Source organism: Sander vitreus, chromosome 17 (assembly GCF_031162955.1).
Source record: "Sander vitreus isolate 19-12246 chromosome 17, sanVit1, whole genome shotgun sequence".
Classification (NCBI taxonomy): domain Eukaryota; kingdom Metazoa; phylum Chordata; class Actinopteri; order Perciformes; family Percidae; genus Sander; species Sander vitreus.
Genome location: NC_135871.1, coordinates 16971615 through 17027463, shown reverse-complemented (window position 1 = coordinate 17027463; position 55849 = coordinate 16971615). Strand labels below are relative to the sequence as shown.

Here is a 55849-nt window from a genome sequence, read left to right as displayed (position 1 = left end):
CATGAGTGTGGTGCATGAATGTGTGTAAGTGAATGTGAAGGTTTAGGATAGGGCAATGAAAGGGTTAGATTTAGTTTTAGGGTTGGTTATAGTTAGGAGATTTGATGTGTGTGTGAGTGTGTGTGTGTGTGTGTGTGTGTGTGTGTGTGTGTGTGTGTGTGTGTGTGTGTGTTTAAATGAGTTAGAGGATCCAGCTCCAATCCTGGATTAAAGCTCATCTCTCTGTCTTTATCTCCCAATAGACTATCTGAGAGGCAACAGAGGGGTTTGACCCAGTTGGACACAAACACACACACACACACACACACACACACACACACACACACACACACACACACACACACACACACACACACACACACACACACAAATACACACACACATACACACACACACACGCACGCACCACAGCAGCACAGCACCAGAACAAAATGATTCACAGACAAAAGCATACAAAACTGTGGCATTAAATGATGAAGAAATCTGTGTGGGTATTACTGCTTTGGTGATTGATTACTGTAATAGAAACAACAGTACCAGGTGTCCAATCAGCAGGGAACAATTAATAACTTTTTGTGTGTGTGTGTGTGTGTGTGTGTGTGAGTGAGAATCCACTTCAGAGCTCTGGTCAGCAGTTTCAATAACCCCCCCCCCCCCTTCACCCTCCTTCATCATCATCTTCATCAATACCTGGTCAAATAACCTGGGAGTATCATACCTGCTAGAGATCCATCTAGGAAGCAAACAGCTATCAACTTAACTTTAATCACCAGGATCTGTGAGGTCTTACAACAGCGTGGCTCGTATCTGTGGAGGGATTGAGGAGAACTATGCAAACAAGCAGAGCTGCTAAAGAAATGTCAGTATGTTCCACCACAAGTCAGATTTCTGAGATATGGTTCTGCTTCTTACTGCTGGTTGTGCTTTGTTTAAGCTGAAAGTGAAGGTCAGACAGTCTCCAGAGTTGATATTAGTGCAGCTCTAAGACTTTACAGCACCAGAGAGCCCTTTTCTCCTCTTTCCTTCCTGAATTCTCCTCTCTCCTTCCTTCCTGATCATGGCTGATAGGAGTTTTAAAGGTGTGTCTCAGTTTAGTGAGCCCAGGGTCAACCCAGGGGCCTCGGTAACTACATGAGTTTGTTCTTTTTTATTGCACACCCAGTCCTACTCGCTCTCTCTCTGAGTGAAATATGTATAAGGATGAAATTATGTAGTTGTCCTGAGAGGCCGCTTGGAGCCTTCAGGTCCTGGGCAAACAGAGGGAAATAGTTGAGGGGTTCAGAGGAGGACATGGGAGGAGCATGACAAGCATGTTGTCAGCAAATTATCCTCCTCACTGGAGAAATTAGAAGAAACGTGCTGACGAGAAGGGAGATTTATTTTGATTTTTACAAAGAGCAGAGTTCAGTTGGCTGAATTCCAACAACCATCAAATAAGTTTTGATTGACATCAAATCATCTCCAGATTTTCTCCCTTTTGAATTGCGACGAGAAATAAACAAGGGCAGAAGACTAAAACCTCACCTCATTTCTTTCTCATCCTGGTTTCTGCATCCAGACCTGCAAATGCTAATCTCTTATGTAATAATGGTTCAAACACACACACACACACACACACACACACACACACACACACACACACACACACACACACACACACATACACACACACACATGCTTTAAATTATTTCTCAAGCCCCCACTGTAATAACACTTCAATATTTTTGTAGCCTTCTGCTATTAAATAGAGCAGCCCTGACTGACCCTGGGCTGCCGAAAAATAACTGCAGCCTTGCTGTCTCGGTTTGCCGTCATCCAACTCCTCTGGGAGAAGATCCTGGTTTTTGCTTTCTGATGGTGAAACACAGGCTGTTTAGTGCACAAAATCAAAGAGAGACTCAGAGTGTTTAGAGACTCTAAAAACAGATAGACCCTAGACTCGCCCTGTCTCCCCACATTAGTGCAGTGTACCCTTTTTCCACTCCTCCTCTAGCCTTTTCTCTTCCACTCTTGTGTACCTTTTATCTTGTGACATAAAAAGGCTCTCAGTTCCTCCTCACCTCCAGGGGCGGGGCTAGAAGGGGGGCACTAGGAGGCACCGGCCCCCACCCTGAAATATGATTGCAAAAAGTGGCAGACTGAGCCTATAGTATAGAAAATGTGTATTTTATTTCGATATATAATTTGTTTAAAATGAAAACAAGTGAGATTAACCTTCTAAAGTCAACGCTGTCGTATACAACAGTACAATACATTGTGTGTGTGTGGGTGGGTGGGGGTGGGGGTGTCTGTGGGTGATACATTATCTGGTAATAGTGAACATTTTTGTTAAAATAACAATATTACTTTATTCATACTGGTGGAGAAATAATCTTTTGTCTTGTGCCAGGTCAAAGGTCAGGGTCAGATACAGTATACATGTATTCCATTTCTTGCTCAGGAGAGGGGCTTGAGCCTGACTCCTCCATTTTGTCTTCTACACACACACACACACACACACACACACACACACACACACACACACACACACACACACACACACACACAAAGACATTCATTTATAGTGCCTGTCCTGCTAATGCTACTGTATGTCTGAACTGGAGCCATAAATGTTGTTGCAGGGTCTTTGAACTCCGAGGAACACAGTATGAGTCATGCACGGCTTCTTCGTTTGTGACAGTAAAAGGATGTGCAGATTGTGTTTGTGTGTGTGTACATCTGCTGAGTGTCTGGAGACAGTCACGCTGTTTGCATCACCTCAGCCAACCTAAACATTTCCACAGCTGCTGTTTACAGTCGCTTTGGCACAATCGTCGATTGACTATCAAACCTAGTCCTTTATAATTGCTCAGGCACAAAATGCACTGAGTAAGCCTTGCAATCAAAATAGTTTGCATTCATTTGCTATTGAATCATATTACTCTCAAATGCAGTTATAGACATGTTCGATGTGTAAATCCCTACATGCAAAATAGAGCAACCAGCAATCACAATAACCTGTCACACATATATTAGATACATAATACATATGTGGTACTTGTAAAAGTTGTCAGATGGATAGACTTAGGCTAGATGGAAACAACCTTGTTGCATTGCAAGGGAGGATATCAGGTGTGATGTTGATACAATGTTGTGGCCAGACAGAGCTCATGATGACCCATGAGCTTGATACATTTGCAGCACATTTTCTTTTTTCTTGCACATATCATGCAGTAGTTCATGATAATTTTGCTGTTGTACAGTATATATTTTTTTCTGTACAAGCTTTCTTTATGTATTTGGGTTTGGCTGGTGTGTACATACAATGAGAAATAGATGTTTTGTTGAAAGTGTAGTGTGTGCCATGGCTGACATCAATACTATTCAGCTGCCTAAATATACAATTTAGCAACTGGAAAATATTACATAGTGGGTAACAAACACACTTTCAGAGTACACAGTCATTTGACAAGATGTAGCATTTTGACTGTCTTGGTCTAAGTAATGATAAAGTAACCTTCTGTTTTGATGACAATGATTTATTCATTGATGGATATATTTACATTTGAAAAACAAGTTACTTCTTTTGATTGAGTAATCACCTTTTGCAGGTCACATTGAGTGGTGTGCTGAATGTACCACGTGGTGTGAGGATTGTACTTAATTGTAAGTTTGTTTCAGTAAATGTGCTAAGTCGATTTATGAGAAAAACTGTAAAACTAAGATCCCTCATTCTGTTTTCCACACAGCTGCCCATCTGTCTGCAAGTTCGCTTGATTCAAGAAATATTTATTAGAGATATTATTTTCCTGTATGTGGTGTGAATGAGTATGGAGACACACAAACTCCTTGCTAAGGCATCTTTGTGTCTTTTTCCTCACACATGTGTCAGTGTGGAAAGGTGTGGAGGTGATTTACTGTAAGAGTAGTGCTGTCCTGCAGCCATGTCCTTGATCTGTTTTGATATTAGAAAAATGCTGGTAGCTTGATCCTGCCATCGAGGCAGGAAGCAGTAAGTCACCCCCCCCCATCAACATGTCACTGTCCAACCTTCAACATGTCCAATATTGTGAACATGCACAGGCCAGATGGACAGACAGAGAACCAGACGGAGAGACAGACAGACAGATAGATAGATAGATAGATAGATAGATAGATAGATAGATAGATAGATAGATAGATAGATAGATAGATAGATAGATAGATAGATAGATAGATAGATGGATAGAGTTCTGAGAGTTCTCTTTCAGAGATGAGGTGTTGTAAAGAGTTATTGCTTTGGAAGGATTTCCTGTAAACTTGTGACAGCGAAGCCGAACCAGTCTGTTTGAGAAAGAGCTCTGCTGTCGGTCCAGTAGGTGGTGGAGAGGGTGATCAGGCTAATCCATAATGGATAACAGTTTATTCAGTCACCACAATTTCAATGGTGTCTGGAGCTAGCAGACTACAGCAAAGTACCGTGCACTGGCCACAACAGACTGATGTCTGCACAAGTTGAAGGATCTCAGCTTCCTCAGGAAATAGGTGCTCATCCCCTTCCTATATACAGCCTCGGTATCGGTCTTCCAGTTCAGTCTGTTGTTGATGTGGACGCCCAGGTACGTGTAGTCCTCCATCACATCAACATACCCTCCCAGAACACACAGGGGTTGTGAAGCCGTCCTCTTCCCTCTTAAGTTTACCACCATCTCCCTGGTCTTGGCCACGTTCAGATTTTGATTTCTTCCAGCTCACTCAACAGAATTGAACAGTGTTCTCTACTCTTACAAACTATCACTTATAAACCCAACTACTGCAGAGTCATCAGAAAACTATATATATATATATATATATATATATATACTATACTGTATACACATATATTATGGATTTATAATGGGAGTGAGCTGAAAAAGGGAGTTAAAGGTCTGAAGACAAAAGCATTTGGTCCTGATTCAGACATTTCAAAGGTCAGTAAACTTTGAATCCACCAAGGTCACTGACGCATAAAATGTTATTATTCATGCAGAGCTGATGGCAATGAAAAGAAAGTTGTTATGGGTTGCAGAATGTAAAATCACAACTGCTTGGCTGAGCATTACATAATTTAATTTTTTTTCTCCAGCGTTCTCATTCATCATTTCTCAAAACGTGCAGTGGTCCCATCATTAACCTGCAGGGATGGAATGTTTTCCTGCAGCCAGATTTACACAACATGACAGCATGCTGCCTGCAGTCTTTGCCTGACTAAAATAACCATCTGCACTGAGGTCTCTTGGCCACGTGCAGCATAATTTACTGCCATTTACTACTAACTACACACACACACACACACACACACACACACACACACACACACACACACACGCGCGCGCACGCATGCTCTAATCTGGGTCATTACACTTACTATGAGATGTGAGAGCACAAAACGGTTTCATTTAACAAAAAATGCAAACTATAAACTACACTACAGCTATTTGGTGTATAAGTATGAACTGCATTTTATTATTTTATATATTTTTAATAGTTGCTCCAGTGATTCATAAAAAAATACAAAGAATTACAGGTAATACATGACCCAAGTGCACAAATAGGCCCATATATCCATGTATTCCTAAATATACCGTAGCAAGTGAGAGCAAGTAGATGTCTCTTGTGTATTCGAACAGGGTGTAAGATTAAGTCTACCCTACCATCTTATGTCACATAAAGAAATTAAACCCTCAAACGTAAAAGCACTTATCATGCACTCACATTCTGCTCGTCCCAATATGTCTGTGGCAGTTCCCTTCTAGTTACTATGACATTTACTCACTGTTTTTTCCCATATCAATTATGTAGGATTATAATTGCTCTCCTTTGAAGTGGCTGTTTAAATAATCCAGGGAGGCTTGCTCTCGGCATCCCATTTCAGCTCAGTGAGGAAAATGAACCGTTGCAAAAAAAAAAAAAAAAATCCTGAATCTAGAGGTTGAGAAGCGGTATTTGCTATTGGAGGTAATTAGCTTTAATCTGGTATCCTGGAAATCTTCTCTGCTGTGCTTACAGTGTATTCACATCACAAGGAGGTTCAGAATAAATATGATTTTTGATGGAGCATTACTTACAGTCAGGTCCATAAATATTGGGACATCGACACAATTCTAATCTTTTTGGCTCTATACACCACCACAATGGAGTTGAAATGAAACGAACAAGATGTGCTTTAACTGCAGACTTTCAGCTTTAATTTGAGGGTATTTACATCCAAATCAGGTGAACGGTGTAGGAATTACAACAGTTTGTATATGTGCCTCCCACTTTTTAAGGGACCAAAAGTAATGGGACAGATTAACAATCATAAATCAAACTTTCACGTTTTAATACTTGGTTGCAAATCCTTTGCATTCAATTACAGCCTGAAGTCTGGAACGCATAGACATCACCAGACGCTGGGTTTCATCCCTGGTGATGCTCTGTCAGGCCTCTACTGCAACTGTCTTCAGTTCCTGCTTGTTCTTGGGGCATTTTCCCTTCAGTTTTGTCTTGAAATGCATGCTCAATCGGATTCAGGTCAGGTGATTGACTTGGCCATTGCATAACATTCCACTTCTTTCCCTTAAAAAAACTCTTTGGTTGCTTTCGCAGTATGCTTCGGGTCATTGTCCATCTGCACTGTGAAGCGCCGTCCAATGAGTTCTGAAGCATTTGGCTGAATATGAGCAGATAATATTGCCCGAAACACTTCAGAATTCATCCTGCTGCTTTTGTCAGCAGTCACATCATCAATAAATACAAGAGAAGCAGTTCCATTGGCAGCCATACATGCCCACGCCATGACACTACCACCACCATACTTCACTGATGAGGTGGTATGCTTTGGATCATGAGCAGTTCCTTTCCTTCTCCATACTCTTCTCTTCCCATCACTCTGGTACAAGTTGATCTTTGTCTCATCTGTCCATAGGATGTTGTTCCAGAAATGTGAAGGCTTTTTTAGATGTTGTTTGGCAAACTCTAAGCTGGCCTTCCTGTTTTTGAGGCTCACCAATGGTTTACATCTTGTAGTGAACCCTCTGTATTCACTCTGGTGAAGTCTTCTCTTGATTGTTGACTTTGACACACATACACCTACCTCCTGGAGAGTGTTCTTGATCTGGCCAACTGTTGTGAAGGGTGTTTTCTTCACCAGGAAAGTATTCTTCGGTCATCCACCACAGTTGTTTTCCGTGGTCTTCTGGGTCTTTTGGTGTTGCTGAGCTCACCGGTGCATTCTTTCTTTTTAAGAATGTTCCAAACAGTTGATTTGGCCACACCTAATGTTTTTGCTATCTCTCTGATGGGTTTGTTTAGATTTTTCAGCCTAATGATGGCTTGCTTCACTGATAGTGACAGCTCTTTGGATCTCATATTGAGAGTTGACAGCAACAGATTCCAAATGTAAATAGCACACTTGAAATGAACTCTGGACCTTTTATCTGCTCCTTGTAAATGGGATAATGAGGGAATAACACACACCTGGCCATGGAACAGCTGAGCAGCCAATTGTCCCATTACTTTTGGTCCCTTAAAAAGTGGGAGGCACATATACAAACTGTTGTAATTCCTACACCGTTCACCTGATTTGGATGTAAATACCCTCAAATTAAAGCTGAAAGTCTGCAGTTAAAGCACATCTTGTTCGTTTCATTTCAACTCCATTGTGGTGGTGTATAGAGCCAAAAAAGATTAGAATTGTGTCGATGTCCCAATATTTATGGACCTGACTGTATAAGCAAAACTTGTAGTTCGCTGATCTCTGTTCAGTTGATTCTCCCTTTATGATTTTTCGAACGTCAATGGAGAAAGAAATCCTTGTATGTTGATTCTAACTAAAAGCTCTGACAATAAAACTAACATTCATGCTTTTAGACTGCCATATTTTGTTCTGCAATCAGACTACATTGTACTGTTGCTGGACTTTAAATGTCAACCTTAGGTCACATCATTTATGTTAAGCCAACCACAAAAATGCACCACCAAACTACATTACAGAAATGCAAGGTGTTTTATTACAGTAACAGTAATTTGGAGCTTAAATTTGACTACAAGCATATTTTCTTTTAAACAATAACTTCAGGTCCCTTATTGAGCTTCATCTCAGTGCATAAGGTTGTTTATTTTATAGAGACACAGACTGGAAAGATAAGAAAACAGAATTTGTGCATACATTCATAGTACACAAAATAGATTACATAAAACGTTTCTGAAAAGCACAGCATTGTCTCATTGGACTTTGATGAGCAGAAAAAAAAATCTTACAGCAGTGTCATGAGTTCATATTGTCATTCTTTTTTGTGATCAACTTTTTTTATTGGCACCTTCAGACATACAAAACAAATCACACAACATGTGACAGGTAATAACAGATGGTGCACATAACGAGTGAGGGGGGGGGCAGTGCTATCATTTTCTTGGTTGCAGTTGAGCCAGCTAGCCAAATGTTCCTCTGTCTCCCAAGCAGGTGTAATTTATAGTCGTCATTAAGTAACAAAACAATCGGGTCAGTTCAAGTTCCAGTTTGTTCAGGTTGACAGAACATGCAATAGGGATTAAATAATCATCTTCAGTGCACGGTGTGAGGGAGTTTGCGCTGCCACGGCCCCCGACTGCAGCAGCAGCAAGTACTTCATAGAATTAGTCAAAAACTGAGAAACTGAGCTGAGATGAGAAGCTCTGAACAGACTGCAGTATCAGAATAGAGATGAAGCTGTTTTCTGCCCCAATTCCTCTGCTTCCCAGCCATTTTGATTCTGCTTATAGACAAAGAATTTGACATTGGATGAGCTCACAGGCTCAGAGCTGGATTTTGAGGTAATAAAGTGTTTCACGCTACACTGCACTCTCCTGATTTGACCATTATAGAAATATGTAAATAAACCTCCACCGAGTGCTGACCTTTCAGCTCTGGGATTAAGGAGCTCTAATTGGGAACTTGACAGAGATGTCAGAGTACTTGATGCATTTTTAAAGGACCCAAACAAAGATAGGATGAGTAATAGGTTGGATGAGTAAAGGGTGCTTTATGTACAAACAGAAGAAGAAAAAAATGCAATAATGCACTAAAGGAATGTTGTCAAGTTCTTGTGAATAATTTTAGAAACACCGCCAGGGTAACTTTGATATTTCTGAATCATGCTGAGGCTGAGGGTCGGGCTCTGGTCAAGTATCTGGCGGTGGACGAAGACCCTGAGGGGACAGATCATGTGTGAGTCATATGATCTAGGCTTTAGCCCTTCATGCAGATACACACAGACAGACCAAAGCTGATTGGAAACAAAGGCTTGCAGTGTATTATTTCTGCTGAGGCGTGAGACATTCTCCATTAATTTCATCTTGCTTTATGAAGCTGATACACCAAACACTGTGTGAGATGTGTTAGTAGAGTTGTTTCTCAGAGTCCCCCCTCTAGGAGCCCCGTGCCTGTTCTTACAGTATCAGAGCTGCTGTGGATGGCTTGACTAATGCAGCATATATATATATATATATATATATATATATATATATATATATATATATATATATATATATATATATATATTATATACTATAGCAGCTGAGCAAGGAGAAGCATCCATCCATCCATCCATCCATCTTCATCCGCTTATCCGGGGTCGGGTCGCGGGGGTAGCAGCTCCAGCAGGGGACCCCAAACTTCCCTTTCCCGGACCACATTAACCAGCTGCGACTGGGGAATCCCGAGGCGTTCCCAGGCCAGGTTAGAGATATAATCCCTCCACCTAGTCCTGGGTCTCCCCCGAGGCCTCCTCCCAGCTGGACGTGCCTAGAACACCTCCCTAGGGAGGCGCCCAGGGGGCATCCTTACCAGATGCCCGAACCACATCAACTGGCTCCTTTCAACGCAAAGGAGCAGCGGCTCACCCCGAGCTCCTCACGGATAACTGAGCTTCTCACCCTATCTCTAAGGGAGACGCCAGCTACCCTCCTGAGGAAACCCATTTTGGCCGCTTGTACCCTGGATCTTGTTCTTTTGGTCATGACCCAGCCTTCATGACCATAGGTGAGGGTAGGAACAAAAACTGACCGGTAGATTGAGAGCTTTGCCTTCTGGCTCAGCTCTCTTTTCGTCACAACGGTGCGATAAATTGAATGTAATACCGCACCTGCTGTGCCGATTCTCCAACCAATCTCCCGCTCCATTGTCCCCTCACTCGCGAACAAGACCCCAAGGTACTTGAACTCCTTCACTTGGGGTAACGACTCATTCCCTACCTGGAGAAGGCACTCCATCGGTTTCCTGCTGAGAACCATGGCCTCCGATTTAGAGGTGCTGATCCTCATCCCAGCCGCTTCACACTCGGCTGCGAACCGATCCAGTGAGTGCTGAAGGTCACAGGCCGATGATGCCATCAGGACCACATCATCTGCAAAAAGCAGCGATGAGATCCCCAGCCCACCGAACTGCAACCCCTCTCCACCCCGACTACGCCTCGATATCCTGTCCATAAATACTACAGGATTGGTGACAAAGCGCAGCCCTGGCGGAGGCCAACTCTCACCTGAAACGAGTCCGACTTACTGCCGAGAACCCGGACACAGCTCTCGCTTTGGTCGTACAGAGATTGGATGGCCCTGAGAAGGGACCCCCTCACCCCGTACTCCCGCAGCACCTCCACAGTATCTCCCGGGGCACCCGGTCATACGCCTTCTCCAGATCCACAAAACACATGTAGACTGGTTGGGCATAATCCCAGGCTCCCTCCAGGATCCTTGCGAGTAAAGATCTGGTCCGTTGTTCCACGACCAGGGACGGAATCCGCATTGTTCCTCTTCAACCTGAGATTCGACTATCGACCCGAACCCTCCTTTCCAGCACCTTGGAGTAGACTTTACCGGGAGGCTGAGAAGTGTGATACCCCTGTAATTGGCACACACCCTCTGGTCCCCCTTTTTAAAAGGGGAACCACCACCCCGGTCTGCCACTCCTTAGGCACCGTCCCAGACTTCCACGCAATGTTGAAGAGGCGTGTCAACCAAGACAACCCCTCCACACCCAGAGCTTTAAGCATTTCTGGACGGATCTCATCAATTCCTGGGGCTTTGCCACTGTGGAGTTGTTTAACTACCTCAGCAACCTCCACCAGGAAATTGATGCCAATCCCCCCTCATCCTCCAGCTCTGCCTCTACCATAGAGGGCGTATTAGTCGGATTTAGGAGTTCCTCAAAGTGCTCCTTCCACCGCCCTATTACCTCCTCAGTTGAGGTCAACAGCGTCCCATCCTTACTGTACACAGCTTGGATGGTTCCCCGCTTCCCCCCTCCTGAGGTGGCGAACCGCTCACCTGGTTTCCGAAGTACCTTGGTGCCGACCGAAAGTCCTTCTCCATGTCTTCTCGAACTTCTCCCACACACGCTGCTTTGCCTCTTTCACGGCAGAGGCTGCAGCCCTTCGACCCTTCGGTACCTTGCAACTGCCTCCGGAGTCGTCTGGGATAACATATCCCGGAAAGACTCCTTCTTCAGTTGGACGGCTTCCTGACCACCGGTGTCCACCACGGTGTTCGTGGGTTACCGCCCCTTGAGGCACCTAAGACCCTAAGACCACAGCTCCTCACCGCAGCTTCAGCAATGGAAACTTTGAACATTGTCCACTCGGGTTCAATGCCCCCCAGCCTCCACAGGGATGCACTGAAAAGCTCCGCCAGAGGTGTGAGTTGAAAGTCTGTCGGACAGGGGCCTCCTCCAGACGTTCCCAATTTACCCGCACTACCCGTTTGGGCTTACCAGGTCTGTCCAGAATCTTCCCCCACCCCCTGACCCAACTCACCACCAGATGGTGATCGGTTGACAGCTCCGCCCCTCTCTTCACCCGAGTGTCCAAAACATACGGCCTCAGATCAGATGAAACGATTATAAAATCGATCATTGACCTTTGGCCTAGGGTGCTCTGGTACCAAGTACACTTATGAGCATCCCTATGTTCGAACATGGTGTTCGTTATAGACAATCCATGACTAGTACAGAAGTCCAACAACAAACAACCACTCTGGTTTAGATCAGGGAGGCCGTTCCTCCCAATCACGCCTCTCCATGTGTCTCCATCATTACCCACGTGCGCGTTGAAGTCCCCCGGCAGAACTATGGAGTCCCCGACTGGAGCCCCATGCAGGACTCCACTCAAGGTCTCCAAGAAGGCCGAATACTCCGAACTCTTGTTTGGTGCATATGCACAATCAACAGTCAACAGTCAGAGTTTTCCCCCCCACAACCCGCAGGCGTAGGGAGGCGACCCTCTCGTCCACCGGGTTAAACTCCAACGTAGCTGCGCTCAGCCGGGGGCTTGTGAGTATCCCCACACCCGCCTGGTGGAGAAGCAAACACAACCAAAAGCCTGTTGTTGAATCACGTTGGTACAACACCATAACATAATGATGATGAGGTAAAGTGAAAGAATCACCAAAGTTATTACAATTCATCCTCTGGGAAACGTGAATGTGTGTACCTAATTTCATGGCAATCGATGTAATTGTTGCTGAGATATTTCACCCAAACCATAAATGTGAAAAGTCAGGAGATCACCAAAGTTATTAGGGTTCATCCTCTGAGGAACATGGATATATGTACCAAATTTCATGGCAATCCAATAGTTGTTGAGACCGATTTTGCCATTCCTGGAGCCACACTGCTAAAAACACCCAATTTTAGCAAAAACATGACAAAAAATGGGATGAGCAGAATTGTTTTCTCTGCTTTGCAAATGCAGCATTGACCTCCCAGTGAATATGAAATAAACAGTCTTGTCTTGTATGAACCTCACGGGCTGCCCAGGGCAAGGACTTTTTTTTAGAATATACACTTGAGCACACAGGATCCAAGCAAGCGCACACACACACACACACACACACACACACACACACACACACACACACAGCTGCACACACATATTTGCAAATTATGTAAGAAGGCAATAAACTAACTCTGTTTATGTAATGCTGGAAAAATATGCTCTACCCACAAACATGAAGCCAATAAAATGTTCAACTTTAATCTTCTGCAGTTCAAAAAAAATATCCAGCCACCCCAGCCTAATGAAGTAGACTCCAATGGGAACCCACTGGGGTAAAAGGAGACGCTGCAGCACATTTGCACGTTTCATTTCAGCTGGAAATCATATTAGCGTTGTGGGCTGCCGAAGCCTGAAGTTGAAATTAACCATGGAGGCGATTTAAAGGAGAAAGGGATTGAGAAAAGTAGGGCTGAAATGGTGAATTGGGAGGGCGGAGGCTGAATGTGGCAGAGAAGGAAGAGATGCAGTGGGATTAGGGAGAAGAAAAAGAGCAGAGGTGTGTGATAATCTGGAGGGAGAGATGAGCAGGAGGAGAAACAGGGGGGCAGAGGAGAAGAGGTGTGGTTACGTACTTGGCATTGGTGCAGGATATAAATTGGTATGTCGTACGCAGAGAAGAGGTCAGTTGGAGTTCAGCAGTGACAGACCTCCTGAATATCTTTCTCCTCAGGCAGGAGGGCCGGCCGAACATCAAAGACATAAGGTGATGCTGTGGAGGCAGAGGTGTAAAGTATTAGCTGCACTTTGTTTGAAAATTGTATAAAATAAATGTTAAAAAAAAAATGTTTCTACCTTCACGTTTGAGCTGTTTACAGTTTTATATAATAGTGTAGAGGACTGATTACATCACATATGTGGTAAAGATGTAATACTGCACTGCAGGATAATCTACCTTAATGAGCTCTTTAATGTCATAGAGTACTAGAGTCATACAATATTTCTTATAAGGAGCAGAAGAAATCAATGGGAATCATGGGGTTTTCTTGAAACACTTGTCATTTTCTCAAGAATCTTTGGTGATGTATGCCTTTACAAGTGAGTCAACAATAGAGAGATGACAGAAAATCAGGGCAGAGAGAGAGGGCACGAAATGCAATAAAGATCCCCAGGAAATCTTTTTTCGCTATGGACCACATGTCCAAACCAAAGAAAACTGACTGATTAATTAAACACATTGCCAGAAAGATTAAAAACAAGATGCAATTTGTCAAGACAAAACCATTTTTCTCTATGAACACGTATGTGTAAATGTATCATGACCGGCCAATCTATCACACCTGCAGGATGCTCAGATAACTCTATATGGATTATTAACATGACTGGTCATTTTGACTGACAGGGATTTTTGCTCCTTAAGACCTTGTGGAAATCAAATCTCTCTAACAAATAAGGTAATTCAGCCATTCATACAGCTCCTCTTTCATGGATGAATCAGGCAGGTGGCAGTCTATTGTGGTTAGAAGAGAAGACCCCATATTGTGTTTCCAGGGTGATTGAGTGGACAGGAGGCAGTGGGCGGGAATCTCTCAGCCTGAGAGTTCAGGGCGGAGTAGAGACGATGAGGAGCTCACCTGTAACCACCTGGCTCCCCTGCTCTGGATGTCAACAACCAAATTAGCCTCATCAAAGAAAGTGTGTGGATGATTTTCAACCTTGTCCCATTGTTCTTATGGGGAATGCATCCTTTAAATTTCAATTTAAAGAATTCAGATGACCGGATTGTTTCAGTGCTTTTGATCCAAGCCTTTTAGGCAGAATTTGAGCCCTAGAGTCCCCCAAATGCACCCCATATAAATGTCTGTCTGTTTTATTGCACCAAATTAGGTTGATTTTTTGTGACTTTTCTCTACATCTAGGCTTTTTTTCTTGTGAATAGTAAGGTCATTTTTGGGACAAGAGGTCACAAGTAGATTTGTTTTATTAGGTCACAAGCCCAAAAGGTTGGGAATCACTGGTCTAAGACATGACTCTAAAAAAGCCTTAGAAAATCGCTTATTGTTATTGATTTTAAATCATTCTGAAAAATAACACAAATGCTATAATACTTAAACGAACCAGCATGTGAGGCATTTAAGCAACGTGATATGTTCCCCAACAAAACAGTGACCACTTTTAACTGTCAAATGAAAAGAAAAACTTAATTTAAGACAATAAATGGACAGTGCAACCCCAAAAGACTTTTGATGACAGATGGGGCCCAAAGGAGCCACTTGGCATATGCCTCAGCACCTAACTTTTACCAGATGGTTAAACTGAAAACCAGTTCTGTGTCCCAAACTGCTCTGTTGTTTATCTTCTGATTGTTCTCTGTACAATATTTAATTATCATTAACAGTCTATCAAGTATAGTAGTCCTACCGGTAAAGAATACTCTAGCCTACATCAACATCCGCTGGAGAAATTGCTTTATCGGTCGTTGCAGCACCCCCTTGCGGCGCCCCCTGCCCTTCATTCCCCGGTCCTAACCTAACTGTTGTGGATCAGCAGTCGAGCCCCTTCTGGAGCAGAGAGTCAGCCCGCCCCGCAGAGCTGCAGCCCGGGCTCTGGCGGTGACAGTACCAAACACACTCAGCCTGAGCAGGAGCAGCAGCGTCGATCAGCAGCGGATCTACCCCTACCGAGCTGGACCCGGACGGGTTTGTGGGAGAAGGAGCATTAACTACAGAAAGAACTACAGATAAAGAAGAGGAGATTTTTCAGGCTGCTTGCTGTTTTCAGAAAAGTTGTACCTGCACAGAAAAGGACACCGGATTCATGCACATTTACTGTGTTAGGAAATATTGCTGTACGGTCTGCTTGTGAAGAACATCTTGCTTAAGGTGAGTAACGTTAGATCACGCAGCGTGCAACAGTGATTTAGTGAGTCAGTCTGCATTTCTGTGCTATATTCTCTAACAGGAGGGTTAAATAAAGTTATTGTCTTTGTTTCGAAGCTTCTCACCCTGTTTGTAGTATACATCTAGTTAAGAATTAAAAGTAACTTATTTCATGATGTTGATTAATTTGTGCAAAATTATCCATAAACAAGCGTGGTTTATGGCCATTTGTGTCAAAATGGAGGTTGATGATACTAAGTTGATAGTACAGCGTTAGAGAATTTTTTTTACAGTAGTCTACATGATTAATTGGTAATTGATAGTTTAAAGTACTTGAGCACATGTGCAGTTGTTTCAGTTGAATGATGTGTGTGTGTGTGTGTGTGTGTGTGTGTGTGTGTGTGTGTGTGTGTGTGTGTGAAGAGAAAGAAGGGGTATGAGGGAGCCATCCGGCTGTTTCGGTGAATGGGATTCGGCTGCCCCCTTGCAACTGACACACACACACACACACACACACACACACACACACACACACACACACACACACAACTGCTCTTGCATATCACTTTTTTTGTTGTCAGTTCTCAGAAAGAAGCAGAGAGGATGAAGGGAATGTAATGAAAAGGAAAGGTCACACAGAGAGAGAGAGAGAGAGAGAGAGAGAGAGACACACACCTAAGCACCACTTGTTTTATGTTCTCAAGGTCCACTTTAATATATGGATTAGTTATTAGTTGAACTGGAAACGTCCAGGGTCTTACGAGACCATAAATAATCCCCACAGGAGCAGATATAAATGCTGAAGCATTCCTGAGATGCTCTCCATCTTCTTCTCATCTGTGGTGAACACCCTCCCTGCAGCTGGTTGATGGGTTAGACGTCATGTTGTCACAGCTTTAAGACTTTAGCTAAATGCAAACAACACATGAATGCATGTACGCTGCAAACATGGATTCTTTTTTTCTGCACACACATGCTCCCTCCTCACCTGCACAGATGTTAACTTGGTGTTCAGGCATCACGCCACCTCACTTGGAGACCCTATATCATCCTGCCCTGTCACCACAGCACAGGCGGGGGGTGGCAGGACACATACAGAGAGAGAAGGGGGAGAGGGGGATTTGGTGGGAGGTGATAACCAAGCTGTCGGATGATCAGGATTGAAACAGCTGAAGAGGTGGAGGGGGGGCAGGTAGATGAGGAGGGTGTGATGCTGAGGGATCCTTTTTTATCACATGGCTCCTTCACAGCACGAGAAGCCCTGAGGGGGGGCGACGTGTGAGGCGGTCGAGCGAGAACATGACCAAAGTCATGGGTCAATGTGTTGTTGATAGCATGTAATCCTGAAACTGTTTTCCTTGTCTTTTTGCGCTCCTGCTCTACCTTTTCAAATTGATTATGAAATAGATTTTCTTCAGCTTTCTACTTCTACTGTTGAATAATCCGACATCCCATCATCTCCATTCATGTCTACATTGAGTTAACAAATATGTGTGAGTCGAAACTAGAACACAGCCAGAGGCACTATGACAGCTGATGCACATATGCACAGTACTTGCTCTGAAGACGCTGACACATTATAGACACACCTACTGCTCAAAATGTAGCAGCAGCTTTTGCAGCTTAATTTGCTCATTAGATAATCTCATCTGAAAATAGCACATAAATGTGCACAAGAGGGGCACATCTGTGCACTCTGGAGCACTCTTGCATAACGAGTAAAGGAAAATCCCACAATAAAGTGATAGAGAGAGAGAGAGAGAGAGAGAGAGCAATTTGGTCCACACCTGTGAGGCTCAATTAGCAAAATGCCTCTCCAGCCATCTAGGATTGAAATGATAACATACTTCCATTTCATATTGCTGCAGCGGCGATGACGTTGGGTAGTGGATGTGATTAAAAGCATGCAAGTAGCATGTCTGTATGTTTAATTCATTGTCATCCATCATGATGTAACATAGGCTACTGCTCTTATTAAACACCACTGTAGGTAAGTTTGTGTATTTCAGAATCAGATCATAAAACGGTTTATGCCACAATAAATTACTCCTATGTGGAATTTTCCGTGGTGAATGGTGCATACATAAACAAACAAACAAACATATTAAACATTGATATGAAATAAACAATAAATACAGAAACAAATGTATACATACAAAATAACTGATCCATAAGAAAAAAGAGGCTGAATTATAGTATATTTAATTTTATACTGAGCTTACATGTGAAAAGTCTTGTGGAAGCACTATAGGAGCCTTAAACTCTTAGGGAATCATGCACTCAAAGGAGCTCAACAGATGTGTTTTCTCGGTGTTGTCTTTTGTTTCCCTCCATAACCTATTTCATGTCTAAAGCTTCATGTCAGACAAGCAGGTCTGTTTGATTTCATGCTGTAGTTCAGTGTCTCCTGTGCAGTTGTTTCCCCCCTGTTTCTAGATACAGTTCGTGGAAGTAATGTTGTTGCTGAGATCCAGTTTTGCTTGTGATTCCCCTCAGCTGTTGTGTGTCTAACAGCGGGAGCGTCATTGAGATTTCCGTCAGTTTCTCACTGTCAGCCCATTAAAACAGGACAAGAGCTAGAGCACAGCAGGGGATAGACGAGCTGTCAGTGTCAGACTCACTGACTGTGGACTCATTGTTCAGTACATTCAAAACTAAAAAACACACACACACACACACACACACACACACACACACACAGACTACCCTCGTCTGGTGATTAGCTGCCTGGTTTCCTGCTTTTGAAGACCCGTTCTTGACTAAAAGTGTAGCAACAACATCACTAATGGCTTTGCTTTAATGTTCATACAGTTTTATTTTTCAAAGTCTTTGACCAATTTATAAAAGATATTAACAATTATCTGCATCTGCTATAATTCATCTGCTATAATTCAGCATTTTGAAGCTGTAACTTTTTACTCTTAAAGAAACACCAGCAGATAGATTTGTCTTCTGTCATGCAGGTCACAGTGTGCGCTCGATGAGCTAGCAAACTTCTATGGTTGACAGTGAGTCAGTTGTTAATTTAAATGTGCATACACTACATATGTGGTTGATCTGTAGATGCATTTTGTCGACTTGCATTCCAGAGATTTTACTGTGGCCAGAAATAAACAAAGCAACATGGATATGACGGAGGGTAAGAGGAGATGCTTCTTTTTATTTCTGCTATTGATTATTTTCAATGATTAATCGTCTCTTGCAATTAAAATGATTTCAGAGTTTAGCATTTAGAATTTCTTCATGTGAAATTGGTGTCCACGCTATTTAGGGAGAGACAAGCTGTTGCCATAAACATGATCCTCCAAAACAACAGTACGAGTATTTTGGTTCCCATTATTTATTTGCTTCCAGAGCAGGTTTCATGTTAACATCCAACTTACAGCTTTGAATCAGGAGGAAGACACAAAACCCCAATCATTCCTTGTTTACAGTGACATGCTTCCTTTCACATCTTGCTAGTTTTAGCCCAATTGGAGTTTATTGGACTTGAATGGAACTTGATTATAGACACCGTACTGTATGCTTAACACTCATTTAGGCTTCATTCAGAGACATTTATCTAAAGCTTTATACAGTATGTTCATTAAACATTTATTTAAAATTGTATTTTTCATCATTGTTTTACTCAGTGTTAAAACATGTTTTAATCTTTGTTAGTTCCACTGTCAGACCTTCCTTGATGGTTCACTAAACAAGAGCTGCATTTAGTCTGGTCCTGAGTACTGAAGAGTTAAACAATTAAACTATAGATTTATAACTGAATGAATTTTTACAGTAGCAGTGTACGATGAGATGTTATGGCCATTGGGTAAAACTCCCAACAAGTGGCGTGTAGTGATTGTTTCCTGTAAACACATGGATGCATAAACAGTGCAGCCATCCTCTACTGCAAATACCTTATATTGAATTTATATATTTATTAAATTATTTGTTATTTGCAAAAACTAACACAGCCTTGCAGATAAAAATTGGTATTTTTTGCATTTCTGAACCTGTATGTCTGACATGAAAGCCAGGTGAGCTATTTTGGGTTTACTAGGTTCTTTGTTAATCTCACACATTTATCTAAATAATTCTTGACTGCATCACTTCAATTAATTGACATTTGTCAAGCTACAGGAGGCCAGGCCAGGTCTACAGGGGGAAAGACTGCTTCATTCTGCAATTATTTTAAGTTTTAGAATTAGGCTGTATCAAGTGTTATACCTTTTAGCTAAGCTGGCTCCATGGATGGTATTGTTAGTCCACCACTTTTGTCCTGACTGCAATATTTTTAAATATGGTGCAGACATTCATGTCACCCTCAGCATTAATTGTAATAACTTTGGTGATCTCCTGAACTTTCCTCGAGCACCATCATCAGGTCAAAATCTTTATGTGTCCATACTTTTTTATTTTTTAGCAAATACCTGCAAAACTAAAGACATTCCCATCAGGTGCTAATTACTAAATATAATTACTCAATTACACTAACATGCTTAACTAAGTTGGTGAAAATGGTGAACATTATGCCTGCTAAAACATCAGCATGGTCATTGTGCGCTAGTAGCATGCTAATGTTAGCAGTTAGCTCAAAGCACTGCTGTGCCTCACAGAGCCGCTAGCATGTCTCACCTAACTAGTCAAGAGGTATATGGAGCCACAGGAACTCCATACAGACTTCTGCCCTGCCTATTCATCGGCCCCAAGGTGTGGCTGTATAGACTCGGGTGGACCAATCCTATCATCGTCAAGCTGTCTTCAGTCTCAGCCTGTCATTACCCCCTTTGACTTTTTTACAGATTTAAAAACACCCAAAAGCGGCCATTAAATGCTCCATGGACTTGAACACTGCCTGTCTATTATCATGCTTGTGCAGAGCCCTTTTCAACATGAAAGGAGACTCAAAATGTGTTTTCTTTGCGTAAGTAGATTGCAGGTCAATTAAATTGCTGTTGGAATCTGATAGCTGAGATGGCAGGCGGAGATTAGCTCTGAAAGCCTTTACAGTCTGTAAGAAAAGACAGAATCAATGCAGAGTGGAGTAAGTCTGTGTGTAATGGACATTAGTGGGCAGAGCTCTGGCACAGATCATATTAGAACCAGGATTGCTGAAGTCTGCCAACTGCTCCAAACTTCCATTAGTAGGCCAATGAAAGTGTGTTTACTCAACACTCATGTATTCGTTCACTTTACCCTAAAAATACTGTAGAGAAACTTCTATTACACGCTGAAATTGCAGTTTTAAGATGTTACAATGCAGCAAAATTCACAGTGATTATTAACCTTTGCAGTATACAAATGTGCCAGCTGTACTGTGTGCAAAGTATAGAGTATAAGTACCATCACTGCACATGGAACCAGTTTTCATCCATTTGAGCACTGCCTAGCCTTTCTCCCTCTCTCTTTCTAAGGAGAAGGCAAAGTGGCCTCGTATGTCACAAAGTGTCACTTCACTGCTGTCAGTAGGTTGATGTATGAGGACCGAAATGGCCAGTGCTGAAACAGCGGACCACACGCACGCACACACACACACACACACACACACACACACACACACACACACACAGATACACACAACACAAGATTGATGGATGACACCAGTATTAGGTCCAGAATCGAGGCACTTTGCCCGGTAACAGATAAATGGTTTTAGGAGGTCGGGATACGACCTGCAGTTGCAACAATAAGATGTTTTTATTGGTAGCAATCTTGTCTCTATGAGAAAACCCATTCTTTGTGAGTTAAGAGACATTTTCTTATTCTAGCTTGAAATCTGAATAAATCTATCAGAGTTGGACTCTTTACATGACTAACAATGCCCTGCTTACTGTACAAGTGAGAAAGCCATTGATTAAGCTGTTTGTTGATTTGCCTCTATTGGAAACCTGATTTGTTCCAGCAAGAGGAAGCAAAACATGAATTATTGATCCGGTTTAAAAGCTGCCCCCTGCTGCTGTGGTTTAGCTGTAATTTACTCAGGAGTTTTTAGAGGATCCTCTCAGATATGATTTTGTCTTTCCAAACACTACACAGTTGTTCATAGGCCCTGTCTAAAACAACTACCTCACCGGAATCAAATCAGTGAGTTTTTCAGCATGTTGCAGCGGTGCACCTATGAGCTAATAACATAAGCAAAGATCTGTTGACACCCAGTTGTTTGGACGTGTCTGATTTATAGATCAGACCCACCCTCTTGGCCAGCTTCTGCCTCTTTACGTGTGTGTGTTTTGCTCAGCGGAGTGAAGCCAGCTCGGAGGATGCGTCTGCCAGATGACCCCTCTGCAGAATGTGTACCAACGACGGGCCCCTCCCTCTTCCCGCATCAGCTGACTAGCTTGGATAAATTGTGGTCGGCTTGTCTCGTGGAAGCGGAGAGGAGAGGGAGACGGGGTGGGGTTTAACCATGAGAGAGTTTACATCGTGACCCTAGTGTATCTCTGCATACTGTACTCTCAGTGGTGATTGATCCCTACTTTTTAATTGCCGACAGATGTCTCTTCCCCAAATGTCCATCCCTCCATCTCTTACTTCCTTTCTCTTACACACATGTTGGGCTCCGATGTTCCCAGAATTCTTCTGGGAACCTCTGGGATGCAGTCCCAGCCGCGGTAACATAACTCCCACCATCCTCTCATCCGAGACAGCCCTCATCCCTCAGTGGTCCCATCACACATGGATTGCCAAGACTCAGCTGGCCTGGAATTCGTCCTGCGTTTATGAAACATTTGGCAGATTTTGAACATAGTTGCAGTTTATGAAGTGATGCAGTCTCTGGTTTTGTATCAGTTTCACTGGGTCTTGAGCTCACACTGACAGAGCTGAATCATGGAGGTGTTGTCTGCTTTTGTGTCGCCATGTCTTTGTCTGCTCTGCACTATCCTGCAGAGAATTGGTTATGGAGGATTGTGTCCATCTGCTGAGTGAGATTTCTTGGAAAAGAGAGACACAGTGCGGATAAAAAGATGGACGGGTTTGATCAGCAGAAAAGTGAAATCAAGTCCTCAGCATGAGCTATACTTTGTGTGTGTGTGTGTGTGTGTGTGTGTGTGTGTGTGTGTGTGTGTGTGTGTGTGTGTGGTTTAAAATGTACTGAACAATGAGTCCAGTGTGATTCTTTCCATTACACGCGTCCTCAAGCCTCCCTCAGCTTTCCTCCGCGATTTGACATTCAAAAGATGTATTGTCTAAACAAGCCTTTGATATTCATATTATTATCATAACAGCGTGAAGCTTGTAGTGTTTGGGGTCTTGGGTTTTTTCTCCCCCCCCCACCCCCCCCCCCCCCCTCTTGGCCCAGACTGTGGGCAAACATAAGTAGGTCAAAGTTTACTGGAGCGTCCTGTCTGAGCAGGAGGATTGGAGAAGTGGAGGGGGGGGTCTCACAATCAATTTCATAATGAAAGTCTAGCTTACTTATATAGAGAGTTTGACCGTCTGCCTTCTAGGAAAACGTAAAGTCTAATAGCCATTTATCAATGTTGTATTTTAACTGTAACTAAAGAATTGATGGCTGAATGTAAAGTAGAAAAACTCATTAAAACCCATTAATGAAGGTAATAAAACTTGACTGATGGCCAATATTAGTGGGTGATTGAAGCTCATAGGTATATATTGGCATAAATGATGCCAAAGATATGTTTATAGTAACTTAGAGTGCATAGTAAAATCTGTAAATATCCGCTACTGTACATATCTATGCTTATAGAACCATAATTAAGGGATTTTGTAAAATTATGTTTCTTTGTGTTATGTTTATGTTATCTTTATTGAGTAACATCCCCTGAAAATCTTGTTTTTGCTGACCTCCAGTGGTTGAACTTCTCACAGTGCTGCGGTGATGTCGAAGCGTTCATGTTGTCTGTGCACCGTGACACTGTTGCACGTGGTTACAGGTGCTAACCACACCCATCAGTGATGCTGGGGCAGGGTTAGGGTGAAACCATAGTCTCTGTGATGTCACCGGTTTCTGAAGAGCCTAAATGAATCTCAAAGTAGGCGGCTCTGTTAGGCTGTACTAGGCAGCGTTGCTTTAAGCTAAATGCTAATGTCAGCATGCTAAGCACTAAACACAAAGTACAGAATAGGTCATTTTAAACTGAAACCATTAACATACTATGTAATGTCTTATCTTTCCTTGTGAGAGGATTCAATCAATAGTTGTGTGCCGAAATACTTAATGCAAGCTCACTCTGCTGGCCTTGTTGACCTTTGTAAACCAAACGTACCTCTATAGATTAGCGTGTCTGGGTGGGAGTGTGTGATGGGACTGGGAGAGGTCAGAATGTCGGCTTAGAGTTGAGAAGAGAAGGACTGGAGGGTTGAGGCTCATGTGATGATGGGAGTTTTATGAGTCCAAGTCTAAAAAATTCAGTATATCATTAACAATAATCATGTTGTTTCTGTAGCTCCACTTTTAGAAAACCAATGCCTGGCATCCGATAACAAAGAAGATATGGAATATTTATAGTTGCTGTCAGTTGAGTTTGTTTAACAGGAATATGTCCAATTCCTTTCTCACTGTGAGAGAGATTTCAAAAATCAGATGTTATCGTTGATGATATAAAGTGTTAGCAGACCAGGATTTGCTAGTTTGTGGAGTTTAAAACACAGCTCTTGTCTGCTGCCAAAGATCAAACAAATATATTAAGGTGAAGACAGAGCAGTTTGGAGTGGTAGCGATGGCGGATACAGAGATAAACAGATGAAATGATGCCATTGTCATCCTATCTTATTAACTATGCAGGGTTGGGAGGGGATTAGCCTTGCTTACATAACTGTCTCCCCCTATCTCCACGCTTAACTAGCTCATCTCCCCTTTTTCCCCATCCCACACACTCTCCCTCTCTCTTCTGAGATCACAAGATTGGTGTTGACCTATTTGTTATTCCAGTATTTTGGATATATTTCTTTGTTTTTAGCTCTTCTTCTCTTTGGGACCAAAAATCCTCAAACAAAAGACAGTAGGTGATTGAAAATGGGGATTTGGGGAGATGATGAAAAATTAGGAATTGACAAGGCGATGCAGGGAAGAAACATGTAGTTGGTGGAGGAAATAGAAAGCACAGCAAATGTTATAAAAGGTCTGCAGATAAAGCGAAAGGAAAAGAGGAAACAGGAGAAAAAGGGGGATGGGGGAGTTTTCAGGATGAATGAGATAGTCTATTTATAGTTTATCCCTGCTACTGGGTTAGACCGCATTGCCCGGCGTAGAACAGCTCAGCATCCATGTCAGTCCTCATGTCAGTCTCCATTAGCTCTATATACACACACAAACACACATATACAGTATGTCTATATAGGGTGTCATGAAAACGTGTGTATGCTGACCTTTGCAACTGAGCAAAAGACGGATCTGATGGTGTGTTTGTGTGTGTGTGTAAGGCGCTAAGTTAGAGCTACAGTTTACAGTCGAACAGTGTCTGACATAAATATGCTGTGAAATGTGGGTGTAATTGCGTGCCACTCAGCTCAGTGCGTGAAAAGATTGTCTTTTGAAGCAAATGGCGCACTTCAGAGAGTGATGGTTTCAAATTAAAACACACAAAATCCAACGCAAAGTACACGCCAAACCTAACGTCTTCTCTCTAATTTTACTGCTTAATTTTAGGAATAAATTAACCTTCCACCATCTCTCGAGTCCTTCGAGTTATTTTTTGTTCTTTGATTGGATTTGCATATATGTGTTCTCTTTGGGGGTTTTTTGTCCTCTCACATACACAGAGCTACAAACACACGTGCAGGTGAATGCATGCGTTTCAGGGAGAGAAACGTGTTCCCTCAACTACATTGAACTGTGGGGTTCCCGTTTGGCCAACTTGGATGACATCAATGTGCTTGTTTATTGTACCTGCTGCAGGCACACACACACACACACACACACACACACACACACTTACTGTACATCTAATTGATCAGGCAGAAGAAATGGCTCCTGTTTTAAACTAAATTCAGAAGGTGTTCTGTGTTTCTGCAAATAGCTTTTTTTATGTTTCTTTTTGTTATTGGGTATTTACCATAGCACTGCTGGCTCAGAGTAATTTTGGTTTCATTTTCACGCTTGTTGGGTCCCAGATTTGGCTCTATAACACAAAAACAGCTCAAATTTTCTTGCGTTAAGTCACAAGCATGAACTCTAACCACTGGCCATTTATATTTATTTGGGTTTCTTAGGGAGAATAAAGCTAAAACTAAATAGATTTTTTTAATCAGCCCAGTATAGGAAACTTTGCATTGGAAGTTATTAACTGTGAGCTGAAGGCTGCGAGGACTGGCCAGCTACTGTATAACTTCCTGGATGATTCATGGAACAGTCTCTGGGTTGCACAGGACCTCGTTTGTTTCTGCTGTTTCTGCCCCCGACTCACCCTGCTCCAATAACACTTACTGTGGTTGTGGCAGAGGGGACACATATACAGTACAGACACACATTCATGAGCACACATAGACGCAAGTATTCACAACATGCACATGTGCAGATGTCTGCAGAGAGACAGACAATATAATTTGTTTCACTACCACCATGTAGTGTAGCACATAGAGGCAGGAATGGAAATCATCTCAAAGGTTGAGATAAATAATAGCATTAGATTTTCCTTGTTCTCGTGTGTCAAACTTAATCTGGTGCTTTTTTTTTTCCACTCTGTTGTTGGTTACTGATCTCAGTTGGTTACTGATCAAAAAGTATCTTAAGTCTCGTCTTGTAATTTGTCTGTGAGTTCCATCAAAGACAAATTTAGACCTCTAAACTTCATAGATGTTTCATTGCTGCTTAAACATTAATGCAGCACAAACAATAACATAAAATAATGTTACAGTATATAACAGTATGACACTAAATCTACTTACTTTTATTGGAAAGGATTTTGAATGCAGGCCTTTTACTTGTAATGGACTTACATTGTTGTATTGGTACTTTTACATTTGAGTGCTTCTTCCACCACTGGTCTGTGAACTACATATGCATCCTCAGAGTAGTTTCCTTGTGTTCTTGTGACAGCACAAACCACCCTGCTGCAGTAGTCATAGATGGCGAAACATGATCAAGACGGAAATCTTTCACTTTTCTGTAGCCCGCGTGAATCGTGACAGCAGCAGCTCTCATGCTGTTTGTCTCATTTCAACTTTCTCTGGATTTAGGTATAATGCAGTTAAAGTGCAGCCAGATGCTGACAGGTGTGTTTCCATGAAATATTTCCCCCCTTAACTTCTCAATGCACACTACTGTATGTTCCTGCTCCTTGAGCTGAGAAATGTATTTGACATAATAGAGGAAAAGCTAAAGACAGGGAGACAGAATATCATGAGAGGAGACAAACTGTGTGAATGAAAGGAGATGATTTGCATCCTCTAGACAGACAAATTGTTACAACAGCGGCAGGCTGATAGAGCTGGAGACAGACAAAAGCCAAGACAAAGCTTTTGGCTCTGGCTGTAGTTGAAGCGCTGAGAAGGCAAATGAAAATTTTCTACAGTTTTTTTTTTTTCTTTTGTTAATTTCTTCCTGCTCTCTTTATTTCCTCTGTGCAGTCAGCTTTTGCTACTCCTGCCCATGTCTCACCGTTTCCCCACAGAAGACCCTCATTAGTTATCAGCTATCTGGGAACATGCAACATCATCCTTTTTTATAGTAAGATTTTCACAGAGAGAGGTTAATTGTGTGCGGCTGTGGCCGAGCATAAGCTGCTGTTCTTAAGATCGGTTACAGAGATGGATTTGACCTGCTGCTGCTGCTGCTGCTGCTGCTGCCCTGATCTCATGTCATCTCATCTAATCTGGCCACTGAGGACTTCTGACATCTGAAATCTTAGAGGACATTACAGGGTGGAGAAGGGAATAGAGAAAGGAGAGTTAGAGGAGGAGTGTATCAATTAGCCGTTTCACATCACTGAGTACTTGATGAGGTAATTCTCCTCTGGCAGAGGTGGAAAGTAACAGTTACTCAAGTGCTGTACTTGAGTAAATATAATTTTGAGGTATTATGAGTATCTACTTTATGTTCCTTAATGCTTCTACTACTCTACATTTTAGAAGAAAACATTGTACTTTTGCTCTGGAGATTAAGATTCCACATAAAAAAACAAACATGATGGGTTTATAAAATACAACACATTTTTTAAGATTAAAGTTTAGTAAGTAAAGTAAGTCTAGTTGTCTCTTGTTACAAGATGTTAAGATGGCTAAGAGTGATTTCCCCTCTAAACTTCTCGATAGGTCTTCTTAATTAGGCCTTCTTAATAGTTCCTTTAAGTAACAGTTCAATGCCCACAATAAAAGCAAAGGTTAGAGAAAAGTAAAGCAAATGGACACATATTTGTGAATCAAAACTTAATTAGAAAGTTTTTATCTTTCCAATAGGCCTGCACGATTCGGGGAAAAATATGAATCACGATTTTTTAGCTTAGAATTGATATCACGATTCTCTGCCATGATTTATTTTCTCACGAAGTGTAATGTTTATTGCACACATGAACCATGACAAAACAAAACAAATTGGCAGTACCAAACATAGATTTCTTTTGGCACCTATAGCACATTGCGCATCACCACAAGCCTGTAAACATAGAGGCTTCAATGAATAAAGAAAATAAAGTACATACTGGCCATTTAAGTACACTAGGCTACCAAAAATAGTGACATATAACACATTGAACTAAATACGGCCCTGATACAGGCTCTATCTGAACTCCATGAACATGTCTTTACATAATTAAAGCATGTCAATGTCAAAAGCTTTCAATAAATGAATTGAAGGAGAGAAAAAAAAAATCGAAGTCATTTAAAAATTAAATCGCGAACAGGGGTGAATGGAGATCGCGATTTTATAACGATTTATCGTGCAGGCCTACTTTCCAATCCTTATTCATCATCTCTCGGCCCCTCAGATTAAGATAAACTAGCTTCACCTCAACCAGCACATGCTGCTTACATAATGACAGTATTAACAGTCTTATAATGTATATGTATTCATGTTCTGCAGAACAAGTAAATTTACTGGCAATACTTCTGTACTTTGACATTGTCATATAGGTACTTTAAATTAAGTAAAGGATCGCAGTACTTCTTCTACCACTGGTCTCAGTTCATGCTTTTCTTCTTCAGTGTAGGTGGATATCGCTGGATACAAGTGAAAGAGATGTTTTAAGGAATGAATTAAAACAAAGCTGGAGGGCCAAGTTTTGTACAGGATGCATTGAAAGAATACATGTGTTTTCTATTAATGGTTGTAACAACAGTGTTTCCCTGAGGTTTGAATGTCAATTCAGTTTTTATTGAGAAAAGCCAGACTTAGACAGGCTGCCCTCTAGTGAACAAAGCTGGATCTACACGAGGGTGACCTGAGCTCCTTGATCAGAAGTGAAGCGCAAACTAACAGGACTGCAGTTTAATATATACAGCAGATAGATTTATCAGAGCAGCATGTGCAAATGCAGTTGCCATTGTGTTTTTTCCCCGTAACCTATAAGATGAATGGCCCTCATTAATCATGGCCATTTGTCTTCAGTTGTAAGAGTAGAGGTCAGTGATTAAATCGTGTTCTTTGTAACGTAGCCAACTCTCCATCTCTGTTTCTCTTTCCCTCCCTCACTCAGTGGATCAGAGGGAGAGTTTGCATTTCGCTGCTGCTCTGCTCTGCTTTTCATGGCTCTGATGTTGTCTGCCACCTAATCCCTGCTGAATAAAAGTCAGAAATTGAAGCAGCAGTCGTTTTATGTAGTGTATGTGTGCTTACACAATGAAAGCAGGCTGGAAAATGGGCCAAGCATCACACAGGGCATATTATGGCAACAAAGCAGCTTTCCACTTTCTTGGGAAAAAAGCGACAGCGGCAGCCAGAAAAGTGCCAGGCGCAGAGTACAATACGAGTGTTCAGTTAATGACAGCGAAAATGGAAAGATAGATACATAGAAATTGCATTGCCTGACTGCTCTATTCTTAGAAAGTGTTTTACTATTCCCATTGATTCTCTTCTGGTGTAGAAACTGTGCTGTTGACTTGTTAGCTCTATTATTTAATAGATGTGTCTAGGGGTGAGCAATATGTAGATATACTGTGATACTGAGATGTTTACACCGAGGTAGCTATCACTTTAATACCTCTGGTTGTATCAGGCTAGGGCTGCAACTTCTCATTGTTTCTATTATCAGCTCATTTGGTGATTATTGATTAATGTTTTGGTTTATAAAATATCAGAAAATAGTGCAAAATGCCAATCAGAAGTCAGCTTGACTTCTTCAGATTGTGTGTTTTGTCATTCCCAAACCCCCAGTATTAAGTTTACAATGAAACCTAAAGAAGCTTAACACTTGTAGGTGTAAACAGAGAATTTTTGACATTTTTGCTTGAAAATATGACAGAAACAATGATTTTCTGTCGATCAATTCATTGCTTAATAGTTTCAGTTCTATATTTGGTTATTGTGTGCAATGTTGCAAATTACTGAGAAGAATTTCTTTATGGCAATATTGCATTTACCAAGTTTTTGCACCAATGGAATGAAGTATTGTGATTTATGTGGGATGTAATTCACTGGATTAGCCAAAAACATATATTCCTGTCTAGTTATTTTTTAAAGCTAAAGCAATTAGTTGATTAATCAATTAATTAATCAATAGAAAATAAATTCCTAATTATTTAGATTATTTGATAATCGATATACTGTTTCTTTTATTATTTAAAGGAAAAATAGCAAACATTTCTTTGTTCCAGTTGCTCAAATGTGAGGATTCACTGCTTTTCTCGGTTTTATATAATTGTAAATGTGTGGCTTTTGGACCGTTGGTCTGACAAAACAAGACATCTGAAGATTACACCTTGGACTCCGGAAGCTGTGAAGGGTATTTTTCATTATTTATTGACTTTTTATAAACAAAACGATAAAACAATGAGTCGATTAATCAAGTAAATAACTGTCAGATTAATCAAAAAAGAAAATAATGGTTAGTTGCAGCACAATGTACTATAACACATTATATTGATATTGCAACATATAATGACATATACTAATATACTGAAATCCTGTCCCTGTTGCCCATCCCTAGATACGTCTAATACGTGTGTTCATGTGTTGGTCAATCTTTCAAGGCTAAGCTGAACTCTTCTCTCTCTTGTTTCATTTTGCAAGAGTCACCTTGGCACAGATTCAGCCACGCCTTTTGTGTGACGGCAGCTACTTTCTCCTTCACCCTCCTTTACTCCTCCCTCATCAGTACAGCATTGAAACACAGTAAAGACCTGGAGTGACCCAACACATGTAACGTTAGAAGCACTGTGATTACCAAAGTGAACCCAAAGCACACACGCTGCATAACCTTAATAACACCTTCAGCTGAATTTAATATTCAGCACCCTGACTCATTGTGTCATTGTACTCACATTAAGTGTGGTCCCTGTGGTGAGGACATATGCTGCTATAGCGATGTAATCTATCTACCAGTGATCTAAAGGATTATTAATCTCTATCTAATCTGGTTCACATCAGTCTATCATACAGGGTGAGATGTCATATACTGATTAGTGTGTGTGTGTGTGTGTGTGTGTGTGTGTGTGTGTGTGTGTGTGTGTGTGTGTGTGTGTGTGTGTGTGTGTGTGTGTGTGAGAACTTCAAGCCCTGCAGAAATAATTACAGCATCACATGTCATGTCTTTTTGACCTTGAAGTGGGTTTTATGAAAATGACAAGATAATCGTGTGTGTGTGTGTGTGTGTGTGTGTGTGTGTGCGCGCGCACCCAGTACAGTAAAGGTGCCTATATTCACAAATTACTGTTTCTATAAATCTGTCCTTGATCTAAACACTAGCAGCATGGTTGTAGGGATGGCAATGTCGGTCGATCAGTTAATTACTTTGGTCCAGACTGAAATATCAACAACTAGCAAATGGATTTCCATTCAATTTTGTACATACATTCAGAGGATGAATCCTAGTGACTTTGGTGATCCCCTGACTTCCTGTAGCGCCACCAAGAGGTTGACATTTTTGGTTTTGAGGAACACTATTGTAAGGATTGTGATGAAATTTGGTTAAAACATGCATGTTCCCTTTTATAATAATTGTAATGATCCATTAACTCATCTAGTGCCATCATTGGGTCAAGATTAGCAAATGTTAGCATGCTAACACATTAAACTAAGATGGTGACTATGGTGAACATTTTGCCTGCTTAACATTAGCATGTTGGCATGCTGACGTTAGCATTTAGCTCAAAGCACATTGTCTACGGCCTCACACACTCTATCACTATCATATCTGTGAAGTTGTATGTATTACCAAGACAAATAACTTAAAGGTGGGTGGGAAATCTGAATAAACCCCCACTCTGTTATCTCACTAATCCCCTGTGTCCCTCAGGGAAGACCTTGACCATTTGTCCTCCTGGGGGCCCCCTGTTAGGACAGATTGATGCTCAGCTGCAGATGATCAGGCTGTGTCTCACTGGTGTTCACAGTGACAACTACAAGGCACGTGGCCATCAAATCCGGCCTCAAATGGCTGAAACATAATAATCATCTAATGGCAGGAATCCCAGATTCTGATTGCCACTTTAATCAGTCGTACCTTGGCCTTAAGCCTTACTAACCTCCAGATTTATGGAAATCCATATATAAGTTTGTTAGATTTTCTGTTGACGGACCAGCACATGATTTCATTTCATGTTTGCTGCATATTGATGCTATTTGAGCTTCTTAGAAACATCAGTGACATCAGAGCTGTAAGGAAATCTAAAGGTTAATCAATAATCATGTTTTATGTGATCATATGTCTGAATTAAATTGATTATATTAATTTAGTTTCAAAGGTTATGCATTATGTCCTGTTTTCCAAATGAAATAAGCATTTTTGTAGCATCTCTGTAATGGATGATGTTTGGTGGTGGGTGCTGGAGAAAAGATTGAGCTTTTTCTTGTCTGCTTTTGTCTGAATTGTGTTGGGCGTTAAAACAATGTACTCTGACGTTTCTCTACCTTATAATCTAGGGTAATGTAATTATGCCATTCATGTGGACGCCATAGCCAAAGTTGAACCTGAATAACTAATTTTCTGTGCAGCCAAAACACAACATCAAACTCCAGCTGATACAATTTGCATTGACAATACTTTTGTGTGATTGTTCATATTCCTACAGTCCTTCTGTTTATGAAAATAGCTCTGTAAGGAGCCCAGTCAGCATCCGTTTGTGGTTCTCAAAAGCAGCTCGGAGGCTCAGGAATGACCCCTGCATGTGGACACGGGCCAAAATCAATAGTTGTATCATATCACTTATTGGACTGCAACAAGCTGACTGATTACCTCATCAGCTGCTTGTGTAAAAATTAGAGAGGTGGTGAGATCAGAAGATAAAAACACATAAATGAAATAGGGCTAATTAGCATTTTTGGGAAAAGAAGATAAAACCCTTCAGTATACAAATGGAAGAAGTTTTCTGTTATTGAACACCAGGGGGTGGTAATACTGACAAAATCAAACTTCACAAGGCTTTTTAGACAAAATAGCTTGGCACTATAGTTTATACTGATATTTATCATGGCTTATTTGACTCTGAAGTCAGATAAGCTCAGAGCTTTGTTTTGATTAACTCTTATGCAGCCAATAAAACCAGGAAACACTAATTCAGGATATAACAACCAAAATCAATATATCACCAAGCTCTACTGCCTTTTAACCTCCTGTTCTTTTATAATTTCCTCCCTTTTTTTTCTCTTATACAATTTTTATGAGTCAGTGAAATTGTTCATTCTCCACACTTTATTTCATTATTATTTCATTATGAGATGCTTGGTATATTTGGTTGTATTTTTCATTTGCATGTGGGTGCTTGTTCAGAGGTTGGTTTTACAAAGATACGGATCTAACTTATAGTCACACTTCAGATAGACTTCTAAATGTATTACTTGCACAATGCTGCCCAAGTCTTGACTGTCTTAAGTAGATGCCTGTATTTGGCAGTGGATGACAGGAAATGAGGAGAGATAGAGATGAGGAATGACGTGCAACAAAGGTCTCCGGCCGGAGTCGAACCGGGACATTGCGTTTCATTGTCGGCACCTTAACAACTCTGGGCCCCCTAATATCTAAAGCTGTTATTTTATAACAATAATAACAATGTAAAAACTGATAATTCAAAAGGAGTCGCTTGAGAATTATCACTCGACTCTGCAGCTCCCCTCGGCATTATGGAGCTTAATAGTTAAAAGTTTCAGCTCATTGTTTAACTGTACGGCCCACAACATTACTGTTTTGGTTCACTCTCACCACTCTCATAGTGTCGTTTTGGGCTGCAGCATGCAGCTCTTTTCAATGAAAAAGCTCTAAAAACCCACTGTACACTACCTGCCCAGCACCTCAGCACAGACACATATAACATAGTGGCGCATTTAGCAGTTAATAGGCCAGATATTTTCCTTTAGGAGTTGGTGGAGACTAAAATTAGAGCTTTAAGGGAGAGAATATTGGACTTACATTCATCAGGTGGACACAATCACGACTCCAAACGGATGCTAATGTTGCTCTTTAACTGCTGAATGTATAAATAAAGTAAAGTTTGCCATGCCAACTTAAAAGGTGTCAGTTCTGTGTTCCTGTTGCCCACAAGTGGCCAAAAAAGTATTGCAGGTTTAATACAATGTAAATCCTGCAAACATTAGTGTAATTTTGAGTCAACAGGTTAACATTAATGCTGTGTGTTTTCCCTCAGGCCAGAGTGCAGGAGGAGGCTCAGAGAGGAGTGAGGTCCTGGGATGAGAGCTCACTGCTACTTCCCTGTGTCCCCCAGACCTTCAGGCGGTGTACGCTGGGCGACACTCTGAGGTAAAGAACCACACACAAAAATAAAACACCCTCTGCAGACAAAACCCTTCTCTGACAACGTTGACCTTCAATATTTGCTGACTCAAGCGTCCCCCAATCCTCCTATGCCACTTGTTCTTTCTCTCCCTCCCTTTTGGTGTTGGTCTTTTTCTTTCCTGTCTGGGAGCACTGGGGACATTGATCAATGGTATGACTTCTTGGTATGGGCTCAGTTTGGAGTGACCCGCTGTGGTCACTTTGTCACACAGACATGCACACACATTTATGGAAATGGGGGTCTTGACCTCCATCTTTGAAGTGTCCATTTAGGGATTGTGTTTAGAGATGGATGGCAGTTAGAGTGTGTGACACAGGGGGGAGGAGGATTTAGAGGAGGAGGAGATGAGGGGGTCAAGGGGTCAGGAATTTGTGGCTGAGCCTGTTTTGTTCCATACGGCAGCTGGGCGACAGCAATACCTCGAAGACGTCAGGGAAGGTGTGTTTGTCTGTTTGCTGCTGCCACAAATGTAATTTTCTCTTTCACAAAGCCTCCTCTAAACTCATTTGTGTCAATCTAAATTGGATAGCTACAACAATGTTTTTGTTTGTTTTTGGGCCACGAGCAGTCACACAACACTGAGTCCTGACATTAGCTCCTTTATCATTTCTATCAACTCAAGGCCTCACAGTGAAGGGCAGTGTTTGTGAGATATGTGGGGGGATAATAATGTGTGATCCACACAGCAGCAGCTGTCTTCCTCTCTTCTTTCCACCGTCTCCATTACAGATCTGCTGTATCCTCAGCTTTCTGTCTTTCCTCCAGTCCAGCTCAGCCTGTCCCAGCCCAGCTGTCCCCTTCCTTCATTAGTGGTCCCACAACGATACTCACCGGCTGCTTAGGCAAGGTCACTTTTAAAGACAAAAGACTCCTACTTAGTACCTTGTTTTTTGGCTTGCACATTTGTTTGTTTTGTTGTGTGGTATGCTTCATTCCTCTAAAAGTCCACTTAATAAACAAGTTTAAACTTCTCTTCCTACTTTTCTTTAATGTCACGTTCAGCCTACTGCTCTGTGCGGACTCATGTGAGGGTTTAATGTGTCACACTGAACGGATGAACTCAGTTTGTAAGTTTCTATTGTCTGTTTGGAGGCTGACATAAACTCTTGCTGACACAAACTCACTCACTCACTCACTCACTCACTCACTCACTCACTCACTCACTCACACACACTGTCACACGCAAAAAAGACTCAAAAGCTTTCTGCTGTATTTCATCATGGAGAGGTGGGCTGTGTTAATGGCAGTGAAGTGCCAAGTCAGAGAACAGAAGTGAATTCTCTTCTCACTTGTTACCGTGGGACTCAGAGGGAGGTACAGGGCAGTTCCAGTAAAGAGAGAGAGAAGACACACACACACACACACACACACACACACACACACACACACACACACACACACACACACACACTATCGCTTCTCCTCCAGCATTACTCAGTCCTCCTACTGGTTTTCCATGGAAGCATACAACAATAAACTTTAGTTAGTTTAGTGTGTTAGCATGATAATATTAGCTAATTAGCACAAAACACAAAACACAGCTGAGGCTGAGGGGAATGTCTTGGTTTATGACCAAATACCTGCAAAAGTATTGGCATAAATTGAAAATTTGACCTTATGATGGCACTAAATGAAAAGTCAGAGGATTACCAAATAGTTGTCCTTCAAATAGTTGTTGAGATATTTCAGTCTGGAGTTTTCAGTCAAAGTGGTGGACTGACATTTAACAGTCTGACATTGCCATCGCCAAAAATGTGGTGTTTCAAGCTTCAAAAATGTGAGGATTTGCTGCTATTTTTGTTTTATATAATTTTTAATTTAATGTCCTTGGGTTTTATACCATAGGTCAGGCGAAACAAGAAATTCTAAGACATCACCTTGGGCTCTGGGAAGCATTTTTCACTTTTTACTGACTAACTAGTTCATTGGTTGCCCACCACATTTCAAGATAAATCTGAGAGGTCACATCTGTCTTATTTTAGCTTTTTTCTTTTGAAATACTAGATACTTTTACCTCCTTAAGCTGCAGGTTTTTTTTAAGAGAAATATCCTGAGAAGTAAAAACTCTTTACTGAGGCCATAATGATGAGAGGTCACACGTAGATGTAGCTTAAACTGAAGGTGTCACAAGCCAAAACAGTAGAATGATGTATAATCAACAGATTAATTGATAATGAAAATACTCTAGTTGCAGCCCTGATATAGCCAAAGTATGCCTCATTTCACTGCGCGCATAATTTTCTTTCCACCATCACCCTTTCAATTTCACTTCCAGACACTTCAAAAAACAAGCAAAACATTTTCAATCCCTTTCCACTCAGGCATTTAATGCTTCCTGTTACCTGCCGAATAATACTCTGCACGATAGAGCGTGTGGTGTGTGCAGGCACAAAGATGAGCAGAAACATGTTATGTAATTTACCCCATCTGAGGGAATTGACCCCCCTCCCTCTGTAGCGGCTGCAGCTCTTGATATAGTCGATGTTGTTTGATAACTGCACTGTTATTTAGCCAAAGGGTAGATGCAGAACAATGGGGTAAGAGGGAGTGTTCCCCTGAATGCCTGTGGGCCATCCAATTTTCACACATACACACATACCAAACAGAAATAGTCAATAACATTTCTAAAAATGTTCAATTTCACGCAGGATTGTGTTGATGCAGTGTGTGAAAGAGAAGGGAAAAGAGAAGGGGGAGGAGAGAGAGGCAGAGGAGAGTAGTCTGTGTGTTAAAAGAGGGGAACTAGAGGCAGGGGGGCTGGCAGACAAAAGTGAGAGAGGTGAGGAAGAAATGAGGAGGAGGGGAAGGCGGTGCTAAGGCAGACAGCAGGAAAGGAAAGCTGAGAAGAGGAGCAGTGGAGAAAAGTAAGAAGAGAGAGAGGAGGAGGAGGAGAGGACAGGAAAATAAGGGGGCTTCCATTTGAAAGTCCTCGTGTCGGGATATGAAGTCCTGGCGCGCTGCAGAGGCAACGGCAGGAAGCTGGAGTGTTGTAAAGAAGAGGTAGACGACGAAGAAAAGGAAGGAGAGACTGGGAGAATCTGAGCCAGCAGAGGCTGGAGTGATTATTACTTTTATTTTATTTTTTCCAAGAGAGACGGAGACAAGTGGAGGCAGCGATGCAGGGCTCTCACTGGGGTGAGTGTGGAGAAAGAGTGTGTGTGTTTGTGCATGTGTGTTACTTTAATTCTCCAAACTCAGGCTCTCTTTACCCTGCCCTTTATCCCACTTTGGCTTGGTTTACTTGAAGACAAATTTGCGGAAACCTTGTTTTCATGAGCACCTTGAATCAGTGTGAAGCCACTTAAGAGGGTGTCCATTGTGGAAAATGCCAATAATGGAAGGTGTGTAATGGAAAGAGTTTGAGACAAAAGTTGCTTGGCAGGCCAAGCACAAACACAAACACTGATTTTAACAGGATTGGAATGTTAGTGAAGGCAAAAAAAATTGGTGATGTCTTCTAAAATCTGGATAAACTGAGAACTAACTGGTCAAATAGTGATCCCTGGAAAACTTGGTTTCCTGTCATTTTGCCAAAGAGTGAAGGCAGCTGGATGCTTCAGAGTCAGCTGACTGGTGTTAGCTTGAAATTAGTTTTCTAAAGTTGTTAGGACTGTAGCTGCTCTAAATGACCCTGGAGACTTTTGGTCTGAACAAGCTAGGGCAAACAGACCCGGTAGCTTGGATTTGTTGAGGTGGGATGATGAGTTTTTGATGGTTTTCTAATCCCAACCCTGGGTAATCTGCTCATTACAGACTGTTGGGGTATTGATTTGAAATTTCAGCTGTCCCACCCTCTGAACAGTTGGCCTGGAGGAGCAATAGGAAAGAGGAGGAGGGTGGTGTTGTTATTCAATCTGTCTGCACACCCTTACAGTCGAGATAAGAAAGAGCATGAGGCAGCAGATATGTCTCTACCAGAGCAGACAATTAGGCTGCATCTTAGAATTGTGACCCGTACAAAACATTCATGTTTCTTTTGATGACAAAGCACTTTAGGAGACACAGGCCGCAGTTGTTTCTCTTCTGTCTTCCCTATGCGTGTAATTACAAGACTCCTCATGTGCCCTGGGCCACATATTGTAGTTTCTCATCAAGTTTGTTTTGGCCCAAGAGTGATGTTTCAGCAGATATGTTTATAGTCGGAGCAGTTAGAAGGCTGTCCATTCACTCAACTCTTTGTACTAGCTGTCTGTTTGACCGTGTTATTTTGAGGTTTCATTTGAGAGAAGATTGTAATTATGCTGACTGGATTTTGACAGAGTTAGAAGGAGTGATGTTTCACTCCATAAACATAGCGACTGTAAATGGACAGGTGTCGAGACGCAAACGCTGACGTAAAGTTTACCTCAAGGGGAGTAAGACTGAGGGACAGAGAGACGTTTTCTTTAAACAAAACAAATGAGGTAAATATGTGTCACGTGTTGCAGGTTACATATGTAACGCTTTCCAGCTGTGTTGACTCATGCTTCCTGTGTGTGTGTGTGTGTGTGTGTGTGTGTGTCTGTGTGTGTACAGCATTAAAATGTAGGAAAGTAGCACCAAATAAAAGGTAGTGAGACCTCTTTCTCCTTGGTTTTCCTTCCCTTTCTTCCTCATTCCTTAGGGTCCGATATCCAGGTCCAAGTTGGTAAAATATTCAGATTTGATAAGCTTGGCCAACAAACCCCTCATCAAAGCTCACATTCACAATCTCTCTTAGATAGAATCAAAAAAGATTTGTTAAAGAATTTGAAACTGGATTCAGCTTCAGTTCGACGTCCTATCCTCGGGTCTGTTTTTTTTACAGTGATCCCATCAAGCTAAATGTTATGCCAGGTATTTATGTAAAGCCTTGAGTTAAGAAGCATGGTGGAAAACTGAAGGAGGGAGACTGAGAGAGAGACAGAAACACAGGAAGACCAAGAGACGGCAAGAGATTAGACGTCGGCCAGGCTTCTGTTCAGTTTGCTGAATGTGTGTTTTCCACGCCAGTCTGTGTCCTCCCCTCCATCTTTCTCCAGTTTACAGCAGCACGGACAGTGTGTCTGAATACGTCGTCTGCACATGTGCTTCTTTGCCATGTCAGATATTTTCTCAGATGAGTGGAAGTGAATTATATATTGAGGCTGGCACAGTTAAAGTGAGGCTTCACTGCTTATGTAATAGCTGCTGTGAAACTCATTTGTGTGTGTGTGTGTGTGTGTGTGTCTGTGTCTGTGTGTGTGTTATATTCCACATTATTTATTATGGTATTTCACACTAAAGCTGTGACACCTTTGCTGAGCATATATTATGGCCTACTTCTTCTCACTGAAGTCTTGTTGTAAGTAAACCGCTCTCCTACAATCAAGGCTCCCATCATCCTCACTCACTCACATTATTGTCAGTCAAAGTGCTGTTACTTTCAGTGTGAGATAACAGGCCCCTCTCTGCTCTCTGCCCTCTGTTAAACTGAAACAATGGCCTTCCACTGTTCATACAGCCAAAGCGGCGGGGGGGGGTCGAAGGGAAGTTTAGGAGGGAAAACTTTACTCTTCACTCCAGATTTGGGACAATGAGAAGTCTGAACAGCCTGAGGACCTGGATTTTCAAAGATATACTCTAGTAAGCACCATGCTTAAGACAAAATTACATGCACTGATAAGAGATCAGAGCTGCCCCCAGTTAGTCTATTAAGTCTAGGTCTGTGAGTAAAGGCTGAACTGGCCATTGATCCTGACAAACAGAAGTCCACTGGCCACACTAATCCCTGTGTCTCTACCACCGGCATTCTTGGTATTTCCAGTGTCTGCGGGTCTGACCACTGACCGCCGCTGAATAATTGTACGTGGCTGGAAAACCTCCTGGAAAATCCAACATTTGGAGAGGACCAGGAATGTCAGCCATCTTCCTTTTTTCACATACTCATACCTCAATTTCCTTCTATGCCACCTAGTAAACCAGCACTCTTCAGCTCGAGTGCTGTGTCTGACTGGGGATGAAAACTGTTACTGAGATATGTCCTAAACATCCAGTATCAAAAGCTATCAAGTACTGCAAGCTAGCATCAAATGTCTAGTCAGATTCCTAATCTTATTTACTTTTTATTTGTTTAGATAGTTCCTGATTTTACTTTTATAAATTAATAGTTTTGTAGTCACAGTCAACTAGCAGAGACTCCAGGACGTCACTAGTCTAAGCTCAATCTTTTAAGATTGAATGTTAGTCTGGGGAGTCTGCTCTGTATTTTCTACTGCACAAGAGTAGTAGAAAATGACTCTGTACGCAATTGGATAGTCCTTCAACCAATCAGACCAACGATCCAGGTCACGTAGCAGCGACAGCAGCATCAACAAGTTGCTGCGCTTCGGTGGCCGCTATGTTGAATGTAAACAAAAAGCTGCTTGGTCGCTTCTCTATCGTCATCGTGTTAAACCCACCAATAGCACGCCAGGTGGATAAGCCAGTTTGTGACTGGTCCCCGCAAAATTGTAACGGAAGCAGGAAAGATAAACGTACAGGTTTCCAGCCTGAGCTGCAGGGTGAAATCAAATCGCCGGCAGATCGGGCTGGGTTTACTGCCAGTCACTGCTCCCAGCCAAGAATTAGATAAGGCACATAACTCCCCATATAATCACAACAAAATATTACATTTAGAGGTGCTGGTAGGTAGATTGTGTTACCTTTGGACAGTGCCAGGCTAGCTGTTTCCCCCTGTTTCCCATCTCTTTGCTAAGCTAAGCTAACCGGCTGCTGGCCGTAGCTTCATATTTAGCGTACAGACATGATAGCGGTATCAATTTTGTCATCTAACTCTTGGCAAGAAAGCGAAAAAGGCTATTTCCCAAAATCTTGAATTATGGCTTGTGGCTTCTTTTGTTAAATGAAAAGAGGTATTCTGTAGAAAAACATGTTGATACTGTATTTCACTGTCAGCAAAAGATAAAAAAGAGATGACCGCTCTACTTTTAATTAAGTACAGTACATAAAGCATGACGTAGCTTGACGTGGGCACGAACATATGCTTTGTCATACGGTAAAGATTTTACATTGACAAAATGCAACCTACATTTTTTTAGTCAGCTAGTGCTCTCTGTGAAGAAACTCATTTTAAACTGGACCCATAAATAAAGATGTGATTGGCAGTTTGTGTCCCTAAATGACCATTGTGTTTTCACAAGGCTGTGTCGCTACTTTCATGTCATCGACGTCTACTGCATCCCATTTCAATAGATTGCTGGCTGCTCTCTCTGTCAACCCCCACAGGGACTTAGTGAGTCTCTCTGCAGTTAAATGTGTGTGATAGAGAAAAAGAATCTAGGCTTCAGTCACCCCACTCTCCGGCAGCCTCTCACGTCCGAATTGAGGCCAGATGCTTTGAGATGCTAAAGAGCCAAACTGTCCGCTGTCAGACTGACACACACACACACACACGCACACACACAAAACTCGCTCATTCTTTCACCTATTCATTCAGTCTTTCTTCCTGTCTCTCTATCTCATTTCGCCCCATGCATGAAAAAAGTGGGCCTCCGCTGCCATCGCAACGCTTCCAAACAGAGGGAGAAGCTAAAGTCTGTAACAGCAACAACTTGGTTGTAAAAGAATAGAAGGGGAAAAAACTGAACTGTCGGAGGGCCTGTTGCCAATTACTTCTGCACACTTTTTCACTTTTTAGAAACCTTATTTCACCACAGAGAAAACCTGAACTCACACATTTTGTTAAGCTACAATGTCAACCATGTTACTTTGCCAAGGAGGACAATATCTCTCTGGTTTGAGTGAAAAGACTCTTAGCAGTGAGACGATGGGTTAATGAGGACTGAGTCGGTTTGCATGCATTCAGCAATCTAAAGCCCCTGACACACCAACCCGATGGCTGACCGTCAGCAGAAAAGGCAGTCGGACTGATCGGTCGGCTCCCTGACGTCCAAAAAGTGCCTTGGAACACACCGAAACGACGCCGTCTTGAGCGTACGTTCTGCACGTGCGCAAGACGTAATACAAAAAATGAAAACCGGAAATGACAACGCGTCACGTGGGTCTGGCTTCTCCAGCCGATAGTAATTGCAGCTTGTTCTAAATACAATCTCGTATTTTACGAAAATAGTTCACTGAAACGTGTTTCTGAAAACATTTTAAGTGAGAAATAGGCCATACGGTTGCTGAATCTGTCTTCATTTCAGATCGACAAAGGTCCGTTTGAAGGATTTTCTGGTGGAGTGAGTCGCACTGCCCGCCCTCCGACCCAGCAAGTCAGGTTGGCCAAAATGAAGGCCGACAGCTCCTCCGACGGACGACGGCACGAAACAATCCGAACAGACTCGAGTCACTGACCTTGCCAGACTGTCCGACGGCCAATTATCGGGTTGGTGTGTCAGGGTTGTTAAAAACACACACACACACACACACACACACACACACACACACACACACACACTGCGAGACCTTAAAGCCAAGCCATGTGGGGGTAGGTGACAGTGAGCGACCAGTCAGACAGATAGTCATTGTGTTGGAATGAAGGCATATTATAACCTCAGGTCTTCTGGCAAAACATAAAAAGACTTCAGCTCATTTTACAGTGGAGTCGGCTGACTTCATTCCAATACCATTTTCTTGCCTGTTTGAAGTTTTATTGTGGACTTTCAGTGAGTAGATGCGTGACAAATAAATGGGAGAGTAGATTAGGTGTGGAGTGATTGTCTTGCTGAGCTATTGTGTGTGTCAGTGTGTTGCTGCCTTGCCTGTACTTGTGGATTTTCTTTTGTTAGCAGCCATCAAGGATTATTGTGACTCACCTAGCCTGTTGAGAAAGTGAGAAAGACAGATTACCTCAGTCTCTCTGTCTGCCTTTCTTACTCTCTATCCACTGGAATCACTGGTTTTAGGATTAATCAAGGCCACCCAAGCTTTGTATACCAAAGTGGAATATTTCTGCTGGTCCGAACAAGCTCTCAGCTAAACACCACACTCTTACAACATCCGGCTTTATTATGGAAGTGTTTTAGGGTACCACTGACTACTGTTTTTGTGATCAGTTGATAAACTCTACCAGGCAATGACCACCCATTAAAGAAAAAGAAAGGTTAAATATATGATTTTTTTTATGAATGGTTCTTATTAAGGCTCGCATACTGATACTTTTGCCCATACAGTGCCTGCTCTGATCCGACAAGTTTTACACTTTCCACCTGTTGCTTTCACCTTCACACTGGCTTTACCTTTGGTTAGTCACGCTGTGGTGTTGCTGTTGAGGAAGAAGGGGCAGATGAAAATCTAGCTGCAAAGACCAGTGAGCAGGGAGTCGTAGGAGAGGAGGGATGGAAAAGGAAAGAGTGACAGGAGAGCAGTGAAGCAAAAATCCAGCACAGGAGGTAATGAAAAGCGGGGAAAGGGGTGAAATAGTCAGGAACAGGAAAGGGGGATGAAAGTGGAGGAAGGAGGTGGAAGACCCTAAAAACATGGCAGTTGGTCAGGAGGAGGTCAACCTTTACCAATGGTTAAAGCTGCACTAGTCAATATTTTAAAATTAGGAATGGACCAAATGGCTCAAGGTGAAAGGGGTCTTGTACGATAAACCCACAAAGAATTATTACCCAACAATGTGTTTTAGCATCTTTCAGCTCAGCTTTTCACACACAGCTGTTTTTCAGTGAAAAAGCTTTAAAACACAACTGTACACTACCTGCTCAGCACCAAACAGCAGGCAGACACAGTTAGCGGCTAGCTGGTGAACATTTTGGAACATTTAGCAGCTAAAGAGACAGATATTTCCCTCAGGAGTTGGTGGAGAACAAAACCGATTTAAAAGGAGAGTGAATATTGGACATATATGGGTTGGGTAGCCTCCACACGACTCCAAATGAAAGCTAATGTTGCTCCTTGTCTGCTGGATATGTAATTAAGCAACTGTTTTCTAACATTTTTGCCATATCAACTTAATAAGGTGATAATATGTCAATGTTATGTGCCAAACAATTCATGAATGCAGGTTAAAGTCAGACAGATGAACAGAAAATTTGAGTTTTAATCGAGTAATCATTTAAAGCTATTCATTGAGTAAGAATGCCAAACATTTGCAGGTTCCAGCTTCTACAATTTTTAAAGCCAGCTCACTGGAAGCCAAGCATGAGTACAATGGCTAGCACCACACATTGCTAGTATGGACATTATCCACGTTTTAACAGCTGCTACCTTTCTCAACTGTAGATCTCATGACAACATGTGCCCATAACCTCCCCTCCAGGACTGAGGATGCTTCAGCTTGGTTTGTTTTCACAGTGATCGCTCACATCAGCTGAAATTAGCCAAAAGGCCACAGTGTAGATTTCAGCTGTCTTTTTTTTTTTTTAGCTCTTTGTCTCTAATCATTACAATATCTGAAAGAGGCGGACACATGGAAGGAACATGATAAAAGAGAGAAAAGGACATAAGTACTGGGTTCGGTGCTCAGCAGTAGAGATGATGGTTTAGATAGGAAATTATGTCTGCCTTCACATTTGATTTTCCTGTTCAGAGATCTTGAGGTGCTCAGACCTTGGTGTCTGTGTGCTGGCCAAATAATGTCCAAACAGGATTATAGATGCCTGGTGTTCCCAAGAGCTCAAGCCTCTTTGGAGCCTCTCTTTGGGCTACCTGGTATTGGAATTCCCTTAAACTCTCGACCATCACCCCCACCCAGCCCGCCTTTGTGTTCTTGCCCCTAAACCCACTTCTTTTTTTTCTTCCTTATTCTCGCTTTTCTAACTGTGTCCTGAGCCCAGCAGAGTCTCCGGAACAGCTTGGAGGTTGCGTGTGATAGTAAGGGGCGATCTGCTGCTGCGGAATAATGGGCTTCCTCTCCTGGGTAATACTGGCATTATGAACAGACTTATCATAACGGGATTATTTCCTCGTCACAGACCCCACTTCTGGATCTTGTTAGAGACCTACCTGGGAAACTCTTTCTTCTGTCAGTCCTACTCTTACTCATCCTGGGCCAGTTGGTGGCATGTGGAGGATAAACTCTCACAACCACTTGGTGCATTTCCAGTTCCTGTCAGAAGCACTGAGGATGCATTTAAGCTATTCAGCATCATTTAATAGTTTTAGAGTGGTGTAAAGTGGCCCCGGGTTGACCCTGTAATAGATGGCTGAAAAACTATTGGAGTTTATTTTTAAACGCCGAATAAAATGCCTCGCTGACAGAAACGCCTCATGAAAGACTATCAAATGATTTCAGGCACTTGAGATGTTTTCTATTTTTAGTGACTGACTGTTTTTTCTCTGCCTGTCTTGTGCTGCTGAGAGCAGAGGAGGATGTGTGTAATGAGGAAGGTGGAGGAAGTGGTGAGGGCAGGTGGAGGGATGGTAAAAGTATTTTCACTTTGTCAGAGGAATGCAGCCCAGAAGAAGGGGAGGAGAGGAGGGCATCAATAACTTTAAGAAACAACCAGTGAGCAAGATCAAACGGGGAAATTAGCTTTTGGGATTTGTTGCCCTAGTAGCCAGAACAAAACCAAACCCTTGGAGGTCGCAGGGGTGGGAGGGCAGAATCAGACCAGCTCTCCTCTACTCATCAGGGGGTCGCAGGGTTAGGGCGGAGGGGGTTTCACGGTTGACGGTCTCAGGGGGTTGTATATTATATTATCCCTGCCTGAGAGGTCCTTGTCAGGGCTGTGAGTGAAGAAGATGTTGGCACGGCTGGATAAAAGGTGAAAGGAGGTTGTGAGGCGTGATTATTTTGGCATGGGAAGAGATCACATACCACACATATCTTAATCTCTTTGACTCATGAGTATTAATGAATTCTGTCTCCTCTCTTTCACTCTCCCTCACTCCCTGTCACACACTCACAGACATGCTCACAGTTAGTCAATATATAGTCACTGTCAACTGCCAGGAATTGAACCACCCTGCTGACTGATCATTAACGAATGATTAGACCAACCCTATAATGTTGTCCCTCAATTTCCATGTAGTGCTGGATCAGAAACGTTTTGGTCCGACAGCCACTTTGTTTGGAGCATACTGAGGCCCCTAGGCTGCTAGAGTATACTGTAAGCTATTGTTTCACAATAGTGTGCTGTACTTGAATGTTTTTTGTTTGTTTTTAAATTTGAAAGAGTTTGCAACACACACATTTCAGAGGAGTCTGGCAATAAACTACAATCTGATCTAATTGATTAAATTGTGCTCCAATAAACAAAACAAAAACTCCTCTCATTTCCAAAACTTGATATCATCAGACTATTTTCTATTCAGGACTTGCATGAATGATGTGAGCCCTGTTGGTGTGTGTGTGTGTGTGTGTGTGTGTGTGTGTGTGTGTGTGTGTGTGTGTGTGGTGTGTGGTGTGTGGTGTGTGGTGTGTGGTGTGTGTGTGTGTGTGTCAGTCTGTATGATTGTGTTAGTCCTGTGCACAGACATAGCTGGCGTGGATTATTCCACTTGGCCAGATGGATTTGGACTTGGCACGACAGACTGAGGATATGTGTCCCCTCTCTGTGCCCCTGGGAGACTAACACTGATAATACTATCTGCAAATAGAAGACTTAATCTGCTGCCACTTATTGTATTAATACTATGTATCCATGTTTCTCATCTTAAAATAGTGCAGTGACCAAGTGAGGCTATTATTCATTTGGAAAGATGTTTTGATGGGTGGATGAGCACTGTGATCATCAAACAGTGAAGCGACTAGTTTTCAAACCCCTTTAGAAGTAATACACGGAAGACTGCTCACCATGTCAGACAGGGACATTCAGGAAAATCACAGAGCAGATGCTGATGACTGTGACTCATTATCTCTCTCTGTCTGTCATCCTCCGTTTCGACTAAATCCAACCTTTTTTTTTTTTTTCCCTCCTCCTGCCTCGTTAATGACATTGACACTTATCAGTCACCAAAGACATAGAGTGTATTTTATTTAATGATGGGGGGGGTCTGGGGATGTGCTCCCCAAGGAAAAATGTTTCAAATAAACTGCTGTTAAGTGGCTGTAGCTAATGAGTTTTGCGAGTGGCAACAGGCCTAAAATCAACAAATAAGTTTGTATAAAGTAAATGTGTCGCATTTTAATATTACAGATATTAAAGATGATGCATTTAATGGGTTTAATTTGAACAATTTAAGAATAATGATAAAATGATTTGCCTTATAATTCAAAGCAATGAGTCACATTCACAGATTTTTGACACGTAAATGATAAGAAGCTAAGCACAAATCACATTAATGACTGTCAGCACCCTGCAAAAACCATGGTAATTATGTTTCTTGTTTAGTTAAAGCACATCTACAAAGGTAAATAATAAAATTATAAATGGCTGATTTCCATTTAGCTGTTTCAGGGTTCTGGTATTGTGCATGCTGTCTCACTGTCATGGATTACTGGGACACTTGAATACAACAGAGCCGCTGTCTATGTTATTAGTAACACCTGTGCTTTACCTGCTATGACAAGTCAAAATGTCTGCTGTTACTCTTGTTTTCTGCTGAACTTGCAAGGGAAAACATATTAAAACACAGTAGTGGTATTCTTTGTCAGTAAAACGTATCAAAACACTTAATATTTAGGCGGGTTAGCATCTAGGCACACCAGTGCTTTGAGCTAAATGCTAATGTTTACATGTTAACATACTAACAATGGCAATGCTAACATTCTGATGTTCAGCAAGTATATATTTAACTTAATTATCATTGTTTCAACCAACTACAGGTCTTATCTCAGGCTACAATTGAACTTTACATAAATAAATACACTGAGGAAACAAATGCCAAACTATCAAGCAGGAAAAATCATGATAGGTCTTTTTCCACAGCAGACATTTTGACTTTTCATAGTAGGAAAAGCACAGGTGTTACTAATTACATTAACGATGGCTCCATTCTTTTCAAGTTTCCCAGTGAGAGTGAGCCAGCATGCAAAATACAGCACCATGAAATCTAACAAGTTAAATGGAATTCAGCCAAAATCGATGTCATTATTTGTATCGTGCTTTTCCTACTGTGAAAAGCTAAAATATATTCTGTCGAAAATACTTATTGTCTATAAAAAACTGTATTACTACAGGCAGCAGACATTTTTACACAGGTGTAACTGATAATTAAACTGTCTGCACATTTCTTTCACTGCCTCAGAAGGCAGAATTAAATTACATTTTAGTGGGCTAAAGGGCCATAAACTTGGTTGTGACATCATTGGCAATCAGAAGAATGTATTATGTATATATTATTATTATTATTATTATGTATCTAATATCAAAGGAAAAACCTTGTATGGATGGGTACAACTCTCCAACAGAGCATGTGTAATAGTCACATCTGTTACATCTCGAGTATGAATACATTTTTTCCTTATTTTCTCTCTCATCAGAGTGTGTGGTGTGTCGGACGCCGTCGGGGTGCCATGGCTCTAGTTCAGGCATTACCTGTGACCGTGACTGACCACCCCAATCCAGGTCTTGACGTCCAGCAGTGTCGGCCGCTATCATCCCAATCCCCCTCAGGTCCCTGCCCTGGCCCCTGTGGGCCCTGCAGTTCCGGGACCGCCATGGGTTCTGTCAGCAGCCTCATATCAGGCCGGACGTATCAGGAGAGACACTGCCGGGCCGCCAGCGAATTCACCACCAAGTCACGCCGCTCCACGCCGGCAACCAGCTGCTTCCGGCTCCAGGATAACACCCTGCGCAGTGGGAGCTCCCTGGAGCAGCTGCTGGTTATCAGCAACCAAACACTTTCCCAGGCCGAGGTTCTGCCTCCACCGCTGCCCACCAAGAAGCAGCCCCGGCCGGGTAACTCTGCTGGGCCAGGCAGTGGAACGGTGGCTATAGCAGTAGGTGGTGGCACTAATGGGAATTTTGGGTATGTGAGCGACGAGGTGGTGGTTGGAGACTGGAACGACAACCTGGTGCTATCAGCTGCAAGCCCCTGCAGTGACTCGGAGGACCAAAAGGACAACAGGACTCTGAATGGCAACATTGGAGGACCTCCTCCCAAACTCATCCCAGTGTCCGGACAGTTAGAGAAGGTAAGAGGAGTAGACTGTAGAGCTAGACCAATAAATCAGACGGTCAGATATATTTAGCTTGGGCGATAAGTAACAAGAACCTGCAGTACAAAAATGCAATTTAGAAACAGTGTCTCCATTACATAGTTTTATCCACCAGAGAGCACTGACAAGTTTCTTGGTCAAAATAAAATTTCAAAAAAGGATATGTATCCGATTGTTTGTTGTTGTTAGTTTTTAATGTAAAAAATAAAAACTTTAGGCCGATATATATCTTTACCTTTTAAAACTCATAAATATCAATATCAGTATCGGCTTCAAAAATCCAGTATCGCTCTACAGCGGATTGTGCTATATTTACAAGAGCCCGACCAATACATCGCCATGGCCAATATAATTGTTGTTGCATAAAGATGTTATGGTGTAACATCTGTGGTGTTATGGCGTAAAAGTTTATTCTTGACCTTGAAAAGCATCGTTTGACAAAATAATCTTAACTCAATGTCCACTTACAAGCTTTTTAGGAAGCTATTAAACCACATCACAGTCTTCTGAGCTAACTCGACTTACTTAAACACTGTGAGATGTGGCTGAAAGCTCTCGAAAAAAGCTAGTGTTTTTGTAATTACGGTATCTGCCGGAGCAAAACTCCTACATAGGCTGAGCTCTAATACATGCTATTTGTTTCACCTGATAGAAATATTTGATAGTGACACATTTGTGGCAATAGGGTGTTATAGAAAGTAGAAACACTACCTCACTGGAAGTGTTTAAGTGCCGTTCAGCATGACATTGAATCAGCTCCATAAGTGCTGTTGTGTAGATGTAGACCGTGACCTCTGACCTAAAGATATTTATAGAAAAATGTCTGCTTTAATTACAGCTCAAGATTACACGCTGTGACCTTAAATATCATAGCGAGGACTTTTCTTCTCTGCTTTACCTGGAATACACACTGTACTTATGAAACAGATGTGAGCATTTCTGCAGTATGTGCTGACATGTTTTACAGCAGATTACCTCAGCAGTCTAATTGGCTATTTATTTCCATCGATCCAGAGAAAAGCTTAATCACTGGCCTGACAGGCTCTGATGGATCATTTGACAGCTACTCACCTTGCAGACACATCATGATCAATGTCAGCGCTCACTTACATTCACTGAAGTATTTAGTGAACCCTGAGGAAGATCGTTAAGAAAAATGCTTACAGAACATGAGGAGCTTTCACCCCCCTCTCTCTTTGTCTTGCCTCTCCCTCCAATTTGTTTCTCTGCCCTTTAATCAGATTTTCTCTGTCCTCTCCCTCTCTTGCCTGTCTCTCTATATCTTAAATGATAGAAAACATCATTAAGAAAATTGCTTAACGAAGCCCATGAATATCAATTAAACCAATTAAACTAATCAGAGCCTGGAGGGGTGACCTGCCAGCATATCACTCACCCCTCTCTAATGAGTTTTATTCAGCCGTTGCTAATTAGCACAGCTTAGCTTTTATCAATCACTAATGCTGTTTTTTTTATTATAATTACTTTCAGAACATGGAGAAAGTGCTGATCCGTCCTACAGCATTCAAACCTGTCATTCCCAAGAATCGCCACTCTGTCCTGTACTTGTCACCACGGCCAGGGGGCAGCAGTCTGTCAGAGAGCCAGGCCAGCCTCAACCTCCTGCTGCCCCTTGGGGGATCCAACAGCACCAGCGGCACAAATGTCATTGGAGGGAGCGGCAGTTCCAGCACTGAAGGAAAGCGCAACTCCTACAGCGCAGGTCGCAATGCTCGGAGCAGCCAGTCCTGCTCCATGTCAGATTCAGGGAGGAACTCCCTCTCCAGCCTCCCTACTCACAGCAGCACAGGCTACAGTCTGGCCCCCAGTGACGGCTCCAGCTCCGGATCTGGCTCCGGGGGCCAGATAGAGCCCGTGCCAGGCCTGGTCCGAAACACTTCAGCTGCAAGTGGGAGCCACGGCCACACAAACTCAGACAGTGGACGTTCCTCATCCAGCAAGAGCACAGGATCGGGGTCGCTAAGTGGGCGCGGGCAGCCCCTGTCGGACAGCGGGTCCTGTGGCCACTCGCCGCCACCTGTGGAGGGCTACGAGGCGGTGGTGAGGGAGCTGGAGGAGAAGCTGAGGGAACGAGACCTGGAGCTCCAGCAGCTCCGGGAAAATCTGGATGAGAATGAAGCTGCCATCTGCCAGGTGAGACATAAAGACACTCACCACACTAACCAAATCTTCCTTTAAACTCCAAATGAAGAACTTCAATATGATGTTAGTACAGCTGAAACACTGACCTCTCACCCATGTCTTTTGTGTTGAAAGGTGTATGAGGAGAAGCAGCGTCGCTGTGAAAAAGAGATGGAGGAGCTGAGACAGAGCTGTGCAACAAAGATGAAGCAGGCTTCTCAGAAGGCCCAGAGGGCACAGCAGGTGCTACAGTTACAGGTATGCTAAGTATTTAAAAACCTTTTTAATCATTTACACAGAGAGAGATGTTCAAATTGTTACTTTGCTAGTCTCATGTTTTAGTTGTGAGTCTGGAGATTCTTTCTTTGAGGGTGCATGTCTTATTCAAGATGGACATATCTGTTTCAGTATGTAAGGCAGTTGTAAAATATGAATCTATGTGTGTCATCAGGTATTTCAACTACAGCAAGAAAAAAAGAAGCTGCAGGAGGACTTCTCCTCTCTGCTGCAGGACAGAGAAACGCTGGAAAGGAGGTGTGCCACCATCCAGAGGGAGCAGACCCAGCTGGGGCCACGTCTGGAAGAGACAAAGTGGGAGGTGAGTACTCTTACAAGCTTATAAGCTTAAAAGTATTTGAGGTTTATGGAACAAGAGAGCCAATCCACAATGTCACTTTGTAATCTGCCATAAGAGACAATTTGTTCTGTATTTCAGCACTTTCACCTCTCTATCTCGCCTTCCCTTGACCCTTCAGGTATGTCAGAAGTCAGGAGAGATCTCCCTCCTGAAGCAGCAGCTAAAGGAGATCCAGTCAGAGCTCAGCCAGAAGGCTGGAGACATTGTGGTGCTAAAGGCCCAGCTGAGAGAAGCACGTTCTGAACTGCAAGCCAGCCAGGCTCGATCCCACGAGGCCGGGACGGCCCTGCGGACGCGATCTCTGGAGCTAGAAGTCTGTGAGAATGAACTCCAGCGGCGCAAGAGCGAAGCTGAGCTGCTTCGGGAGAAAGTGGGCCGTTTGGAAGAGGAGTCGGCCCGCCTCCGTGACACTCGGTCTAATCACAGTGGACACTCTCTACCTGGAAATCTAAGCATGAAGGGGCAATGCATGAGCCTCTCACTCCAACAGGGTAGAGGTATGGCAGGGAGGAGGGGTCCCAGTCCGTCTTTGTATCGGGATGCAGAGGAGACTCATGTGGTCTGGGGAGGGGACAGTGATGAAGCCAAGGCTCAGAGGCAGAATGCAGAAGCAGTGTTGGGATTCAGACAGCAGGTACATGTTTTTACTGCATCTTTTCCAGGCATAAGTAATGAAAATGTCTTCTACGTTTCAGAGGAAAATATTGTACTTTTTTCTCCACTACATTTAGATCACACAGTTATTACTTTGCAGAACAAACATATGATTAGGTTATATGATATCATCCATTGTTATAGACTACAAATAAACTACAAACTACAAAATGGTATATTAAGCAGTTAAAAGTGGCTCCACCGCAACTTGAAGTGCTGCTTGCATGTTAATGCATCAATATTAATAATATTCTACATAATGAGTACCTTTCAATTTTAAACTCATAACTACATATTGCTATTAATACCTTTGTACTTTTACTTATTTAAAAGTAAGCTTTACTTGCAATAAAGTATTTCTGCATTATGGTATTACTTTCAGGAGCTAAATACGTCTTCCACCACTGAAACCGTGCAGTTTCATTATTTCTATCTCATTTTCGCAGGTGGACAGGCTGAAGGCTGAACTCATGTATGAGAGGAGGACTAGTGAGGAGCAACTGTCACGGTTTGAGGATGAGAGGAGGGTGTGGCATGAGGAGAAGGAAAAGGTAAAAAGGAGGAAGGAGAAGAAAAAAGGTTTTTTCTCTAATCGCTTGGGGATTGACTTTCAATCTGTCATTTTCACTCAGTGCCATACATGTCAAAATAGTTTACTCTGATCCTCCCTGCTGATGTATTTACTTACCGTACTTCCTTCCACCCAGGTAATCCGCTACCAGAAACAGCTGCAGCAGAACTACATCCAGATGTACCGTCGAAACCGGGACCTCGAACGAGTGATGAGGGAGCTGAGTCTGGAGCTGGAGAACAGGGACATGGAGGACTATGAGGGTCACAATGGCAGCAACGACATCCACTTTGAGGAAATCACCGCCACTGAAATCTAAAAACACACACACACACTTACAGTAATATGTGCACAGAAACATGGAAATACAACAAAAGACTCAGAGGATGTAAACCAAACATTGAACTCCAGGCCAAATACTGCACTATTTTCAACATGGCTTTCCCTGGACCACTGAGCGAGCACTCACCACTCATTACTCTCAAAAGGGAGATCTCCCAAATGTGCATTTTTACTTCCCACTAACAGACAAGTACTCCAATAAATCCCTATAAAGTGTCCCTTCCGGCACTTTTAACAGGTTTTATTCCACTACAAAGCCAGCACAAAGACTTATTTCCTTCTGTGGGAGCAAAATCAGTGAAGAAAGTGTTTCTTCCTCAAACCACGTTCATATCAGGGTATCGATAATTGTCGGGAACGTAAAGCAAATTTTTTTTACTACAGGCACAGCAGTCTGGTCAAAGTGCAGTCACACATTTCTCAGTAGCACACAAGGTTAAACACCCAGCCACCAGCATGCAGGTAATGATGCATCATGACAGCAGTCCCGTCAACACCGCCGCTACTGGCTATTACTGATGATCTCATCACCCCAACAGCTGCACTAGTCCTCCAAGTAAATGCTGAAGGGAAAATAACCAACCAACTATTACAACATCTGCTGGTTATATTATATGGTGTTCAGAGGATCAGCAGTTCATCAAATGATGAGAATATTTGTGTTCCTGTGCTCTATTTTCTCAGCAGAGTGTATTTGAAAAAGAATGTATTGTGACTGTTATCACTCCAGAGAAATGCAGTATAAATGGTCATCACTGGCATTTAAAGAATATGCTCACCAAGGCAACATGGTATCATTTTGCACAACTTTTCGAGATACAGCTGTTGTTCCTGTGGAGTAAATCATCAGACTTCAACAAACCAGTTTTGACATTCACATGTGGACATCCTATCTCTCATTTCCCAAACCACGAGGACACAGAAACCAAACGCCTAAAGGTTAGCTCCTGTTGTATGTATGTGCTTATGTTTTCTAGACCACCAACAGTCATGCTGGTGCACTCGACTAATGTGTCAGCTCATTCAGACAACGCAGCAAGCTCTGACATAAACATTTACATTTTTCAATTATGTAGCACTTGAAAGCAGACCGTAGCATGGGAGATATCACCAGGATGCTGCTGATTCTCCTCTTCTCTTTCTATTTCTGCCTTTGTCTCTATGTCTGCTCTCTCTTTCCATCTCTGTCTCTGCTTCTTACTCAACTATTTTTATAACAGTCAGTATCAGGAAACTAAAAATGGAGCATATTCTTTCAGTTTGGTCGTCACCGAGAGATTTAAGGCATGCTATGTCAGAGTTTCCGTTTATTCTTCTTCATCCCATTAGTCCTCTTTATTTAGCTTTTGGCAGCCCAAAGTCAAATAACACTTTTAAAGTCTTCCTAGTCTCTCCGAGACTATAATATTAACTGACTGCTATACAGGTAGCAAGACTGGCATCTCTGCATGTCTTTGTTATATCAGATTTCAGAAGAAGCCAGTTCACGTAGCGGTGAGATGAGAATTTTTCAGATGCAGTAGCTCCAGCTCTGAATGTCCTTATGGCAGGTTGGCCATTAAAGCCCTAAATATAAACCGGTTGGGAGCATGTTAACATTTGAAGCTGTTTTCTCACAGTATATGCAGGGCTTTGTATAACACTGAGCATGGCGGGTGTCTATGGGGAAAAATAGTGGGCTGAGAACTTTTATTTTACAAAGAGTCTATATCAAGGAATAATAGTTCAATGGAAATCTATATAATGGAGGAGATGTTGTATATTTTTATATATATATAGCACCTGAAGATATTTTGTTGTAGTACTGATATAAGTGTGGGTTTAATATACAAAGTAAAAAGGACTTTATATATATATATATATATATATATATATATATATATATATATATATATATATATATATATATATATATATATATATATTTCAAATGATGGATCAGTTATAAATGGAGGCGGCAGCATAGAGTGCACCTAATATGTAATGCATGAAAATATGTTTACATTGTATAATCTCTGTGACACAAACCTAGTCTAATGACCAAACTTTGCAGCTGATAAAACAGTCGGAAGCTTTTATTTTAGGCTC

The 55849-nt window shown here is 42.2% G+C and overlaps 1 protein-coding gene across 3 annotated transcripts; it reads left to right on the top strand.

The window, feature by feature from the left end:
- Positions 1–15403: 15403 nt before the first annotated feature.
- lzts2a (leucine zipper, putative tumor suppressor 2a) lies at positions 15404–55605 on the top strand. Of its 3 annotated transcripts, XM_078273266.1 has the most exons (9): positions 15404–15604; positions 34277–34389; positions 48738–49391; positions 50907–51569; positions 51693–51815; positions 52009–52155; positions 52313–52828; positions 53295–53399; positions 53556–55605. In XM_078273266.1, exons 3-9 carry the CDS (start codon positions 48771–48773, stop codon positions 53736–53738), a joined length of 2358 nt encoding a protein of 785 aa, XP_078129392.1. In that variant the 5' UTR covers positions 15404–15604; positions 34277–34389; positions 48738–48770; the 3' UTR covers positions 53739–55605. The 3 variants fall into 3 exon arrangements, with proteins under 3 accessions (XP_078129392.1, XP_078129391.1, XP_078129393.1); XM_078273265.1 differs by lacking the exons at positions 15404–15604; positions 34277–34389 and adding an exon at positions 37235–37561; XM_078273267.1 differs by lacking the exons at positions 15404–15604; positions 34277–34389 and adding an exon at positions 42606–42752.
- Positions 55606–55849: the final 244 nt, after the last annotated feature.

What these genes read in the sequence shown, in the direction of transcription:
- lzts2a (XM_078273266.1), top strand. Translation starts at nt 48,771, where the DNA reads ATGGCTCTAGTTCAGGCATTACCTGTGACCGTGACTGACCACCCCAAT. An exon ending in ATGAAGCTGCCATCTGCCAG is followed by an intron (nt 51,570 to 51,692) that starts GTGAGACATAAA and finishes TTGTGTTGAAAG; the next exon opens with GTGTATGAGGAGAAGCAGCG. An exon ending in TGTTGGGATTCAGACAGCAG is followed by an intron (nt 52,829 to 53,294) that starts GTACATGTTTTT and finishes TCATTTTCGCAG; the next exon opens with GTGGACAGGCTGAAGGCTGA.